Source organism: Cydia splendana, chromosome 3 (genome assembly GCF_910591565.1).
Source record: "Cydia splendana chromosome 3, ilCydSple1.2, whole genome shotgun sequence".
Classification (NCBI taxonomy): domain Eukaryota; kingdom Metazoa; phylum Arthropoda; class Insecta; order Lepidoptera; family Tortricidae; genus Cydia; species Cydia splendana.
Window position 1 is genome coordinate 3,539,524 of NC_085962.1, and position 72,089 is coordinate 3,611,612.

Here is a 72,089-nt window from a genome sequence, read left to right on the forward strand (position 1 = left end):
GAATCCCTTATATTTTTATTTACAACCGGCCAGTGCGCGCGGTGGCTGTACTTGCAGGTTTTTCCATGTTACATCGTTTCGAATTTCCTCTTTTCCGCACTTGTATCGTAAATAACTATTACAGTACATCTATTCTGGTGCTCCATTACGACACACTTGTGCTATAATAAGTACATTACGTAACTACGTCGAAAATTTAAAGGGCCATGTGTACCTACTGTAAATGTACAACACTTTAAGTGAGCGTTTCTTTTATTTTTTGCCATTTTTAAATAATGTTAATTTTTTTGCCACTTTTGTGTTATTTCTATTCAGAATCACGAGCTCTTTCGATCTTAATGGGATTTAAAAAAATGTCCCAGAGTTTTTTTCTTATTCTGTTACCATTTCCCCATATACTTTGTATGGCGGTAACAAAAAGGAAAGTATGAAAAATGTATGGAATTTTAGGACACGTTTTTTTCTCCTATAAGGATGAAAAGGGCTCGCGATCCTGACTAGAAATAACACAAAAGGTCACAATATAAAATGGCAATTAAAAATTAAAAAACCGCTCAAGTAAGAAACTGGCCTGCCTCAGATTAAAGTAACATTTTAAGACAGTAATCCCCCATCCTAGTACTAAAATGGCCCCACCTGATGGCAAAATAATGAACTATTTTCATTCACCTAGATTACGTAATTTTCCTTTCCTGATTTCCTTCAGTAAAAAACAAAAAACTCATTGTTCTAGAAAAAAACTCGGCTCATGCAAATATCCGGGCACAAAGGTTGTTTGTCCAATGCTACTGGGGTGGTTTACAATTCAAATTGCACGTTGACTAAACGGGGTAGCGGGGTTTAATAAGTCTTTGGGGTTCCGTAGGAAAATCGAGAAATGAATACAAATGCTAAATGCTAGCGAACAATATCTTAGTACCTACATGCTTTGCAGATGACAAAATCTCTTTAAAAATCGCTGCTTTGTCGAGGAAATTACCAATTGTGTACGGAATTTTCCATATGACGGAATGACCTTATGTGTAGACTGTAGATCCTAATAGTCATTTATAACTTTTATAAGTATACCTATTGATTGTAAGTAAGTATATTGGTTTTACCAGGGGTGCAAAACTCCTCCATTCAGGCAAACTCGGCTCAGTTCGGCTCAGGATTAAATGGTTCCGAGCAATTATTAGGGTTGATACAACTTGACGTCCCTTTGCGTGCACGATCGCAGATAAGTGGCTTGAATTTTGACAACCCGAAATAGCAGGAAGGGATAGTGCCGTATATTAGAAAGGAACAGCATGATTCGTCCCTGAACCGCTGTCAAACTTCGGTTTTGTAGGAAGTTTCCTTTCTGTACGGTAGTACTATTATTTATTCTGTGGTTTTACTGAACCCTTAATGCACTGGTCCGGCTCGAACGTGACCGTATTTAAAACGTGCCACTGGAGTCAAATTGGACGGCGCGTTGTCACAGGAGCCGACGAATACGGGGGAAAGGTAATTTGCGTAATTCAAAGGTCTCGTGTCCAATGGACTATGTTTTTACAATGCATTTCGTTGGACTGTTTTCCTGTGAAATTGCACCTACATAATACAGTATGTAACTGAACGAAATGCAATTACTCAAACCCCCTATGTTTAGGTCATACTGAGCAACTTTTACTACGGGACCAACCCCGAAAACGCGGAATAAAAATTGGAAGTTTCATACATTTTGCTGGTCTGATGTTGCGATGTTGAATTGCCTATGGGAGAGTCATTTTTTCGCGATTTCGGGGTTGGTCCTTGGTCCCATAGTAAAAGTTACTTAGTATGACCTAAACATTAACGGGTTTGAGCAATTGCTTTTCGTTCAGTTACATACTGTATGTTACCGTTATAACGCGCTGGTGGGCTAACGGCAAGAACGTGCGACTTTCAATCCGGAGGTCGCGGGTTCAAACCTCGGCTCGCACTAATGAGTTTTTCGGAACTTATGTACGAAATAAGTATGAGTAATTTGATATTTACCAGTTGCTTTTCAGTGAAAATACCGTGAAGAAACTGGACTGATTCCAATAAGGCCCAATTTCCCAACTCTTTTTAAGTGAAAACACGTTTTCCCTATTTAAATATAGTTTTCCGCAACGCTCAGTGCCCGCACCATGAGTCACTGTCGTCACTGACAGTGTCAAAACTGACGCTAACGTCTACATTATTTACTTTCTTTACATCTCACTCGTACTAGTATGCGAGTACGAGCGAGGTGCACAGAAAGTAAGTTACGTTCTTGATAGCGTTATCTTATCTTATCCTAGATGATTGAACCTTTATATTTAAGTACGCTACCGTTAACAATTTAATTCTCAACAAGCACAGTTCTAACTCCCTATAGGCCAGCCCACTCCAATGATAGGGTAATATACAGCCAATTACTTTGAGTGGTTGCGATCCTCGGGGCTGATGTATCAAGGCAATAAAAACAAGAAAGAATAACGGTTGAAAAAATTAACTAGATACGGGTTTTTCTTTAAATCCTCCTCGTTCACACGTATTCTAAAGTATTATTAAAGACCCTCTGGTATTGCAGGTCCGTGAACAACGGTAATTGCTTACCACAAGGTAATTCGTCTGCTAGTTTGCCTCCTATATTATAAAAAATGAATCGATTGACCGCTTATTCAGCAAAATCGATAGGTACAATAGTTATGGAACGGTGGAACATACGACACAAACATACCCACATACATACACGATTACACGCCTATACATAGACTGCTAACAGTCACATTAAAAAGATTGCGGGTACACTTTATCAGGGACACAGTCGCAATGGTTTACGTCCAGTCTATTGCGAAGGCCGAAGGTTGCGTCTCGTGTAGGGCCGGAGGCCCGACACAGTCGCAGTTGTTTACATTGCGAAGGCCGAAGGCCGAGCGCCTAGTAGGGCCGAAGGCCCTAAGCGTCCGGAAGAGGTGCGCCTACACGCGAGGCCGAAGGCTGACCTGCGGGGGGTTGATGTATGAACAAACACAGAAGTGATATTATAAGTGTAGTACATCCACACAAAACTGTAGTCGATTAAAATTTTCTCAAAGATTATACTTGTAAATGTACCGATTATTCTTGTTGACTGTACATAATGTAATATTGTGTTGTATGTACTATATACAGTAGCTGTAATGACATTTCAGTCAAGGCGAAAAGTCTTCATATACTTAGCACAACACAGCAACTAATAAAAATACGACAATTGTTTCCCATCGTATAAGGCTGGCTGGCTCTTGGTCCGATAAAAGCAGGGGCAAATTAACACCCCGGAGTCACTAATAAAATCCCTTTTACCGAGGTTGTAATCTATCACAGCAGTGATGACTAGTGATGTAGTGACTAGGAATAATATGTAGCGCGTTTGCCCAAAAACGGGTATTACTGTAATAGGTATTATTATTTTAGGTGTAGGTAAACCGACAGATTTAAATTTTTCGAAAACCATATTTAATATTAGGTATAATTAGATTTCTCCAAGACAACGCCGACAACGGGGACAACGCCGTTCTCGAATGAAAAGAAAGAAGTAAATTAAAAACTTAATTTTACGCGATTTAATACCGTTTTAGTAAATATAATGTAGATATGTATATTTTATAACAAAATCCGAACTGTAGGAAGCTTTGTAGGTACTTAACATTCGGAAATCTTAATAAATCAAACTAATATAGTTCGACAAGAAATTGTAGAAAATTATTGAGGGCGCCACTTTCTAAGCAACAATCACATTTTTGACGTAAAATGCTTAAACTTGGCAACAAATAAGTATGGAATTTTTTTAGTTCCATTTTATTTCATTTCTACTATTTTATGTCGCACTATATAGTCTGACCGCGTCGCATGCATCCTTAGCGTAGACGAATCGTATTCAATATTCTTTACTTAGAGAATATTCCCGGGATTATTCCCTATACCGGGAATTTCCCACGGCACGTCACTACTGCTGACTGTAATTACGTTAAGAAAGTCACACGTGGGCAGTGAGTGCCTTAATAATGTGCTTTATCACATTTAATGGACCCATGATAGCTTAATGTACGTGGAAAAGGTTTTTCGCAAACTTATGCGTAATCCTAATATCCCTATAGTCCCTATTAATGTATTGGGTGGAACAAAACGAGGGACTTTTATGCGAACGGGGAATTGTTTAAGCTACGTACTTTATTCTTCACTTATTAATCACGTTAATATTTCGAACCGTTTTTGAGACAGTTTGTTAAACATTACTGCAAAAATCTGTATATTTCAACCCTAGCAAGAAGATCTTATTAATGGCATGACATGTGTCAATTTAAAATGTAAATAACTTTAAATGCTAATAATGAATATGACGTTTATTTATTTAAATAACACATATTGACAATACATTAAAATTAAAATCGATAAAAAAGTAAATTAAAAAGTAAAATTAATAACATAAAACTTACAAATAACAATCTAAGGTATATATTATTACAACTAAAATTAAATACAAAAATACTTAATAATTAACTTAACTATAAACCCCCCCCCCCGCTAATAATTGTTTTATTGACGTTGTGCAATAAAAAAGATTTGTGTTGTATTGTATAGTAACTTTGTAGGGTTGTCACTGATATACAAATATTTCATTTTAATTATTTTGTTTTCTTTTTAATCCAGCTTCGTGATTATAATATATCTCGATTGTAGATCACTTAGATAACACTATCTTTTCAGCTCAGTCCCTAGAAATGTTCCACCCTGTAGACGAAGTTGTTGGTCTCACACTTTGTTATCCTACGGTCATAGAAGCCTTATCAGAAAAGAAAAGAAGAAAGTTGCTTAATTCAAGCTCAGAAATTTACCCTGTGATTCTTTGAGAAAGTTGCTTAATTCAAGCCCAGGAATTTACCCTTAAATTTAACGGACTTTAAAAAACACCGTGTAGTGTATTGTGTTGTAATTAATAGGATACATTTAGTGGTCATTTTTCCATACAAACCTTCTCAACATTTTCCTCTCTGGATTTTGGCCGCAGATGAGTACTTTTTTCATATGAGTTCAATTATTACCAGTATCTGTAAAAAAGTAAAACCTACAGAACGTTTTGCTTTTGACATTGGAAATGTCTTTTCGTTCGCTCCAGTATACGGTCCGATTTCACGAAAAAGTGCGATCCCCTTATATCTCGGAAAGTTGTGAAGATATGATATTAAAAAATAGGCTCAAAAGACGCATAATCACGAGAGCTGTAAGGTGCAAAAATAATTATTCGAGAAAGTCAAAAACAAAAAAAGTTATGGTCGAAATAGTGAAAATAAAATTCAATTTTTTCCGAATTTTTGATTTTGGTGCTCGATAATTTGGAAACGAAGAATGATATCAAAAATTTGAGAAAAACGGCTCTGGACAATTTAGTCAGCTACAATTTGAGCCTAAAACAAAGACGATCGGGTTAAGGGTTTGCCCTGTAGCCTAACCTTAAAATAGTCAAAAAGTCAGAACGACGATTTTTCACAGGACATTTATGACTTCATGTTTCGCAGTTATGACGGCAGAATAACACTTGCACTGCGTGGGCTTTCAAAATCGCTGCAGATTTTTCTTGGTCTAACTCTATCTATCCTGTTTGAGACGGGCGTAGATAACGCACTATTCGACAATCTATGCATTATTGTGGTGGTGGAAATAGAAATAGAGATAGAGGCAGAGGCAGAGGCAGAGGCAGAGGCAGAGGCAGAGGCAGAGGCAGAGGCAGAGGCAGAGGCAGAGGCAGAGGCAGAGGCAGAGGCAGAGGCAGAGGCAGAGGCAGAGGCAGAGGCAGAGGCAGAGGCAGAGGCAGAGGCAGAGGCAGAGGCAGAGGCAGAGGCAGAGGCAGAGGGAGAGGGAGAGGGAGAGGGAGAGGGAGAGGGAGAGGGAGAGGGAGAGGGAGAGGGAGAGGGAGAGGGAGAGGCAGAGGGAGAGGCAGAGGGAGAGGGAGAGGGAGAGGGAGAGGGAGAGGGAGAGGCAGAGGCAGAGGCAGAGGGAGAGGGAGAGGGAGAGGGAGAGGGAGAGGGAGAGGGAGAGGGAGAGGGAGAGGGAGAGGGAGAGGGAGAGGGAGAGGGAGAGGGAGAGGGAGAGGGAGAGGGAGAGGGAGAGGGAGAGGGAGAGGGAGAGGGAGAGGGAGAGGGAGAGGGAGAGGGAGAGGGAGAGGGAGAGGGAGAGGGAGAGGGAGAGGGAGAGGGAGAGGGAGAGGGAGAGGGAGAGGGAGAGGGAGAGGGAGAGGGAGAGGGAGAGGGAGAGGGAGAGGGAGAGGGAGAGGGAGAGGGAGAGGGAGAGGGAGAGGGAGAGGGAGAGGGAGAGGGAGAGGGAGAGGGAGAGGGAGAGGGAGAGGGAGAGGGAGAGGGAGAGGGAGAGGGAGAGGGAGAGGGAGAGGGAGAGGGAGAGGGAGAGGGAGAGGGAGAGGGAGAGGGAGAGGGAGAGGGAGAGGGAGAGGGAGAGGGAGAGGGAGAGGGAGAGGGAGAGGGAGAGGGAGAGGGAGAGGGAGAGGGAGAGGGAGAGGGAGAGGGAGAGGGAGAGGGAGAGGGAGAGGGAGAGGGAGAGGGAGAGGGAGAGGGAGAGGGAGAGGGAGAGGGAGAGGGAGAGGGAGAGGGAGAGGGAGAGGGAGAGGGAGAGGGAGAGGGAGAGGGAGAGGGAGAGGGAGAGGGAGAGGGAGAGGGAGAGGGAGAGGGAGAGGGAGAGGGAGAGGGAGAGGGAGAGGGAGAGGGAGAGGGAGAGGGAGAGGGAGAGGGAGAGGGAGAGGGAGAGGGAGAGGGAGAGGGAGAGGGAGAGGGAGAGGGAGAGGGAGAGGGAGAGGGAGAGGGAGAGGGAGAGGGAGAGGGAGAGGGAGAGGGAGAGGGAGAGGGAGAGGGAGAGGGAGAGGGAGAGGGAGAGGGAGAGGGAGAGGGAGAGTTTAATACAACCCAAGATAGCTGATGCTGAACCCTGGTAGTACCTATTGGAACTCAGGTTTGGTGCAACATAGACAAACGCTGTTATGGTCATCTCTCGTCGCGTCAAACTGCTGTCAAGAAAATTTCATATCTTGTAGCAAATGGGCCGCTGCCGATCACCACTTCTCGAGTTGACTACGGATTTGCCGTGTAATAATTTTCTTGTACTTTGAACATTAATATATCCTGCTTATTAATCGAAAAATGAAATATGTACCTATACTTATGCGCCACGGCGACAATTATTCAAACTTGGATACGCGTGTGGAAATTTTGCAATTTGTTTGTTCACATGCGTTATGTCCAGGATACTTGTGTTAGTCTAAGAATAATAGTACATTTCGATGCTAGTGCGGAAGGTATGTCATTACTTCACGAGTACCGAGATATCTTGCCACGAGCCGCAGGCGAGTGGGAAGACTCGGGACGAGTGAAGAATGACATTTCCGCACGTGTATCGAACGACGTTTTTTAATACAGTTGCGAAAAAATAAGTAAAACATTGTTAATCGTACACTAAACAAAAGTGGTAACAGTGACAGCTCGCTTAGACGTCGTCTTTAAGTATATTATATCTATGGGCGTTTGGCAGCTATTCCGTTCCATTCAGACACCTTATTAAGAACGGAATTTTCAATATTCAATATTAAAAAATAAACGTGTTATAATGATGAAGAGGTAAGTATTAAAATATGAAATATGTATATTTTTCATATTCTTACATTAACAGTAGGTTTTTATGCTGATTACGACGTTTAAAGGAAACTAATATTAACACTCATCAATAAGTAGTCGTGAATTGGAACAAGTATAAATTTAAAAAAATTGGAAAAGTAAAAAGCACTAGTTCGACATAACCAACTTTCCGCACGCTAAACAGCTACGTAAAGTAGCACTTTGTGAGCAACTGTATTAAAAAATAATTATCATTCAACGTTGTAGTTTTATTTTGTAACTTTTTCCTTATCCAGACTTTCTCGTCGCTCAGCTACAATATTTTTTCGAATTCCGTAGATTCATTTCCAATGTGCTCGATAGTCGTGTGAGGCACGAAATCTGTGAATTTTTTTTTTATATTCTTGTTTTACGCCTAGCATACAAAATTGGCAACAATAAACGAAAAATAGAAACGGTCAGACACAGATAGTTTCTTTCTCATTCCGTTCCCAAAATTTCGTAACGATTGATTCAGTTTTGGGGGAGGAAAATGTCGAGAACGAAACCTCGATTTTCGAGATTTTTACGCAGGATTTTTCGCCTAAGCTGTAGTTGTCCTTATCGCACTAATTTAAGGATCCGTCGCCGTCAGCGCGACGGAGATATTTACCTAGAATTCTCAAATCCGAGAAAGGGCTCAGCTAATAATTATATCCTCTTAAACCAGGTCGTTCACTTCCTGCGGTCGCCGAGTCATTGGCATTGCCAGGCAACCGACATTGTTTGATGTGGCGAACGATTGGAATAGACTTAGTGCTAAAAGCAATTAAGGTGACTCATGTTAGACCGGGCCGTGTCCGGGCCGGAGCTTTTGGCGCTTTTACTTTTCTATGACATGACAGGCGATCACGTGATGCTTTCCATAGAAAACGATGCGCCGGAAGCTCCGGTCCGGACACGGCCGTGTCTAACGTAAGTCATCCTTTATTCTATAGATGACAAGGTAATAATATCAAATCTGAACGGAATAATCTTTTAGCAGCGACGGAATATTATTCTACCGGTCGTAGTGAAATCTTTTTCTGGCTGCGGTCAGTATATTAAATTGAACTAAAAAATAGCCATCTATTCTCGACACAATTTCCAAGAAAATAGGCGTTTCTTTAAGAAAATAGCATCGTTAGAGCCATATATTGCCGTGAACAAGTGATTGGCAGTGAGAAATGAACTAGCGTCTTGTGGCTGGAGCTTGTAGCTTCGTATTTACCAGCGAATAGAACAAGATTAAAAAAACACCAGCTGTGGTCACGGAAAGACTGACGTCCCAACAAATGTCAACGGAGATATTAATAAAACACCACTAAACTACCCGAAATTAGTTTATAAAAATGTTCGGGGTAGACAAAGAAATTGCAGCTACCCGTTAAAGTTTAATGTTTATTGTCCACGGCACAACACGCAACACTCACAGTATCCGTACACTGGTCCGAAGATATATCCGCTGGTTTCAACATTTGAATCACTGGTCCCCAAGTAGACGATAATTTGTACCCGTCCTCACGATTGAAATTTTTAGGGTGTTTTTTAATTTCAATCGCCTCTCTCACGATCCGCGGATAATAGTGTCGCTCGTTGGAGAGGACTTTGGGTTTATGTAGCTCAATCCAGTGATTCGTTCCTGTTGTCAGCAAGTGCTCAGCTATTGCGGATTTGTTTACATGGCGATTTTTAACAGCTAAATTAAATGTTGAAACCAGCGGATATATCTTCGGACCAGTGTACGGATACTGTGAGTGTTGCGTGTTGTGCCGTGGACAATAAACATTAAACTTTAACGGGTAGCTGCAATTTCTTTGTCTACCCCGAACATTTTTATAAACTAATTTCGGGTAGTTTAGTGGTGTTTTATTTATATCTCCGTTGACATTTGTTGGGACGTCAGTCTTTCCGTGACCACAGCTGGTGCAACTCAGCTGAAACGTCGGAATTAAAGGTAAAAATAATGAAATTATATCGCGGTAGACCCGTTTGTGTAATTAAATATGTGTACAAAACGCGAGAGTTTAAAGTGTTATAAGATTAAAAAAAACTTTCTAACTGATGGTGATGACTTGAAAAACGTTGACATTGGTGCTTTACAGGTCTTAATTAGTTAATGTATGTTTTATCCCTTTCTTACAAACACGTAAGTCAAAATGACAGATTGAAACAAATGGATATCACTAAGTTTACTTGTACAATGCTAAAACGCGAATGGCACTACTGAGTTTTATACAGCACCATTTTATACTATAACCACAGAATAAATAATAGTACTAGGTACGGAAGACTCACTCTCTAACAAAACGCGTCTGTTACGATCAGCACAGATGTGGCCGCTAGGTGGCGACAGCGCCACGCGCGGCTTATGGCTTTCCCCAAAATTGGTGTGGAACAGATGTACTTTTAGCTAAGTACCTGTAGCAAAGCGACGAAATCGCGGAGTGAGCCACGCCTGCTATAACAGTCTATTTAACATTATTACTTATAGCCCACTGTCGACCCGCCCCGGCTTCGCACGGGTTACACAAAATCTTAACAAATTATACATTTAAACCTTCCTCAAGAATCACTCTATTGATAGGTGAAATACGCATGAAAACCCGTTCAGTATAGTTTTTGAGTTTATCGCGAACATACATACAATACAGACAAACGCGGCGGGGGACTTCGTTTTATAAGGTGTAGTATATTAGGTATATTATACTATAAGTATAAACAACAGTTCATTCCGAGTACGTTGGCTATAGCTGAAGAAGATACGTACTTATATAAAAACATTTTTAGATAAGGAAAAACTTCTGTTACGCGGAGTCAAAATTTTTATTCCGTTAACAAATTAAAATGTAAAGCAAGTCTTTGTTAGCCTTTTGTAAGTCAGGTTATCTTTCAAGTTGAATAGAAGTAAATGGGGCCGTTGGCGAGATTAAAATAATCTCAATGTCCTAAAAATCTCAGTAAAAAGAAATTTTACATTTTCAAAATTCCCTCTTTTCCACTATTATTTGATTTTTTAAATACTAAAACACACCCTCACAAGCACAACGCTTGACACCCACTCTCACACATATTAGGGTTCCGTACCTCAAAAGGAAAAAACGGAACCCTTATTTATAGGATCACTGGTGCGTCTGTCTGTCCGTCCGTCTGTCACAGCCTATTTGCTCCGAAACTACTGGACCAATTAAGTTGAAATTTGGTACACATATGTAAGTCTATGACCCAAAGACGGACATGTTACGTCAACAAATGAATTTTAAATATAGGGACTACTTTTGGGGGGTAAATAACAAAATTAAAAAACAAAGTTTTGCAAACTATATCGTGTTACATATCAAACGAAAGTGCTCATTGTGGGAATCTCAAATATATTTTTTTTATAATCATAATCATAATCATAATCATAATCTTTATTGATTTTTTTTGCTATATATTTAGAATAAAAATTTTAGAAGTTATTCAAGAAAATAGATAAAAAATGACCATTCCCCCCTCTATCTCCGAAACTACTGGGTCTAAAATTTAAAAAAAAAATACACAAAATAGTTCTTTACCTAAAGATGACAGGAAAACCTATTAGAAATCTAGAGTCAAGCGTGAGTCGGATTTAAGAACAAAAATGCGGTTAGTCTTTTTTAGGGACACAGCCGCAATGGTTTAAGTGAAACGTGGTGTAGACAGCTATTGCGAAGGTCCTAGGCCGATAGCCGAATAAGACCGAAGGCCCGAAGCGTCCCGATGAGGCGTGCCTTTATTAGGTTCAAGCGTGAGTCGGACTGAAAACAAAAAATGCGACTAGGCTGTATCTGGCACACAGCTGCAATGGTAATTTTAGAGTTGTTGCGGTTCTTGAGATATTTTGATTTTTTATTCCAGCTCCATAGATTTTTTTTTTTAAATAATCATAACTCTACTATTTTCAACTCAAATCGCCTGAAACTTATAACTTAGCATAAACACACTGGGCAAAACCCATTTCAATCAAAATAATCTTAAAATGTTGACTTTGGTTTTTGTGCTTTTTCCATAGAAACAATTAATGATTTCAAAAAAAACGTACCCGTGACGGATATATGTAGTATGCCAAAAAATTACAAATAATTCGTAGTATAAAATTACAAATAATTTTGCGGTAATAATGATTTCTTGTTCCTGCTCCATGCATTTTTTTTGCAAAAAGTCGTAACTCGACAATTTTCATTCCTAATCGTCTAAAATTCATAGGTTACCAATAACAATGCTAGCCAAAATCTATTTCAATAAAAAAAACATAAAAATAACAACTTCGGAATGTATGTCAATGAGAGCCGAATTCAGCCCACAGTGGGACGCTCCGAACTTTCAGCTCTACGCGGAGCTCGGCCTTCAGTCTTCGCATTTGGACACTTGTACTATTGTTCGGCATGTAATCTTCCTATCCAAGCTACTTTACATAGTTGCAGAGATATAAGCCACCGCGCCGTAATACTTCATGTTACATCTGGTTTTTGATCTGACCCATTCGGGTTTTTCAAGACGTTTCACTCACGTTACGTTTCACGTACAAAAAAAATTGTTAAAAATTGAGTGATGTACGGAACCCTTGAAACGCGAGTCGGACTCGCACTTGACCAGTTTTTTTTTAAGTTAGGTTTAGTTTATCCAATGCAACTGTTACATACATATTACTCTTATTGGTGAGTCCCAATCCCAAGATTCAGGCTGGCTTTGTTAGCCTAGTAGACACCTTTTGCGCATGCTACTGTACTAAGTATAGTTATTCTCAATAAATTTAGGTATTCTTATTCCAATCCGTATTTTTTATAATGACAAAACAAAAGAATTGCATTTTGAAAAGAAAACTGAAACCGCAGTGTTTCGTACCCGTAGTCATAGTCCGGTTTTTCGGGGGCAAAAACGTACCAGTTCTAGTGATTAATGAAATATCTACTCGAATGTTATCGACATCCAAAGCGAGAAATTTCTAAAATGAAGAAAAAATTGAGTGTTAACATTATAATTGACGACCGGTCTGGCCTAGTGGGTAGTGACCCTGCCTATGAAGCCGATGGTCCCGGGTTCGAATCCTGGTAAGGGCATTTATTTGTATGATGATACAGATATTAGTTCCTGAGTCATGGTTGTTTTCTATGTATTTAAGTATTTATATATTATATATATCGTTGTCTGAGTACACACAACACAAGCTTTCTTGAGCTTACCGTGGGACTTAGTCAATTTGAGTAAGAATGTCCCTATAATATTTATTTATTTATTTATTATATTTATAATTAAAAGTGATTGGTTCTTTTATTATAAAAAAACTTAATCATTATTAAATTTGTCTACAAGTCTTTAAATACAAAATGAAAGGGTCCCGTAATATAGTTGAGCGAATTGGCCTTGACGTTGATGGGTCCTCCCGTCCAGTCGATATCGAAATTCTCTATCACTTTAGATATGAATGTCTGCATTTCTAGTTCTGCGATGCGGCGACCTGAAAAAAATATGTTGTTACGAAATAAGTAGTATATAGTGGTATACTATATATATATGGTATACTACGAGTGTACCACGTTGCCATGGTTACGAAAAAATATTTTCAACTGACTGCCATAAGGAACTTACACACCCATTGTTGTGTATAAAGACAGGGTTTGATTTGATTTCACTTTTTTTTGGTGATTGGAATACAAAGAAATATACACGTCTTAATACAAAACATAATAATAGTTAGGTATGTTATATATGTTTGTTCGTCTGATAGAACAGTCTACTTAATAATAAGATTATCGGACACTGCTGCATGATATCTTATCTGCCACTTTTGTAAATATATATCTGATATCTGTATTATCAGTATAATGCAATTTTATATTTGATAACTTCATGATACGGTTAGGTAAGGTTTGAGTTTTCATGATGTGGGCAACCGCCAAGTCCGCCAACTGATCATTTCATGAAATGAATGCCACATCATGAAGTGATTAATTCTAAAATTGGCCACAACATATATACCTAATGTAATTCTAGGCCAAGCAATAAGAAGATATAGAGGGAAATGCTAGGAACACAATTTTTGACTCCGTAACTTTGGACTAGTTAGGAGGTGAACATATCAAAAGTCCCCGACCGTAGCCTTTAAGCCGAGGGGGAGGAGAGAGAGGGTTAAGAAGGTCCCAAGAGAGGATATCCCAAAAAACATTCAAAATATCGAAGAACTTGTCTAAATTACCTATACTTCTAGCAAATTTAATCAGTTTACAGTTTGTCTAAGTAGGTAGTCATGTCGCTAAGACGCAAAGTTTCTAAGATATAAGTGAAAAACGCAAAAATGGGACCTTCAAATCCCCTCTCCCCCGGCTTCAAAGCTACGTCCGGGGAGTTTTGATATGTTTACCTCCTAACTATGTAGTCCAAACAAAGTTACCGAGTCAAAAATTGTGTTCCTTAGCATTTCCCTCTACAACTTTATTGTACAAAAAACAATATAATTCTATCAATCTTACCTATGCACATCCTAACACCATAGCCGAACGGACTGGTAACGAAGGGGTGAGTGTTGCCATGATAAATAGGATCCTCCTTGTCAGTCAGCCATCTTTCTGGTATGAACTCGTCAGGATTTGGATAATGCTCCTGCATATTAGACATGTACTGGTGGGGAAATATCACCATAACCTGAAAATATTTAAGTTTTTAAGTTCGACACTGATCATATCCATGGATATCTTATGCATAAGTTATTGAACTTAAAAACTATGAGTGATGTTACTTGAGTCAGACCAAGACAAGTGTGCAACATTTTGACAGCACACGCAGTTTACGCAGTGAAAGTGTTATTTTAAACGTCAAACTTCTATGAAATTATGATGTATAAATAACCGGATCCCTTTGTTTGATATTATTATTGAGAGTCATAATGTTAATCAGTGGTGGATTTGCAGTCTTTGCCGCCCTAGGCCCCAGGCACTGTAGCCGCCCCTTTCTCAGCATTCATCATATTGACTACATTTTGAGTTATTTTTTTGTTATGAACAGCGAATTTTTTGTCACAATTTGCCGCCCAGATTCTTATTAGTCATAATTCTGAAACCGTTAACTTTTCAGGATTTTCGTAGGGTTAGATAGGTTAGGTATAATACATGTAATATAAACAAAAAATTATAGACTAAAGGTTAGGTTTGTTTTATGGCAATCCTGAAAAATACGCGTTTCTGAGAAAAACCAAATTATGACTGATGAAAATGCGGACAAACAATTCATTATGACTTAAAACTTTATAAGAAACAATAGAGACCCATAAATAACACTTGCACTGCGTGTGCTATCAAAATCGATGCAGACTTGTCTTGGTCTGACTAGTAACTTCTGGATTATTCTGGATCCTCCTGGACTACAACTGTTAATGTAATTTCTACTCAGGGTTACATTTGGATGGTGAATACTGCAGCGTTACTGTTGTAACCAGCGATATCACTGCCGATTTCTTTAATAAATAAATTGCGTTGTTTGCGTGGCCACATTACTGCCGTTATTATCGATCAATCTGTCACTCATTTTATCAAACACATTGATAGTGACCGCTGCTCTAACACGGCAATCAACAGTGCTGTTGCAGTCGAAATAGAAATGTTATCGTTATTATCACGTGATACGAGTATCTTCTTCTTCTTACCATCCTGTTACCCCCTGCTAGCTCGAGGTAGGGCTCGAATTTGACAAAATATGTGCACATATCAGCAGGTGTATTATGGATCGTTTTATCCACTTCATAAAATAACTGTCACTTTTTAACTCCGCGGGATAGAAAGTGACGGACACCGTTTTATTACGCTGACACGTAGACAAAAACAACCATCATAATAATCCGTACAGGTTACTCGAAGCACGTTTTCACGTACTCGCCTGTTTTACAGTTAGTAAAAGAATTTGCGGGACTTGATCAGATAATTTCAGACCGTCTCATATCTACATAAAATATTTAATTATTCGACGTAAAACAACACACGTAAAAACAAAAACTATCAAATCATTATATTATAAAATCCAAATAGGATGCCGCTTAGGATAAGTCGGGTCATAGCAGTGTGAATCCGATAATATGGTAGATTTCAAACCAATACTAACGTCTTTTGGAATCCTGTATCCCAGCAAGTTGTATTCTTTAGTAGCCAATCTAATATTCCCATTAACTACAGGTAGCATCCTCATAGACTCCTTAATGCAGGCCCTCAAGTATTGTTTCTGAGTTTCCTTGGCTAAAACTTCTTTTCTAAGCTTCTTTTGTTTACCAGGATTTGTTGCAAGAAGGTAAAATGTAGCAAGTGCTGTGTTCGCAGCCTGAAAAGAAAGTCATATTTAAATATCTAGAGCGCCATACAGGAGCTGATTTTCTGGCTAATAAATGTCACTTTTGACACTGATCCATAACAGTTTAATAACAATAAACTATCATCAGTACGGGCTCCTGATCTACACGTTGAACTATTTAATCTTGAAAAGCAGCTTCAGCTGGGTCCCTTTAAAACATCGTATATCTCATTACATTGACATGGATTCATCTCCGTCGTATAAATTCACATTTTCCAGATATTTTGGTCCAATGTATCGCAAAACACGCATGGTACCTATGCAACTTGTACTTACAATACAAGTAATGAAACTTAAGTTCTGCTGTGAAACACCAGTTTTTTTTTGATGCAACACCAAACAAAGTTTTTAATTGGCCCGAATTTGTACTGAGTTGTCAATATTCTGTATCAGCTCTTGAGATTCGTCCTATAAGGTTGTACATTTGCCAATATTGTTTTACCTACCGTGTCAACACCAGCCATAAGCATGTCTGATGCCATAATGTGTGCTACTCGAACGTCAATCTCGAGTAGCTTTTCCAAAATAGGCTTCTCTGAATTGGAAGTGTCAGTTGAGTTCGTTTTGGACTCTTCCATATTTTTTATTGCTTGGTCGATAAAGAATTTTGTTAAACTAAAAATAGAAGGAACAAATATTAGTAGACGTTTCGCGTAAATTTTTATACAGTGTATGGAGTTAGTTAGATTTTATACAGAAATTTAAGTTACAAATTTTCCTGAAGGGATTTTGTATAAGTTACCTTTCTTGTTCTTCAAAAACTTTCATAGCTTTTTTAAACATCGGTGTTGACAAAAATCTCCAAGGGCTTGGTCCAAAGTCAACCTTTTCCACAATTTCAAAGGTATCATGTACATTTTGTATCAGTTTCCTTGCAGGGGAATCTGCTGGTAGATTGGGGTCAAAGCAATTTAATCGGGTCCCCAGGGCTACCACTCCAATAGACTCCAAAGCCCATAGGTTCATCTCAATGTCTATTTTCTTTGTTATCATATTGTTTTCATCTCTGTCAGATCTCAATCTAAAATAATTAAAAGAAGAACGAATTAATTGTGAAATCAAGAAAAAATTACTCACATACATTATTTACATTCATCTATACACTTCTTGTTTTCAGGGGACTATTACGGTAAAATTAATTGATTATTCATTTTTTTTTGTTCAAGTAATAATTTCATCGGAAAATCAGCGCAGGCCAATGCAAATACGATAAGGCAAAATGGTAAGTACCATTTTTTGATAACTTTCTTCAATTTGGATTTATCAGTTTCTTGTATCGAGACAAACCTACATTTTATTTTACTTCTTTTGCCTTTGTAGGTAACAATTGTAAATATATGGTGACGTAATTTTTCTTCACACATAGTTCAATAAAAACTTAGCAGTATCAATGTCTTACTTCGCAACCATATCATTGGCAACATCTTCTAGAACATCCTTGTACAATTTAATTGTCTTCGGTTGTAGCATGATGTGGTTTACCTTTGATCGAAAATCTTTCCAGTTTTCACCCTGACTGAAACAATGTCATTAAGTCTTTTAAAATACAGACTAGAGTTCGTTTAAGCTAACTTTGCTCCGACTTTACAACAACAAAGCGTGGAATTGCCACTATCAAGGTGCCACTATGAAGGTGCCATTCGTATGGCAGCCGTGGAAAATGGAAGAAATCAGTGTTAATATTTTTGATAAATTTCGTTGCTGTCGTTGCTTATATTATACATTGGTAGTTTTCTATATATCTTTGGGACTCTTTACAACAGTTTTCGTTTTAAAGCAAAGCATGAATTGATTTGTAATTGATGTGTTTTCTTGAAATTTTTCGGTTTCATGCTCTTCTATTTATTACTCTATGACTTTAAGATTAGGTACCGATGTTTCATTTTGTCTAGCATTCGTTTTGAGGTGGAATCTTGGTATCAGATACCCAGTAAGTGTTAATAATTTAGGAGTATCACCCCATAATAAGGAAGCAATAAATTTAAAATAGTTAGACGGACAAAAACGACAGGCTAAAATAAACGACGATAAGTTAAAGCGAAACCATAAGTAAAAAGGGTATAATTTATGAGTTGTCCGATGTATAGTTTCGAGGAAATTACAAAAACTACGCAAACAACGTCGATTCTGGCTTTCGCTGGGAGAAATAAAGGGCCGTCACTGTACACAACGGTAAACTAATCTAGAACCTCAACACATGACCCTAAGGTCTACAATACGATACGTAGCGGTATCTACTTTGGTCAATTCGAATGTTTCAGTAACATGTGCGAACTCTGCGCGCGCGTCGCTGGTGACGGGCATTTTGGCATCCCTGTGCGAGCGAGCGAGACAGAGCAACACCAGCCGATGGCGCCATGTGTGGGAAGAAGACAACAAAACGCATCTTCGGAAGGGACGTCACGACAAACGGGATGTGCAGACACTTGTAGCGAGAATGTATTTTATTCACTGTTAATAAAGTCGACCCTAATTTAAGTAGAGATAAGCTATTATTGTAAAGGTTTTTCGCTAAGAACGGGCGAGGAGAAGGACACTCAGATTCCAGACACCAAAGAGGGCGGCGCGACCATTAGATTTGCTCTTGCTACGAAATATCGCCAAGTGTTATCTAACTTTGTAAATTATATTTAATTTCTGTATAAAATCAGATCTAGAATCAGTGGTTCCGGTTGGGCGACATAACCAGTTAAGTACTTACCTAGCATTAGGCCAAGAGTAATAATGTTACCTATAGCCTGCCAAGCTATATTATGAGTATTTAAAGGTGACATCCTATAATTATATTATATCTAATGAGTTCGACTCTCATTATTGTTGCCTAATAAATATGGTTAAATACAGCTATAGAATCAGGGATTCAAGCTCCCGCAGATAATTTGATGTAAATGAATTGTATATGGAAATATGTACTGGTATTGTATTTTGTAGTTGAATATTACCGACTAATCATGTTAAACCGTCATTCACAATTATACTGTGTATACTGTCTTGGAAATTACGAGTAGATTGTTAATTGTTTATTGTTAGATAGCTGAAACGTGTAAGCACCAATGTATCTAGACATTACAATGTTGATTATTAAGGGTCGAGCCAAGGTTTTCCTGGGTTTTTCCTTGGTTCGACGAGTACATACATATTGTTCCCAGGGGGGTATGTGCGTTGGTAATTGTTATTGTATTTAATAAAGACTTCATCAAATTCTGGTAATGGTTCGAGGAATAAAAGGCATAGGTTGCACTTCATATTTGTATTACCACAGTGCAGAGATTACTTATTGAGTTTATATCCAAGCACGGATAATTGACTTCCAGAAAACTAATGCCTTGTGGAATTTTTCATAGGAACGCACAATACCCCATGGTAGAAGAGCCGGCCGCAAAATTTCTAACCGACTTGATACCACGATGAAATGCACAATGGTTTCCCAGAAAAGTTATGCTAAGTCCGAATTCGATAGTCTGCCACGGCGGAACTTGCCGAAAGTACGAAAAAGAAGGCCACTTCCGGTGCGAAAAAAGGGGCTGATTTAACCCATCTGATACCGAGATAGTAGTTATGGCAGCAGTTAGAAATTTACATGTAGACACAGAAAAGCGAAGTCTGCCACTATTTTTTTTGCCGGAAGTGCTTGGCAGACGCTCTCAAAGGTGACCATCGGGACCCCTAAATTAACCCATCTGATACCACCATGAAACCAATGCCAGTCGGTAGGTATGAACTCTCATGTCAGGAATATATAAGTCTGCCAAGGCTTTTCCTGCCGAAACACCATGGCAGACGAGATTATGTAAGCAAGGTCGCCATCGGTTACCCTACACTAACCCATCTGATACCACCATGAAACCAATTCCATTCGGTAGGTATGAACCCCCATTTTAGGAATATATAAGTCTGCCAAGGTTTTTCCTGCCGAAACACCTTGGCAGACGAGATTATAAGCAAGATGACCATCGGTTACCGTACACTAACCCATCTGATACCGCCATGAAACCAATTCCAGTCGGTAGGTATGAACCCTCATTTCATGAATATATAAGTCTGCCAAGGCTTTTCCTGCCGAAACACCTTGGCAGACGAGATTATGTTAGCAAGGTGTACATCAGTTACCCTACATTAACCCATCTGATACCTCCATGAAACCAATTCCAGTCGGTAGGTATGAACCCTCATTTCGGAAATTTTTAAGTCTGCCAAGGCCTTTCCTGCCGAAACTCCTTGACAGACGAGATTATGTAAGCAACATCCGCATCCGTGGGACCGGTATACGTGTTTACTGTAGGCTTATTTATTACTTTATGCTTTTACATATTTGTATATTATTATGTTATTAATGAAATATATTTATAATTTATTAAACCTATACCTAATACATTGGGAATTCATTACCTGCTTACGGCAGTAGTAGGGAGTAGTGGGTGAGTTCTGGCTCACTTAGCCAGGCCAACAGTCCCTCCCCCTTTTTTTCCCTTGTTGAGGCCCTGCAACCTTACCTTGAACCCAACCTAATGTCATTGTAGCTCGAATCTAACCTAATCTATTTTTATTGCTTTTAGAAAATATTCTAATAACAATTATCTACTTTTGCAAAGTTAAATGTTGAATTCTTTATTTCGCAAAATGGAATTTTAATGTGACTATAATGTATGTGCAATCTACTTAGAAACTGGGTTTAGAAATATAAAAACACACATTTTATATAAAATAATAAGTTTATTCAAGTAATATTCTGAACATATGAGATATAGTAACATCATTACTTATTCAGTGTACAGTGGAGAAAACATGCAAGTTGACATTTTTCGTTTTAAAATAAAGATAAACTAAACAGCGGTTTTTACATCGGTTTGTGGCAAATACCACAAACCGATGTAAAAAAAACTTTGCAGTTGTTGATTACAATACCATATCTTAAGGCCCCAGTACACAATGGGCCATCGCCGGCCATTCCAAGGGACGCATTTATGCGTTAGAGGGAGCAAATGATATTGCTATCTCATTCTACCGCATGGCTGCGTCCCTTGGAGTGGCCGGCAATGGCCCATTGTGTACTGGGGCCTTTACAATTTCTCTCCATGAACATTTTATGATACCCAACCAACCTTCCGGTTTTCGCCCGAATGAATTAAAATATTCACCAACACCATTGACATCAATATAAATGGCTATCCGATGTCAGCCAGGTTTAAAATCCGGATCTAAATTGATAATAAGCAATTTAAACAGGTGAACAGGTAGCTGAACAAACATTGGCATTTTGTTGGCTGCAAATACATTCGATTCCACGCCTATATACATTTTACACATATAGTGTTACACAGAACTCATTTGCTGTCAAGAATTACCGACAATTGTCGTGTTTCTTGTGACAATTGTCATTAGCTTCGCAAAATAAGTACTTAGTATTTGGCGATATAATGGAGTTTTTATTTTATTAACATGTTGGTGGCAAACAAGCACACCGCCCGTCTGATGGTAAGCGGTTACCGTAGCCTATGGAGGCCTGTAACGTCAGTACCAACTGTGATGTCGACAAGTGTCGCACCTGCCACCGTAGTGAAATAGAGGCCAGGCCCCAATTTCACATCGGTGACAGGTGCGACGAATTGTAAAATCACTATCGCTGACGTCACAGGCATCCATGGGCTACGATTACCACTTACCATCGGGCGGGCCGTATTCCTGTTTGCCACCATCATTGTATTATTAAAAAAAAAACTTTATTATATCGGAAAAAACAGATATTTCTCCTGTGAAGTTTCTGACAATTGTCAAAGATCTAGAAGAATTGTAGGTAATTCTTGACAGGTAATGAGTTATATGTCGGAATTTCGTGACAATTGCAGTGTTTCTGTGACAATTGTCATAAACTTAGCAAGAGAAATATCTGTTTTTTTTCCGATATCATAAAGTTTTTTTTTAATAATACAATGATGGTGGCAAACAGGAATACGGCCCGCCCGATGGTAAGCGGTAACCGTAGTTCATGGATGCCTGTGACGTCAGCAACAGTGATTTTACAATTCGTCGCACCTGTCACGTTGGTGAAACAGGGGCCAGGAGTTAAGTCAAAAGCTAGTAAACAGTAATCTCCTCCATAGTCCTCTCTAACTTTCAGGCAGTTTTATTAACTTCTTATGGTATCAATGTGGAGTATAAATAGTCTACTATACATATATCCCAAAAACTTTAACGTTTACGTTTTTAAATACAGGGTGACCTTAGCCATTGGACAAACCCTGAAATCCCACATAGGGTTACTTCTCAGAAATGCTCTAACGGTAATTTCGTTTTAATTAGAACAAAAGATAAAACATTAAATTATCAAACAAAAGTTAATTCCAATAATCGACAACAAAAAGAAACATACTGTATTAATCATTGGCAGTGCTTTTGACAATTTGTTTGAAAATGTGCGGCAATGATGACATTTGTCAAAAGTCAGAATCTTATTAATGTCATAAATAAAAAAGATAATCAAAACGGTCGAAGAAAGTTTTAATTAATTTAATTTAATTTAATAATTTAATAATTTAATAATTAATAATTAATCTTATTTAAAGCTGCAACACGACTGATTAATTGACATGATTGTTCTCCCAGAAGGAGGTTCGTGGGGTGTTAGACTTTGGTACGGTCGTATAGAGGGCGGTCTCGTGACTTCAGAAAATTCCGACTTTTGGCCTACCGCTTCCGGTCAGAAAAATGTTCGACGGCCCGGCCAAACGGTGGGAGGTAGGTGGGGGGTGCTCGACCAAATGTCATAGAGGGACCCTGGCAGTTTTTGACGCCGCCATTTTTTTTCAAAATGGGTGACTTTTTTTTTAATTTTTTCAAGTTTGTCCTAGCGCGCTGAAATTTTGGTCACGGAATCTCGGGGTCCTCTAGATTCGTATGGGAAAAAAAATTTCGAAAAAATCCAAGATGGCGGAAAAAATGGCCCCTTTTATTTTGTATGGCAACTTTTAAACGGTGCGAGATAGGTGGGGGGTGCTCGACCAAATGTCATAGAGGGCCCCGAGACAAAATAAACTGCATTTAAAAATTTTCAAACGGGCCGACTTTTTTTTTTTTTTTTTTCAAGTTGGTCCGAGCGCGCTGAGATTTGGTATGGCGAGAGATAGAAGCCTCTAGATTCCTATGAAAAAAAAAATTTTTGGAAAAAATCTAAGATGGCGGAAATAATGGTTATTTTAATTTTGTATGGCAACTTTTAAACGGTGCGAGGTAGGTGGGGGGTGCTCGACCAAATGTCATAGAGGGCCCCAAAACAAATCAAACTGCATTAAAAAAATTTCAAAATGGCCGACTTTTTTTTTTAATTTTTCAAGTTGGTCTGAGTGCGCTGAGATTTGGCATGCGGCGAGCTAGGGGGCCCAGCATTACCATGTAAAAAAAATTTTTGGAAAAATCCAAAATGGCGGGCGACAAGGGCAAAATTCAAATTTCCAAGTAGGTTAAGCGAGCCCGAAGGGCGAGCTTCAGGCCGGGAGGCCGAAGGCCGACCCCGCGTAGGGCCGTCAGGCCCGGAGCTTCACCCCGAATATCCAAGCATGCCCCGCCCCCAGTAATTTTGGGCGAGGCCGAAGGCCGAGCTGCGGGAATGACGAACAAAGCAAAATCCTATACAAAAAGTGTGTTAAGCGAGCCCGAAGGACGAGCTTCAGGCCGGGAGGCCGAAGGCCGACCCCGGCGGAGGGCCGAAGGCCCGGAGCCTCCACCCCGACTCCCAAAACGCGAGGCCGAAGGCCGAGCTGCGTGAATGCAGTTCCCCCAAGGGTTCTACAAAGTCAACTGTCTTGATAAGCGAAGCCGGCGGGCCGAAGGCCCGACGGCGAAGCGTCGAGGCTCGCGAAGGCCGAAGGCCGAGCTCCGCGTAGGGCCGAAGGCCCGAAGCGTCACACGAGAGGGGGAAGTTGGCCTACGGCCTTCGGCCTTCGGCCCGCCGTTTCGCTTGTCTAAGACACTTTTCCTATTGGGTCGTGTTTAAGCTCCAACTTCCCGCTTAAGCCCCGAAGCAAAACCAACCCTCCCAACTGTTTTAATAAGCGAAGCGGCGGGCCGAAGGCCCGACGCTGAGCTTCGAAACCCAGCGAAGGACGAAGGCCGAGCTCCGCGTAGGGCCGAAGGCCCGGAGCGTCCCTTACGAGTTCCCAAGCACGCGAGGCCAGGCCGAGCTGCGGGAATGTAGTGCTTTCACGCGGATCTTTTCGTCCTAGCAAAAGTACAACTTTATTTCTTTTTCCCTTTGGAAAACAAACTACTACTACTACTACTACAACAAAAACAACAGCACCAACAACAAACTACAAGAAGACCGCGGGGCCCTCGGGCCCCGCGCACAGGGCAAAATCTAGTCATACTATTTATTACCTCAGGAGCTACTAACACATACAGGTTGCTCCAAAGTAAAAAAATCGTAATTTGTTATGATACTTTGTATACTGGTTCTAAATACCATTGACGTGTAAAATTGTATTGATTTTATGAATAAATTATTGAATATTGAATATAAATACCCTAATGCATGGACACCCTGTATATCAACTTGAAAGAAAATGTTCAATATTTCTTTATAGTGCGACTCCTTAGCTCGATTTAGTATGGAGGTAGAGTCTGGCTAATAAAAGATGAACCTGCAAAAATGCGGTCCTGGTCTGACCCATCCTAAATCCTGTCCCATCCGGCAGAAAGCACGAAACTTGGCATGCAAACTTCAAACTTCAACATTTATTCAGCAAATAGGCCGCAAGGGCACTATTACACGCCGCTAAAGAAATTTTCACTTCAAAAAGTTTTGAGATGTAATGTGAAACCAAGTCGGTTATTTTAATCAGTGCCAGGGGGTGTTAAAACAGTATCAATAAGATATCTTTAATTTGTAATTTTTAGCGAGTTTTAGCGGTGGGCAAAGTAATCCGGTGATTTGGCATCCATACCAACATTGCCCACCACCAAAAACGGATTAGGGTTGTCACTTTCATCTAATTTACCCAACTTCGCATGTAAAATAAGGTTATGTTTGTACACTAAAGTAAGTTTATAAATATATACTGTATTTAATTTGTCTTATTATCCTTTACTTAGATGTTTTATCCCGTTAACTAATGAAAAACACAGCAAAAATCATATTTTTGGCCATTAAACTATTGTAACAGATTTTCTCAAAAGTGACAACCCTAGCCTTTGTAAAATGCTTAGGCGAGCCTTATATGGAAATGAGCAAAAACGGGTAGGCAACATTGCCCAGCAAATTTATTTAAAAGTTTTTACACTTATCGCTAAGTTATTAACAGGGAATGGTAGGATTGCCCAAAACCAGTGATCCTTAGACATCATCATCATACGAGCTGTATTTGAATACCAAATTGACGTGGGCAATGTTGGCGAAAACTCCGGATATCTTTGCCCACCCTCTAAAACGCAAAAAAATGGGTAAAAACACGATAAAAATATTTTTTCTTCAAATAAACTGATGCGTTTGATCACAATGGACGTGCTGAGCAAAAAAAGTAATTACGATTTGTTTTTTTTTTTGAGAAATTCGTGTTTTTTTTTAAATGCGGGCAAAGTTGGTGATAATGACCGGTACCTACTCTTCGAAGGCCGCAAAAATATATGACATGCTCTTATGGTTCTACAAATAAGATCGTGTCAGATATTTTTGCGGCCTTCGTTGTGTGTTGTGTAACATAAATTGCAGGTGACTGTATATTAGGAATAATTATTTTATTTAGTTTCAACGAAAGTTTCAAGTTTAGTACGAAAATACTTCAGATATACAATATGCACAAAATGTAGACCTAATCGAAATAAAACATTGCTTTTTATAGTAATTTTTTTTTAAAAACATTCGATACATAGGTATACATAACAATAACCAGGCCACAGCGGTATTAGCCTGTAAGCTTTATCTCGGTCTCCAAAGCCGCAAAAACTCGCTAGTACTTCGTGCTGGTCTAGCCGTTATTTTTTCTTGAAGATTTTCAGAGAACAGCACGTACACGCATTATACATATAGACGGAACGAACGGCATAATCATAATCATTTATTCGTCGCAATCCATGGTATTACAGATCTAGGTACAAGACTTTCAGGTATAGTGTTGAGTCGCTCACTCGTGAGGCACCTCATTTGTACCACTCATTTTGTTAATTTGTCGCAGTACTTCATACCGCAAAAATGTCTTACATCACTCCTCTATTCATTTTACTCATTTACTCGCGCGCATCACAAACACCTCTTGCCACACAAATCATTCACACACTTCAAATTTAAAAAAACTCTTATCCTTTCAATTTCACTCGCGACCTTCAAAACTCATACGCTCCTCATAACCTCGCAAGAGAGTCCCTGGATCGCGCGAGGCGCTCGAGGTGCTCGCCCGCTCGCCGACACTCAAAACTCAAATGAAGAAACGAGTAATGGACGTAATGGTCCACACTGTCAACTGCCGAACTACAAACCTTATTGCAACGACAAAAAGTCCACCGAGAAAAGCATTGAGTTTGTACCGCTCACCGCCTCTCTGTGACATGAACACCTCAAAAATCCTTTCAAAATGAAACAATGAATTAGAAATACCCAAAGAGGGAGTGAGACAGACACGCGCCGTACTTCAATATCGCCTCGCGTCACCACCGAAAATACGTTAAAAATTAAACACGAAAGACAACAAGCGTAAGCGCTGCAAGCTTTCATACATCTTACGCCTTTTTGATCCTAACTTACGTGTCAAAATGGCGCGAGAAATCAGTCTCAAAACGAATTTCGACGTGTTGCTTCTCTGTCGCACTTGTAAATTCGTACGTAAGTGTGACAGGGAGGCAACATGACGAACTTGGTTCGCGTTACGCCCTCTGTATACCAGGCGGGCATTTACGAAGCTTGCTTAGAAACAGAAATCCCTTAAGTAACTAAAATATTATTGAAATATAATACGGTAGCGTACACAATTTATGATAATTTCAATAAGTTTAAAGTTTATTAAATAAAAAGTAAGTATAATTTTCATAGGTAAAATAAAAATGTAGATGTAAATTATACCGATTTGAATTTGCAATACTTTTTATTAACATTCTTTGTAAACGACTTGGAACTGTCAAGTTATGATTATGACATATTTATATTTATTTTGTTCGTACTTCGTTCACTACCTAGCTAATTTTAGTTCTCTAATACCTAATACCTAGTGATAATTCTTATAATCATAACAAAATATGGACATAGTTTTTGCCAGTAAATATACCCGCGGATCTTCCTTGGTGCCCTTTGCATGAAAAAATGAAGTGTAAATGTAGCCGGTGCGGCAGGCGCGAATGGTGCTTTGTTTATTATCATATTGATGATATTACTGTTAAATTATCTGAGGTGGTAAGTTAGTCACTTCTATATAATAATGACTAGTGAAAATATTGAATTTGTTCTCCTTAGTTTGTTAAAAATGTGGTAGTTTTATGGTTAATAGGTACTTATGAAATATATCACTACATATTATAAAACAAAGTCCCCCGCCGCGTCTGTCTGTTTGTGGGTTTGTTTGTATGTTCGCGATAAACTTAAAAACTACTGGACGGATTTTCATGTGGTTTTCACCTATCAAAAGAGTGATTCTTGAGGAAGGTTTAGGTGTATAATTTGCTAACCCGTGCGAAGCCGGGGCGGGTCGCTAGTGATTATTATACTTAAAATTATATCAAGTAGCAAGGAGGAAGTCTAAACAATCTAACAATAAAAAAGAGCTACATTAGAACAAGTTTCATAAAAGCAGCAAATTAAGTTAGGTACTTTATGTTCTTAGTTTGATTCTAAAATTATCTTTCTCCTAAAAGTTCTATTCTTAACCTCCAGAATTGCACTCCAATTAAATATTACTACTTATTTATTTATAAAGGAAGTGATGAATACATAAATATGTATATACATTAAATATTTTTGTCGCCGTTGGAGTTAATGGAATAGTCGACGCTGAATATATGCTAGTACCTCACCTCATTTGAAGTAAGACATTGTAACACCTCATTTTAGAAAATGAGGTACTCATACAAACTCATTTTAAATTGATGTCCTACCCATCACTATTCAGGTATTACTTATACGAATTACATAACGCTTCCTGTTAATAGGCAATATTTTAAGATAAAAGTTCTATAATATGTTACAAGATTACAATTGTCATCAAAATTAATTGACGTACAGAAGTCAAATACGTTTTTAAAATGACGCAAAATGAAAATTAATCCCAATCAGTAAAGGATGAGTCTTTAAACTTTTTTCATTTTAAGCGAGTTTTGATTTGAAGGAACATAATACTTAAATTCGACTGTAATCGTATTGTTTTAAGATAGTTTACTGAGGTTTTCAACCATTATGACCCGTAAATAACAGCAAATCAAATTTAAAGGAGACGCGAGCTGATATTTATGTACCCTATTTTTTGAAATACAATTTATCTACTGGTATACGATTTAATGTCAAATCAAGCTGTCATTTTTATTTGAAGAATTATACGTGTGCTCCGGTGCAGCCCCAGCGGGCATCTGACTTGAAGAAGAATTTTGAGTGATGTCGTCAATGTATGGAAATTGTTCGAAGGTTTACATTTGAGATTGAATTTCTGTGTTGTCTTTGTGAGTAAAAATATAAATCTTGAATTGTCTAGCTTTCAAAATCACACAATAATTCAATTACTGTCAAAGACAAAATTGTTTTGCTTCTTTCTCAAACGGAACTCCATATTTTGATATTTTGATACTTTTAGTGTCGATTTGTAGAGAATAACAGCAAATTAAAAATATAATGGCATGAAGAGTCGGTACACGGTTTCTTCGTGAACAAATTTACGTGTAATAATAATAATTATAATATAATATATATTATAGTGGTTTTCCGGGTCAAGGTCCGGGTCCGAGTCCGGGTCCGAGTCTGAGTCCGAGTCCGGGTCCGAATCCGTGTCCGAGTCCGTGTCCGGGTCCGAGTCCGAGTCCGGTTCCGAGTCCGGTTCCGAGTCCGGGTCCGAGTCCGAGTCCGGGTCCTAGTCCGAGTCCGTGTCCGAGTCCGAGTCCGGGTCCGAGTTCGATTCCAAGTCCGGGTCCGAGTCCGGGTCCGAACCGGATCCGGGTATGAGTCCGGTTCTGGGTCCGAGTCCGGGTCGCAGTCCAAGTCAAAATCGAAATTAGAAATCACCAAACGTGTACTATGCGTCGTTGAAGAGTTTTGTTCTGGTCATCATCAGCAGTTCCACTTCATCAAATGCGACAGTTTTTAATGTAAATGCTTGATTTTATGATGAAAATACAAAAAAAATCTATACTTATGCCTTTAATATTTGAGGAGTTCCCTCGATTCCTTATGGATCCCATCATTAGAACTCGAGCTTGACAAAAATGTGGCTTTAAAACTTGACTTGCTTAACAAACATAACGAAGAGGAAAAATCGCCAAACGTGAACTATGCGTGGTTGAAGAGTTCTGTTCTGGTCATCATCAGCAGTTCCACTTCATCAAATGCGCCAGTTTTTAATGAAAATCCTTGATTTTCTGATGAAAATACAAAAATGTCTATACGCATGCCTTTAAGATTTGAGGAGTTCCCTCGATTCCTCATGGATCCCATCATCAGAACTCGAGCTTGACAAAAATGTGGCTTAAAAACTTGACTTGCTTAACAAACATAACGAAGACGACAAATCGCCAAACGTGAACTATGCGTCGTTGAAGAGTTCCGTTCTGATCATCATCAGCAGTTGCACTTCATCACATGTCACTTTTTTGAATGTGTATGCTTAATTTGATGATAAAAACCCAAAAATCACTATATGTATGCGTTTAAAATTTGAGGAGTTCCCTCGATTCCTCATGGATCCCATCATCAGAACTGGGTTTTGACAAAAACGGAACCAATCTGTATGCATATACATACAATCAAAAAACTAATTTTCAAAATCGGTCCAGGAATGACGGAGATATAGAGTAACAAACATAAAAAAAATAAAAAATAAAAAAAACATACAACCGAATTGATAACCTCCTTCTTTGAGATTTGGAAGTCGGTTAACAAACTAATATTAGCCCAAAATCTAAAATAAATGAAGTACCGATCACATAAAAAGTAAAAAATTAAATTAAGTAAATAAAAACAGGAAGGTATCATAAAATGTTAATGAAGAGAAATTGTAAGAGATGGTATTATGCCAACCAACAACTGCAAAGTTTTTTAACATCGGTTTGTGGCAAATACTGTTTAGTTTATCTTTATTTTAAAACGAAAAATGTCAACTTGCATGTTTTCTCCACTGTACACAGAATAAGTAATGATGTTACTATATCTCATATGTTCAGAATATTACTTGAATAAACTTATTATCCTATATAAAATGTGTGTTTTTATATTTCTAAACCCAGTTTCTAAGTAGATTGCACATACATTATAGTCACATTAAAATTCCATTTTGCGAAATAAAGAATTCAACATTTAACTTTGCAAAAGTAGATAATTGTTATTAGAATATTTTCTAAAAGCAATAAAAATAGATTAGGTTAGATTCGAGCTACAATGACATTAGGTTGGGTTCAAGGTAAGGTTGCAGGGCCTCAACAAGGGAAAAAAAGGGGGAGGGACTGTTGGCCTGGCTAAGTGAGCCAGAACTCACCCACTACTCCCTACTACTGCCGTAAGCAGGTAATGAATTCCCAATGTATTAGGTATAGGTTTAATAAATTATAAACATATTTCATTAATAACATAATAATATACAAATATGTAAAAGCATAAAGTAATAAATAAGCCTACAGTAATCACGTATACCGGTCCCACGGATGCGGATGTTGCTTACATAATCTCGTCTGTCAAGGAGTTTCGGCAGGAAAGGCCTTGGCAGACTTAAAAATTTCCGAAATGAGGGTTCATACCTACCGATTGGAATTGGTTTCATGGCGGTATCAGATGGGTTAGTGTACGGTAACCGATGGTCATCTTGCTTATAATCTCGTCTGCCAAGGTGTTTCGGCAGGAAAAACCTTGGCAGACTTATATATTCCTAAAATGGGGGTTCATACCTACCGAATGGAATTGGTTTCATGGTGGTATCAGATGGGTTAGTGTAGGGTAACCGATGGCGACCTTGCTTACATAATCTCGTCTGCCATGGTGTTTCGGCAGGAAAAGCCTTGGCAGACTTATATATTCCTGACATGAGAGTTCATACCTACCGACTGGCATTGGTTTCATGGTGGTATCAGATGGGTTAATTTAGGGGTCCCGATGGTCACCTTTGAGAGCGTCTGCCAAGCACTTCCGGCAAAAAAAATAGTGGCAGACTTCGCTTTTCTGTGTCTACATGTAAATTTCTAACTGCTGCCATAACTACTATCTCGGTATCAGATGGGTTAAATCAGCCCCTTTTTTCGCACCGGAAGTGGCCTTCTTTTTCGTACTTTCGGCAAGTTCCGCCGTGGCAGACTATCGAATTCGGACTTAGCATAACTTTTCTGGGAAACCATTGTGCATTTCATCGTGGTATCAAGTCGGTTAAAAATTTTGCGGCCGGCTCTTCTACTACCACGAATTTGCGATAATAAATTCAAGTATATAAATCGCCATGCGCATTTTCTATACAGACACCCCAAAGAAGCTCAGACCCCTGTTATAAGACAGTAATTACATCTAGTTTCTCTCTTTATGACTCAACGACTTAGACTGGTATATTTTATCAACCCCAAATGCCATCTCAGTTTCCCCAGGAAAAGTCACACACGAGATGGTGACACTTTCACACTTTGTTGTTTTCCGACTCGATGCAGAGTTAGCTTATAGTGATTCTACTATATATATACTTGTAGTAACATTAATATTAGATTGTGTATTTACTCGGATATCAGCCCGGTCTGTCGTTTGGGATCATAAGTCTTGTTGTGTTGTTTGCGATAGTACTCCATGGAAGGGAAGCCGGGTCGTATTGGCATTGTATTCTCAGATCGGAGGACCTAGAATTGTATTTAAGATTATTTAAACAGGTTACAAAATAACTTACATGCAAAAATGATGGATATTTCAAACATTTTGTAGTAAAAACTAACTGAAGCACCTAATTGAGAAATTACTAAGAAATAAGATTTTTGTTGCACACAATCTTTATCAAATCGTAGACTTCATTTAAGGACAAGCGGCACCATCATTCGACTTTTTCAGAGCATCTAGCTAGTCGTTTTAAAATGAGAGCGTAACTACGTTTATATGGAGAACCGAGCTTGCTGCGGACTCCTAATCTCAACGTTTGAATATAGAATATTTATATATATATATATAAGAGTCATCTTTTGTCAATATTCTTTCTGGGTTCAAAACAAAAAATATCCCTAGAATAAATGCAAAGATATCAAAAAAGTAATAGCAGTGCAATACTTACATGTTCAACAGCATCTGCATCAAATAGCATCACCATTGGGAGCGCTCCCATAAGTCCTTCAATTCTCACTATAGGTCCATATAGTTGATACAACTTTTCACTGAACTTAACGCCCTTGTATCCTGATAGCTTCCCTGATAAATTGATAAACAAGTCAAAACAATAACTACAGATGTAGTTCATAATTGCTTTTCATCGTATTTTCTCGGAAACTATCGTATTTGTCATGCCACTTCAGTCAACCTCAGTACTTTTTGTACCGAGACTGACTGAAATAGCAAGACACGATCGTAAGTTTCCGTGAAAATACGAAGGGAAAAAATTATGCACTTCATGTAAAAGTAGGTAAAACAAATGACGCGGTAAAAAAATGTTGTAGTGTACCTACTGGAACATATAAAACTACATACTTATATGGCTTTTATAACGGAAACCTACTCGAAGTAGGTATTCTTTATAGAAAAAAGTTATGATGAAAAATTTTACTGATCCCGATCAAACAAAAAAGTAGCAGAAATATAAATTAAAAGTCACAAGTCACAATATTTATTCATACTTAAGTTTTGATAAGAATATCCAGCAATTTGTTGACGATGTAATGGTTAGGGTTGCGAAACCACCCAAAAAGAAAAAGACAGCACGAAATGGAGAGCAAAAATAGATATGACTTGTGATACTTTTATAACTAACACGGGACTTAATCGCGTAACGACGCGACGCGACGAACGCGACGCGACGAACGCGACGCGACGAACGCGACGCGAAGAACGCGACGCGACTAAGTCCCGTGTTAGTTATAAAAGTATGAGTGAGTGTGTCGTGTTAGTTTAAATCAATATATAACTTGTGATATTATATATAGTATGATGAGTAAACTGACGAATCAGATATTGAAATAGATGAAGAGCCGGATAGTTTACCTCCAGGTAAAAAACTTAGTATAGATCCTATAATAGGCAGAACCGGTGGCCCGGGGATCTCTTTCCATGGTTTTAGATTCTGGATTGCTTCTGCATTTTCTTTGGTTATAGAAGTGGTGCTTCTGAAAAAAAACGTACTCTAAAAGTAATAAGAAGAGTCACATTTCTTATTATGATTTAGAAATTGCTTGTCATCGATATCGATATCTTCTGAGTCGATATTTAATTAATGACTAGCACGGGCACGTTTTTGCCTTCGAAAAGCCAAGGTATGCTAGCAAAATTTAAAAAAAAAGAGTTATTGATTGTAGAAAATGTGTCCTTAATTTGACTAGATGGCGCTGCTTGTGGCAACTAAACTGTCAAACGTCAACTTTTGACAACCAAAACTATTTACCGCAAAGTGTATCCAGGGCCACAAAGCGACATCTATTTTGGTTAATTTTTATTTGATTTTATACCACTTATACCTGCACTATCAATTAAGATAATTAATAGAGATTACATTTATTTATAGAGATCGCCTTTTTGACCTCTAATTTTGCTGCCGTGTTCTGTCCGTGTATTGTTTTCTTTAATTGATGTGTGTAAAGAATATTTGTATTATTTTTATTGTATTGTATTGTAGGTACTCTTTGATTTGAATAATATGTTAGGCTCTTGAAGGTTTTGACATATATGCCATACAAAAAACTATAATTTGCTTTGTTTAAAAATATGTAAGCTCCATGTTTATTATCATTGTTCTAACATTTATTGTAACAATTAAAGTGGAGATCGTATGAACGTATAAGAAGATTGTCAACGTCAAACAACAACTATTCAGCAACAAACAGGTGAAGCAAAGTAAACAACTCAATTTAGTTCTAAAACCGGTTGACATATTAAAGTAATCGATTTAGGTAATACCTTAAAAAAGTTTTGTTCACCGCTGCCAAATTTACTACACGCACTTTAGACAACTGCATCTTATGATAAAAATAAAAACTTCCACTAACAAAACACTTCCAATTGTAAACAAATGTAAAAAAATATATACGTTATCTTTCCTAAAGGCCCATCGCGATACTAATCGTCATATCAACACGCATTCACGCAATCCAAGAGCGTTTTTAGAATAGCGACCTTGACTGCGAGTTGAACGTATTTGTGCGGCATTGAAACTTAAAGGGAACGGAATAGAGTTGAATGTTGTATGACAGTATAAAAAGTTTTGTTATGGAATGAAACGCTGCTTGATGAATTTTCCTGGTATGTTGTACAGCATAAAGGCGCCGTGAGTTCAGGTCACAGCTCGCTGAGCATTGACCGGACAGCCGTAGCGTGCGACATAAGACATAAAATAGTAGAAAATAAATGAGGGCGCCACTTTCTACGTACCTAACTGTCACATTTTTGACGTAAAATGCTTATACATGGCAACAATTTCGTATTGAATTTTTTTAGTACTATTTTATTAAATTTCTACTATTATATTCGCACTATAGACATAAATGTAGGCTTCGTCTATTATATTCTGTTGCTGACCGTAACTGTCAAAATTGCTTTGCCAGACTATTCTAGTCTGTTCACATTTGATATCCCGGCTCAAATAATACAGTAACGGCCTGATTTGATCTTTAAGATACGTCAAAAAATTGCTAATGATATGATATGGATCGGATATGTCAGTGTCAAAAGTGACGTTTTTTTGAAGTGAAAACTTCTTTAGCGGCGCTGAGCACTTTTTGAGGTGGGGAAAAAATGATAAACTCGGGACAGCGTAACGCGTAACGCGAAGGCGTCTCTCCTCTCTTTCTATCGCACGGCGAAAATGTATGCCTGAGCCGGCTGTTTCATGTAGGCGGCGCAGGGCGCTTGCGTGACTTATGTCATGTGTGACGGACAATGTTATTCACCAAAGAACTTTAGTCATAACGTACCTATCATAATCAGGTCAATTATTTAAAACTGGACTTTTATATTAAGCAATAAAGCTCAATGTTCTAATCTTGTACGGGCTGAAATACGAGGATCTCACAGTTACATTCTAACTTTATATCACTCCAATATAATTCAATAAAGTCTCATCTTGATGAAATCGCTAATAAAAGTGAACTCTAGTACTGGTGAATAAAACTCAAAATATCATGACCAAATATATTTAGATGCGAGGTCTGCAAGGTAACTTTACAATTTCTATTCGAATTTTAAACAATTAACGCTACAAATTTAAGTTCACTGGCCAGCAATTTCGGAACTAAAGTTTTTCAATAGAAAGGAGGATGGGTCAATTATACATAGTGCTGCAAACATTTTGGACTAGTTATTGAGTTTTCACTTCTGTCGGCACTCCCGGAGTGCAACCCGTTGTTTTTTTTTAAGAAACGTCACTTTTGACATTGACATATCCGATCCATGTCGTATCAGTAGCAAATTTTTGACGTATCTTAAGGACAAATCAGGCCGTAAGTCATCATTACCGTACATAGAGCATTTAGTAACTGGAGACGTCATGGCTGTCATTTTCTGTACAAAACAGTCTGCCGATTTTTGCGAGGGAGGGGACGTCAAATGTATTGCTATTTCTACATGATTTGTACGTAACGTACAAATAGCCATGTCAGTCCATACAAAAGTTTGCACAATTGTGCAAGTTTTTCGGCAGAGGGGTAAGCTCATAAAGGCGACTCCAGTTATTAAATGCTCTAAGTTACCGTAATATTTTCCTAGGATAAGACTAACCTTCGTGTGATTGTCGATAGATCTCCATTATTCCGCTCTGACTGATTTATGCTGGCCAGTTAAAGGAGGTAAAACCTTCATAAATCTCTAGAGAAAAGGACTTACACCTTCCACATATACTACCTACTCGTAGTAGGTACCACAGAATAAGTTACTATTGGATTACCGTACAGAAAAGAAACTTCCTACAAAACCGAAGTTTGACAGCGATTCAGGGACGAATCGTGCTGTCCCTTTCTAATGTATCGCACTATCCCTTTCGGCTATTAGGGTTGTCAAAATTCAAGTCATTATTTTATCTGTGGTTGTGCACGCAAAGGAACGTCGAGTTGTGATGCAGCCGAAAATGCCCGAAAGCAGAGAACGTAATTTACTTTCTATACGTCCCGTTTGCACTAATATGCGAGTGCGAGCGAGATGTATAGAAAGTAAATTACGTTCTCGACGGCGTTTATGTCAGTGACAAACTGATGGTAACCGTACTGTTGGCATATACACAGCGTATGTTTACATTCCGTTCACTGATATTTACCTTCCCTTATAAATTTCAATACATTTCAAATTTTCCGAGACAATACGTTTAGCAGGTGATAGGCATGACAATGGTTTGGTGAGACGACAAAATGGCGCAGATTTCCTGATCATGTTTTCTGAAAATAACGCTCAAGCCTTTGTTATGAAGACAATGCATTTTATTATAGAGATTTGTAAATCTTTGAATTTCTCATTTTTAGGAGTTGACTCAGCTGTTTAGGTTCTGCTAAATAAGAAAACAAAAAATTTGAATACGTACCGAAAGTCTTTGGTAGTAACTTAAGAGCGCTATTACATTTCGGCGTTGAGCGAGTTTAGGTATTTTACGCGCTGCGGCAGGCCGTGCGAGCTCAGTATGCCGATCCCTTCTACCACACTCGCACTACAATGATGGATTAAACATTCTTGATCCTTCGCGAAGCATATTGAAATCAACCATAACAACACTAACTGTACTTAACTTTTAAAGTTCTAAAACTGTTATTTGGTAAGTACGAAAATACTAAATGCAGTGCAAATGTACATAGGGGCTGTTCATAAATTACGTCATCTATTTTTGACGATTTTTGACCCCCCCCACCCCTCAAATCATCCAAAAATCAAGCTTCGGATGAATCTGTTTCCTCCTACGTCATGTTACCATCATCCGATGTCCAGACCCCCCCTCCCCACTCCTCCCATTTGAAACGACGTAATTTATGAATAGCCCCATACTCGTACTTATGAAGGTATATTACTCGAAAGAAATTATAGGTACCTACTCGCTTATTTACATGTTTCGTCATTGCATTTGGTACCTATAGGTTGTAAAGTTTGTATCAACGAGGGTTTAAAAACGAACTGGTACTGAGGATCTGATGATGATTAAGGTGGTCACGGATACCAATCAACCATGTAGTAACATGATTAGGCTCGTTTGATTCGTCTCAACAAGATATTTGACACTGAAGATACACAGGGTCTGATGATGGAGCTGGAAGGTGGCCACGGGTACCAGTCTATCATGTAACTAAACAACTTCGTGTTTGGGCTCGTTTGATTCGTCTCAACAAGATCTTTGGCACAAGATAATACTCAGGGTCTGATGATGGAGCCGGAAGGTGGTCACCGGTACCAATCAACCATGCAACTAAACCACTTCGTGTTTAGGCTCGTTTGATTCGTCTCAACAAGATCTTTGACACAAGATAGTACTCAGGGTTTGATGATGGAGCCGGCAGGTGGTCACCGGTACCAATCAACCATGCCACTAAACCACTTCGTGTTTAGGCTCGTTTTATTCGTTTCTATAAGATCTTTGACACAAGATAGTACTCAGGATCTGATGTTGGAGCCGGAAGGTGGTCACCGGTACCAATCAACCATGCAACTAAACCACTTCGTGTTTAGGCACGTTTTATTCATCTCAACAAGATCTTTGACACAAGGTAGTACTCAGGGTCTGATGATGGAGCGCGAAGGTGGCGACGGGTACCTGTCTATCATCATCAGCTCCATCATCAGACCCTGAGTAGTATCTTGTGTCAAACATCTTATTGCGACGAATCAAACGAGCCCAAACACGAAGTGGTTCAGTTACATGGTAGACTGGTACCCGTGGCCACAGTCCAGCTCCATCATCAGACCCTGAGTACTAACTTGTGTCAAAGATCTTGTTGCGACGAATCGAACGAAGCCAAACACGAAGTGGTGTAGTTGCATGGTTGATTGGTACCGGTGACCACCTGCCGGCTCCATCATTAGACCCTGAGTACTATCTTGTGTCAAAGATCTTGTTGAGACGAATCAAACGAGCCTAAACACGAAGTGGTTTAGTTGCATGGTTGATTGGTACCGGTGACCAGTCGCGTGCACAGAGATTTGGGACTGGGTAGGCAAAATTATATCAGAAAACCGGGCAAGTGCGAGTCGGACTCGCGCACGAAGGGTTCCGTACCATAATGCAAAAAAAGGCAAAAAAAAAAACGGTCACCCATCCAAGTACTGACCCCGCCCTACGTTGCTTAACTTCGGTCAAAAATCACGTTTGTTGTATGGGAGCCCCACTTAAATCTTTATTTTATTCTGTTTTTAGTGTTTGTTGTTATAGCGGCAACAGAAATACATCTGTGAAAATTTCAACTGTCTAGCTATCACGGTTCGTGAGATACAGCCTGATGACAGACGGACGGACGGAAGGACAGCAGAGTCTTAGTAATAGATCCCGTTTTACCCTTTGGATACGGATCCTTAAAAAATGAGAGCTACTAACTCACCAAAAAAATTGCGTGATGGTTTTCATTTTGTTGTCAAGTCTTTTCAATTACTTACTTCTTTTTTTGGCTAAACGAAAGCTTCGTAAACGCATCATTTTTAATAGTTTGCACACACACACACCCACCACAACTTTCACAGTTAAATTATCCATTTTTTCACTAATCGCACTTTATAATTTCCGGCAACTGTTAACTGTTATCTCATAAACTCACCAAAACAAACAAACAATGGCGACCGAATAAAAAATGAAAATAAACTTAACCAAATACTGTAAACGAATAAAAAAATAGTCTCGTATTTGCACTAAATTACCATAGCAAATGCTACTTTTTAAAATAGTCACATAAACATCGGAACTATTCGGAAACTTTCGGGCTTCATTCGTTTAGGTTTGGTACGAAAGACACTGCCTATTGCGTCTAAATGTGTGCGTTACTTGTATAATTGTGTGCTCGTACTTATAGGAAGGCCCACTACACTGTAACCGCGTAACGACGAAGGCACACATAGAAAGATTTAGACGGAAATGTTTTCTGTCTTTGCCGTGCAAGGCACGTAGCGGCGCTAGTGCCGCGTGGTGTAAACTTCGTCGCGTAGAATTATTATAGATGATGACTTGATGACAAAGCTTAACCGGTAGATGGAGCGCTTATTAATTTTTAGAATGTTTTAAGTTATATCGATTACTGATAGTACGATCAAGTATAAATTAAATTAAGTAGTTTAAGAGGATAGACATCGGAATTATAGTAGGGTAGGCAGTGCCTTTTTGCCTTTATGAAGTGCACGCCACTGCCGGTGACCACCTTCCGGCTCCATCATCAGACCCAGAGTATTATCTTGTGCCAAAGATCTTGTTGAGACGAATCAAACGAGCCCAAACACGAAGTGGTTTAGTTGCATGGTTGATTGGTACCGGTGACCACCTTCCGGCTCCATCATCAGACCCTGAGTACTATCTTAAGTCAAAGATCTTGTTGAGACGAATAAAACGAGCCTAAACACGAAGTGGTTTAGTTGCATTGTTGATTGGTACTGGTGACCACCTTCCGGCTCCATCATCAGACCCTGAGTACTATCTTAAGTCAAAGATCTTGTTGAGCCGAATCAAACGAGCCCAAACACGAAGTGGTTTAGTTGCATGGTTGATTGGTACCGGTGACCACCTTCCGGCTCCATCATCAGACCCTGAGTACTATCTTGTGTCAAAGATCTTGTTGAGATGAATAAAACGAGCCTAAACACGAAGTGGTTTAGTTGCATGGTTGATTGGTACCGGTGACCACCTTCCGGCTCCATCATCAGACCCTGAGTACTATCTTGAGTCAAATAAATACATATAGAATGTCAGGTCGTTTCAAATATTTTTAATCCTGTCCGGTAGTTTATTAAACTGTACCATTATAAATTATAATACTATAAAAACAGTGCTAGGATCAAAGTCTCTCGTTGCGGTTTACACGCACACAGTATAGCGTTTTACACGGCGCCCGCCGCACACAATGATAAAAAACCTCGTCGTCGCCGTTGAAAATGTGCGGAGCCGACCGACACACGTCCTACCTCTACAAACTCTGCCGCGGCACTGAGCTGGCGCAGCGCGCGTCATCGGTAATATAGAGTAGTTTTCAAAAAATTGCCAAAAAATTATAGTAGAATTTCATAAACACTAATGTATACCAACAGCATAAGCAAACGTTGCAGATTGCTTGAGTATGAAAATGACTTCGATATTAAGTAGATTTTCGTAGGAATTGACACTTGTTTCGGAGAGAAAATCGAGTTCGTTTTACTTTGATTTTCTCTTTCTCAAAGGTATGTAGGAAAAATATAGTTTGATATGCCTAAAGTACAGGGTATTAGTAACACAAAATAGCCAGGTTTAGCAGAGTAAAATTCTCAACATTTCCAAATAAGAGCTCGCCATTCAGTGCTTCACGGGGTTTTTCGGAAACGACCATCAGAAAAAAAATCATTACTAATTTAATAAGTCCTTTTTCTAATATTTACAACGATATTTATAAAGATAAGAAGACGCTTTTACTGGAACAAGTACTCATTGTTTCTAATAATGAGCGCAAAGTCCTGAATTTCGTCGACTAGTATCATCAATTTTGCATTATTTCGACTTTTCTTGTAAGAGCGCTCTTAAGTTCTATTAATTTTGCAGGGCTATCAGTTAGCCGCGACCACGACCAGTGAAACCTGTGTAAAAACGTCGGTAAATAAAGGTAATAAAATAAATTCGCGATGTAAATGTGATTTTAATATGTTATTTATTTTTCGGTTAAGGAAAACAACGAAACCCAGTGTAATATTCACCTGAGTTTTCCGCTTGGAGATGAGAGTCGCTTTCGTAAAATTATCTATGCTAAATCTTGAGTAAGGTCGCTTGTCGAAATGACATTGTCAGCCATGTGCTTGTAAACATTTTTCCGTGCAGGGAATTAGTTTTTCTTTTTTTTTTTGCCAAAATAACTGTTTATATTTTGTCACGGACTGCTCTGAAATATATGTATGAATCCGTTTTCCGGGAAAACATAGATTGTGTCACAAGGGAGCAAAATTACAAATGTTTACGGCAAAGGCGTACTCCTCCTAGGGCGAGGGCCTAATCCTGAACGAAGCGAAGGATTCTATAATAGAATCCCGAGAGTAACGCCTGGAAATAATGTTGCTACCATGTGACATGAGGGAATTATTATGTTACAAAAAATTATTTAAGCTAAAAAAATATTATGCATAAAAAGATAAAAATGTGTCCTAAAATAGAAAAGTGCCACTTTGATCCCTTCTATCAGGGAAGCCGTTAATAGATCTAATTCCAATATGATACTGATCGGATACTGATCTGTCAGCAGTACCGTCTTTACCATAAGGGCACACGGGGCCCGTGCCCAAGGCCCCCATCCTCAGGGGGCCCCGAAGGACAGACAGTAACAGTATAATTATTTGATTACACATAATAAATAGAACATCATAGTAGAAAAATATTAAAATATTAGTTTAATTAGCTTTCTTTACTTTCCAAAAGGGCCCCAAATTCTTATGTGCCCAGGGGCTCCAGCATAGTTTAAGACGGTCCTGTCTGTCAGTGTCAAAAGTGATATTTTTGGTTGAAAGTTGCAATAATACGCAATTCAGCACGGGTCCTGTAAAGGAAATTGGAACCATCTCATATTGGAATGATGTCAGATCCATGTTAGAACAGTATCACATTAAGTATATGGTTGGGTTTGGCCTGTAATCTGTTTCCTCCCGCGGACGCTCTGGCTGTGGAATGAGCTCCCTTCCGAGGTTTTCCCGAGGGTCTACAGTATGGTGTTCTTCAAAAAAGGAGTGTTTAAATCAGTATTAGGAGTGTACAGGTTTTTAAAAGGTCGGCAACGCGCATGTAACACCTCTGGAGTTGCAGGCGTCCATAGGCTACGGTGACTGCTTACCATCCGGCGGGCCGTATGCTTGTTTCCCACCGATGTGGTATTAAAAAAACGGGTTGCACTCCGGGAGTGCCGACAGAAGTGAAAACTCAATGACTAGTCCAAAATGTCTGCAGCACTATGTATAATTGACCCATCCTCCTTTCTATTGAAAAACTTTAGTTCCGAAATTGCTGGTCAGTGAGCTTGTTTAAAATTCGAAATTCAAATTTGTAGCAATAATTGTTGAAAATTCGAATAGAAATTGTAAAGTTACCTTGCAGACCTCGCATCTAAATATATGCTGGTCATGATATTTTGAGTTTTATTCACCAATACTAGAGTTCACTTTTATTAGCGATTTCATCATGATGTAGCTTTATTGAATTATATTTGAGTGATATAAAGTTAGAATGTAACTGTGAGATCCTCGTATTTCAACCCGTACAAGATTAGAACCTTTTTCATGTAATGTCATTGAGTTTTTCTTTATTGATTTAAATGCCATCTAAATGAGTGGCCATCCAAACGTTACGGTTACGTGATCACCTTACGCTGTTTTGAGTTTATCATTTTTTCCTGACCTCAAAAAGTGCCCAGCGCCGCTAAAGAAGTTTTCACTTCAAAAAGTTTGTATTGGCTTCTCGGCCGACCATCTTGGGCATAGCTCCGCGTCCGTGTGTGGCATTTCCAATATTATCCCAACGAGCGTGCCTGGACGCGTCACGAGGGAATTACGGTTACGCTGTTATCACATTTACTGTTGCAACATTATATACAGCTGCTTTGACAATAGGGAAGATTACGCGAAACTCTGCGTAGGGGGCGCCACTACAACAATCCATCACAATCTGAGGGTCTACAGCGAAACAAGAAAATCACAATTTCGTTATCTAACCTCTCTACCACTCTTGCATAATCGACCGATAAAGACGCAGATAGAGTCAGACCGTGAAAAGTCTGCAGCGATTTTGATAGCCCACGCAGTGCAAGTGTCATTTTAAACGTCATACTTCTATGAAATTATGACGTATACATAACACTTACACTGCGTGGGCTATCAAATCCGCTGCAGAATTTTCTTGGTGCGACTCTAACTAAATTTCGAATTTCGCGTTTCCCGGTTTCCATTTGTGAACAAACCGCCTTATTGATGCATCAATGTCATATTTTATTATCTTCGATAACTTGTCATAAAACAGTTTAAGGCACAGTATGTATAAGTTACTCTATGGTTTAAGATAGGCGTTAGTGCTGCATTCTGGCGGCATAACATTGCAGTAAGACGGTATTTGCTTGATAAAAATAAGTGACGTTCGCCGCCGCGTTACTGCCATATCCGCATATGACGTTCAATCCGTCACTTTATGAAGGAAATTGACAGTGAGTGGTGTCTTCATCAAATACCTATTCATAAAAGTTTAGATCAGTGGGTTACTTATTAATAGAAATTAAACTGAACACAATTGTTCCGAAAACGAAAGCACCGTTTATTAAATTAATAGCGTGACAGCTGCTAAAGAGCCGTATACTTAACGTTATATTAGCTGTTTTTGGCTGGAAACGACGAAACAAGTAATTAATAGCTCCCACCTGGTGTACTGCGTAATTAACTCATTTTACAACCTCATGCTAGTACGAAAACAGAGAAGTAGGACATTATTATTTTGTAAAAGTTACTATATAACACTGTCGCAGGCAAATTGTTTCCGCTGATTACAAATGGCGTCATAATTTTACAAAAGTTTTCACGTTTGTTAAATGACGACGCCGTTTGTAAAATTGCCGAAGGCAAATTGTAAAAAGTCATTTTGTAAAATACCTGCAATTTGCCGCGGCATTTTGGTCGAATTAGTTCTTTAATTTACCACCCGTGGCGCTGCTCATCAACACTATGAAAAATGCTGGTGTGTCCATCAAATCTGCAGGTCGTCAGACCTATTACGGGAGTGTGGGACGGGGGAGGCTTTTGGATCTGGATGGCTCCGGCGCTGCGGAAGAGCAGCCCTTCCGCCCTCGCGTGACGAAGCATCTCCCCCTTTGCCGACGCCTAAAAAGACGACGCTGTTTGTAAAATGCCGAATCTTACATTTTTTCTGCAACAACACCACAACTTGCAAACAGATGGCGTTAGTAGTGCTATCTTCCATTATTGTGGCTGCGATAGTTACGCCGCTCACCGAGATATATCTCTGCCTGTATTTTATGGTGCTATCGTTAACTTAAGGACCATCGCGGCATAGTTGAGGTTACTTTATTGGTTTGAAGTCTTATGAGCGCTTACTGCGAAGTGCTGTGTACGTTCTCAAATGCCACCTAAGATCGTTAGGAGTGGCGGGGCAGTGCTCGATCACAGACTCATAGTGGATATTATTCTTTTAGTTTATTCACACACCTTAGAGCGGCGTGTAGCGACATCTATGCGTACCGTTAAAGTAGTAATTATACGAGCTTTTTGAGATAAATCATAAATATAAGAAAACAATCAGAGAAAGTCATAAAGTACATTATTTAACCATACTTCTCTTTTTCATTTTTCCAGCATAACTTGTGTACTGTAACTTACTATTTTAGTTTCACTGTGATGTGACCTGTCTGCAGCATGTGCCGACTTTACCACAATAACTTCAATATCGTCGCTAATTCAATTAGGAGTTGGTGTTTATTTGCATATGTTACATAAGGAAATAAAAACAAATTGTCTGACGACTATCCTTCATTTGTTACTAAAATACCCACGACAGAATTAAGCACAGTTAAACTGCTTTACTTTTACGAGGAATATCTTTTTTCATATCTGCGATAACGTATGAAGCTGCCGTCCAAAACGCGGCACAGTCAATGACATCTATCTTATTCAAGACATTCAATGTATCCCCTTCACTATGGTGGAACCAGAAATATCTCTCATTGTCATTCATTAATGATGCCCCAGGCACCCCTTTATTGATAATCAAATTTATATCCGAACCCGGGTAGTCGTTTTCCTTTAAATTGTCTGTTGGAGAAAAGAGTTTAAGTACTTCTGCTAAAAGACACTGAGCTTCTTTTGAACCAGCTACCGTTAGACCACGAGGCTTAAAAGTACCTTCATCTGATTCCATGATAAAATCAATATTATTAAGCTCATTTATGTGTTTTTTTAAATATGCTTGAGCACCAACTAAACCAGGTTCTTCAGCTGTCCATAAAATAGCACGCAAAGTTCTTCTTGGTCTTAAATTTAAGTGGTGCAAAGCTATTGGAGCTAGCCAGCTGATGATCATTCCACCTCCGTCATCCATAGCTCCTTGCCCTACGTCCCAGCTATCAATATGTCCAGAGACAATCACTACTTTATCAGAATCTTTACCTTTTACGTCTATGATGGTATTCCGTGACTTTTTCATATCAAAGGTGCTGAACATTTCAATTTTGAGAATAATCTTTTCACCTTGATTCTGAAGTCTGTATAACAAATCCGCATCTTCATGAGTAATTGCTGCTGCTGGAATTTTTGGTACTTTATCGTCATAATACTGAGCGCCTGTATGAGGGGAGTATATAGAAAAGGGAGTAATTGATCTAACCAGAGACGCAACTGCACCTTTTTTAGCTGCTTTAGAAGCACCTTGTGATCTATATTGCACAGTGTCTCCGTAACTAATGTAAGGTACATCGTAAACTACTATTTTCCCCTTAATATCATCATTAGCTTTCTGATCGAGTTCTTGAAAGCTCTGAACGACGATCGCTTCTGCCGTTATCCCTTCCTTTGGAGTACTCACGCTGCTTCCGAGACCAATTACTGCGATATTCTTTTCACGGGGTGAGATCATTGACACTGATTCATGTCCACGAACCCAGTGTGGTGCCTGCAATATATGATAAATATGTATGTATGTATTACATGATTATTCTTAGAAATTAACATGTTGGTTCTACGGGTGTAATATTTGGGACAGTAGAATTTTGTTAATATATGAATCAACTTTTTCTTGTCACTCGTTACCATGGTTACATTCTCCTTAGTCACTCTTAAACTCTATTTTTATCGTATTTAATTTACATTCTAGCTCAGTCATTGCTCCAAAATCTTTCCCCCATTTCTTGTTTAAAAACAAGCGTCACTACGCTTAGTGGCTAAATTCCACTACAATTAATGGGATTACTTTATTTGGCGCTTTTATACTAATGTGGTCGACATCGTCTACAATTTGGATTGCGACCAATATATGATTATGACTATGACCGTTACCTAAGATAAAATATAAAAGCTCCCATTAAATCTCTTAGTCCCCCGCAACCCTGACAAAGGACCAGAAATCCTGACATGTCAAGCGAAATCCTGACGCATGTCGACCCCATATAAGATACCTACGTCTACTTCTTCAGTGGTAACATCTGTTACTCCATGTGCTCTCGTTAGATTAATCATGTGATCAATAGCTTTCTCCAATGTCTGTGTCCCGGACGGACGAGCACCAAATTTATCCAAAAACGCTGCAAATCTGGAACAACCATACAATGGTAACAAAAAAAAAACAATACGAAAATTTTTGTGTAAAACAATACAAAAAGTTATGCCCCAGAATACAATTACTGGGGATCGAACCAGGGACATTCCAACTTCAAAGCGAATGTTTATAGGTTTTGGTTTGGGTTAAAAACGTTTGGGAAAGTTGCCGTTGGCTCCTCTGTGGACATTACAATAGTTAACGATTAAGGTAGCTACATATAGTTTTCTAAGACTTTACTTTACGACGTCTGGCTTCAAAAATTGCGGTTAGACACATTAGATCAAAATTACAATCCCTTTTTGAACCAATACAGTTAGGTTTCGGCACGAAAGGTGGGTGCGAGGCAGCCGTCCATGCCCTAAGGACCTACATTTCACTCGATGATTGCGAAATTGTTGTCAAAATTGACGTTAAAAATGCTTTTAATCCGGTTAGTAGAGACACCTTGCTGACAGAAGTTAAGGACAAAATTCCGGAACTATACAATTACCTTTTCTTTTGCTATTCAGACTCATCTAAATTAATGTACAAGTCACATGAATTATCTTCCGAGGTTGGCTGTCAGCAGGGTGACCCTCTCGGACCAGCAATTTTTAGTTTGGCTATAAATCCAATTATCAAAAATTTAAAATCAAAATTCAATGTGTGGTACTTAGATGACGGAACCCTAGGAGGTGACGTGAATACTGTACTCTCTGATTTGTCTTTTATTAAGAGTAGTTTCGAAAATATTGGTTTAGAACTGAATTTCAGTAAATGCGAACTCTTTATTCTTCTTGTACTTTGACCAACTTACAACCCAAATTTGACGATCTGACTCCCAATATCAAATCAGTAGACAAGTATCTCTTTGCCTCCTGGGTTCTCCTATATTCGAAGAATCTTTTCCCGATTATATTTCTAACTCCATAACTAAATTCAAAAGTCACACGGATCGCTTACTCGAAATTAGCCCTCATTATGCTCTTGTGATTCTTAAATTCTGCCTTTTTGTCCCTAAATTTTCGTATGTGCTCCGTTGTTGTCCTTTCTGGAAACATCAAAATTTATTGTCGCCCATAGATGATTTGATCAAAATTAGTTTAGAGACGATTCTAAACATTCAGCTAAGTGAGCCTTCCTGGTCTCAAGCGTCCCTCCCCATTCGGTTTGGAGGTTTAGGAATTCGCAAAATTTCCAGTGTGGCTTCCCCAGCCTTTTTGGCGTCCACTCATAGCACGTCTGGTCTCATAGGAAATATCTTAAGGGCTCTGCCCACAAACTGTGAGATCGCGGGCTTTGAGGACGCCAAAAATGCTTTTAAAATTGCTTGCCCAGGCAAACAATTTCCAGACAACCCAAATTCACAAAGGAGTTGGGATAATGTTTACTGTGATTTAACTTACAATACTCTCCTAAACAACTGTACAGGTCCAGACCGCGCGAGGCTTTTGGCGGTCGGAGCCCGGGAAGCCGGTTACTGGCTACATGCCCATCCTTCGCCCAATACTGGTAGGTACTTTCTTGGATCCGGCCTCCCTTAGACTGGCGACTGGTTTGCGACTCGGGGTTTCGGTGTGTACGCCACACATATGCTCTTGTGGCACGGACGTGGACCGACTGGGACACCACGGATTATCTTGTCAAAAAAGTGCAGGCCGTTTTTCGAGACATGCGTCGCTTAATGACATAGTCCGTCGGTCTCTTGCCATCATCAATGTGCCTGCTCTTCTTGAGCCGACTGGCATTATCAGAGATGATGGCAAGAGGCCCGATGGAGTGTCCTTAGTCCCTTGGAGCTTGGGACGGATGTTGGTGTGGGATGCTACCTGCGTAGACACACTGGCACCGTCCCACCTCCAACGAACTACTGTAAAAGCGGGCGGAGCGGCGGAAAGCGCCGAAATTCTAAAACGTAACAAATATAAGAGCCTCGGTAGAGAGTACCATTTTGTACCATTTGGTGTTGAAACTCTAGGTCCATGGGGTCCCAGCGCGCATAAGTTGTTCGCAGAAATCGCGAAGCGTCTGGTTGACGTAACTGGTGACCGAAGAGCTGGCGGCTACCTCGCACAACGTATCAGCATTGCGATACAGCGAGGAAATGCCGCCAGCATCCTTGGTACAATGCCTCAAGGGCCTATTTTAGATTTAAGCTAGTTATTAATTTCGTTTAGTAGTACCACTGTATATATATTGTATGTAAATAAATGATTTAAAAAAAGACTTTGATCATACCAATTTTGAGAAGAAGAAGTAGAAACATGTGTTTAACGATAAGTACGAAAATTAGGCTCTATGATGTCTACAGGAAAGTTCCGTAAAATAAAAGGTCCGCGTAACTTTAATTCATACCATCTCATACAAAAAAAGTTTTTGACCCGTCTACTTTAACTAAGTCAGTTGGTAAGAAGTTATTACGGTCAGCTAATTGATTAACTCAATTAGGTAAGGTAAGGTGGGGTAAGATTATCACCGGGGTAATACTATCACTATCAATCCTCATACTGTTTGTCTTGCCACGAGCAAAATAAACTATGTTGAAAACCAAAGAGTTTTAACTTTAAATATTACATAGATACGTAACGGTGTTTTTTAAAAGTCCGTTAATATCAAGGGCGCATTCCTGAGCTTAAATTAAATAACTTTCTCAACGAAACCGGTATTCTAATTAACTAAATTTTAGAGATAATCGATGATATTTTTATGCCCCTAACTATGTCAGTCTTATCACTCTTATCCCACCACCTTATCTATTGTTTTCCCATATACTAGTGATCCCTCTAGTTATCCTTTTTGAAACATAAAATCACGAAACGTATTAAAATTATTATAATCCCATCAAATTTAAATCGAGTGCTATTTGATATAACGGCCCATTAGAGGAACGATTGGGTTTCATAGCGTCCTAAATTCCCGTTCTCGGACGTTAAATATTTTACGGTATCAATAAAGTATACCTTGAATATAAAATGTTAATTAAAGAGCTTTGCCTCAAAAGATTTTTCATTTATTTAAAGTGTAAGTTAGTTAAAAAACAGCGCAGAATGATACTTAAAATAAGTTTTTGGCAAAAAAATATATTTTTCGTACAAGCTTTTAACGCTGACTGAACTTTTCTTACGACAGACAACGAATATACATCGAGACAATTCTAAAAAACCCTAACACAATTAGGTTGCGTTGTTTCATCACAGAGTTCCTATAGTATGGCCACCTCCTGTCTCCATCATCAGATCAGTTCGACAGTACCAAATTATTGTATTGTCATCAGAACTACATACAGCTGCCAATTTTCATGACGCTACGATCCTTGGAAGATGGTTAAATTAGTTACCTTAGATTCCATTACATAGTTAGTTACATACAGGTCGACCTAATAAAAGCTTGTTAAAAACACATACCTATTTTCAAGAACAAGATTTAGTAAATTTGAAGCAGTTTGAATATTTTTCAATTCATAAAAAACTTAAATCTGTTTTGGTTGCAAAGCGTGCTAAAATCACATGTAAACATTGCATATATTTAAACTTGTAAAATCAATATCCTCTCTTTACCAGTCAGATAAAATAAAGGTAAACAAAAGACAATTAATGAACGAGCGAATTAACGAAACTGCACTAACAAACTTACTAACAAAAATAAAAGCGGAAAAAATCACTGTGTTGGAATTTCAACCCACCACCACCGGATCGCTAGCCCGGTGCTCTGCCATCTGAGCTACCAAGAGCTTACCCAATACAGCGAATATTTCCACCATACAATAGCAAGTTCGCAGCCGTTTCTGCTTGACAAAATTAACAAACTTACTGTTCAAACATTCTCTCTCCCAATCCTTTATTCTTGATCTCGTCCATAATTGCCTGCGTCACATTTTTATAAGATGCTATATCGTGTACAATTTGAGGGTCCAAGTTACATTCACTTTCATCATATCTGGTTATGATTGCACCGTCTATATTAATTAAGGTTAAAACGAAGAAAAACACTGATATATACATTTCGGTCAACATTTGGCCAGAGTTAGCCGTGTACTAGATAAAATGTTAATCGTTTGCTCGTAGTGATGTGCCACGGATTATTTTGTTATTTCCTGTATCAGAGAATATTATACCTACCTCTTATCCCTCTTTTTTAATAGACCAAATAGTACAAATAGACCAAACATGGGGCCAAGTTCGACATGTACGGATCTATATCTGAATCCCTAAAGTCTTTTCTCCTATCTTTGCATTCCCTAATATTGTTTGTCATAATGATCAGTTGTCCTAACACTAAAAACCCTAATTTTGTTTTCCCTAACCTAACTTAACCTATCCTAATGTTATTAAGCATATTTTATTTTTTGCGAGGGTCGCAGTTCTAACCCTAACCTAACCTACTTTTGTGGCAGCAAGTTCTAAAACCTAACCATTTTTCAGAACCTTACATTATGGAAAATAATCGATATGACAATTAATCGTTAGGGCATGTGCCCATTAGGACAAACCAGTTAGGACAAGTGACTTTAGGACAAACGTTGTTAGGGATTCAGAATGACACCCGACATGGATCTATATCTGAATCCCTAAAGTCTTTTCTCCTATCTTTGCATTCCCTAATATTGTTTGTCATAATGATCAGTTGTCCTAACACTAAAAACCCTAATTTTGTTTTCCCTAACCTAACTTAACCTATCCTAATGTTATTAAGCATATTTTATTGACATGTACAACTGTCAGATTTCGCATCCATGTCAAATCAACAGTTGATTTTATTGCATGTTGATTCTATCAAGTGTTGATTCGATCCCCTGTGGATAATACCATTGGCTACGACCAAAACTCAACTCTGAACTCGGGGTGGTGGTTTGGTTATTGTCACCTAACTGTGGATTGCTAACGTCAAATTTTGACATTGTACGTATTCCAGAACTTATGATTTTTCCCACATCAACGGGAGATCAACACGATACGTCAGACGTCGCTTGTCGAATAGGGGTCCTGATTTCGGTTTTTGCGGTAGGCTCTCTGATACAAGAAACATAATTTAAGAATATTGTTAAATACGTGTCTAAGTCAAAGTTAAAGAATTTATTTGCCATACTTATACAAGTATACCTATATCTATATCTACATTCATATTTGTCAAAGAAAGCAACTCCAGAATTTCTCAGACACATTTCCGGTAATATTTTCTGATAAGCCACATCACTAGTTGTTATCACATTTGAGAACACTGTTATCGACGTTCGTTGATGGTTGAACTTATCCCGGGGTCAGCCTAATGGAGATTAGTTGACTACGTATTTAACTAATGAGTTTGTTTAACTATTGGGAACTAACAATAATAAAAGTTCCCATATAACCATTCCAGTCGCAGAATCACAAAGTGGTAACTAAATGTCAGATGTGTCGTAACAGAGTCCACACAATGTGTCTAGAATTGTTTCGAAACAAAGTGTCGTCGCCGTGTCTACACTTTTCCGTAACAAGGTGTCGACACATTTGTGTGCACTTTGCGTGCGGTTTGCGACTAAATCTGACAGCAAATTTGTGACAGCAAATGTCAATATAAAATACCTCTTGAAAACCAAGGTTTGTCAAACTACTATTAGTGTCTCGTGTGCTCGTAATTCTAGTAAGTCATCATGGGCAATGCAAATGATAATAATCGACCGAAACCATATAAACACCCAACACCCGTCAACCTTTTACAGAAAAGTTTTTAAAGAAATTCAATAAGCTACTTAGGTCAGGCAACGAATGCTCCAAAAGTTGTAGAGGGAAATGCTCGGAACACAATTTTTGACTCCGTAACTCGGTTTGACAAGTTAGGAGGTGAACATATCAAAAGTCCCCGGCCGTAGCCCTTGAGCGGGGGGGAGAGAGGGGGCTTTGAAGGTCCCATTTTCCCGTTTTTCGATTATATCTCGGAAACTATGCATCTCAGCGACATGGCCACTTATACAAAATGAAAGTTAATTTAATTTGTTACAAGTTTATTCCGTCAATTTTTTCGATATGTTGAATAGTTTTTGAGATATCCGCTCTTGAAAGTTTATTTAGGGCTCTCAATTTTATCTTGATATATCTACTTATATCAGTGAAGGTGCTAGGCCGTGTTTGGTATCGTTTTCGTATAAATCTGGGGTGCTGAATCCATTTAAGATATCACATTGACACCATTCCACAAAATAAAAATAAATCTTTTTAGGGTTCCGTACCTCAAAAGGAAAAAACGGAACCCTTATAGGATCACTCGTGCGTCTGTATGTATGTCCGTCTGAATACACAAAATAGTTCTTTACCTATAGATGACAGGAAAACCTATTAGAAATGTGCAGTCAAGCGCGAGTCGGACTTAATGTACGGAACCCTTAATACGCGAGTCCGACTCGCACTTGGCCGGTTTTTTTGAAACTCTTCTTGACGCTTAACCGCTGAACCGATTTCGTTGAAATTTGGTATAGAAATAGTTTGCGTCCCGGAACAGGACATAGGATAGATCTTATAACCAAAATCATCTTTTGAAGGTGTGAAAAGTGGCGTGGAAATTTGTACGGGAAATCAATAACCGCTGAACCGATTTATATGAAATTTGGGATGGTCTACATCTTTGATTTAGTTAAAAATGATGAAAAAACATGACTTCAAACCTAAACTTAAACAGTATTAACTTCAAGAAGTCAATTCTGAATTCCCCCCTACACCTCATTTCACACCTTTAAAGGGTGATTTTTGAGATAACTTATTATATCCTGTCTCGGGACTCAAAATATATGTGTACCAAATTTAAATTAAAACTGTTCAGCAGTTTAAGCGTGAAGAGGAGTTTAAAAGAAAGTATTTTAATAAGTTTATATGTTTTTACTTCGGAATGGTGTCAATGTGATACCTTAACTAAATTTGGTACTGCGAATTTATACGAAAACGATACCAAAACATGGCCTCGTAGCTTTACTGTTGTAGAAGTCAAAATAAAATTGAGTGCCCTAAATTCTTATTACTTGGCCAAACTTGTGTAGAAGGAAAAGGTAAAATAAAAGTCTTCGGCAGGAATATAAGACACAAATATATTTTTTTTTTGCGTTACTATTTCATTCATCAAATATAAACATACCTTGATTATACTATTCTAGTGAGATCCTCATAGATAAACAAAAACATTTACTTAAAAAATTACAAGGTCGAAATGTCACGGAACTTTTTTTTTTTCCTTTATTAAGGGGCTTTTTCGATTGAACGAATATGTCACCCCATAAAAAACAGACTTAATTAACAAAGTTAAAAGAAAGTAAATAGCTACATCTAGTTTAATTACATCACACATTTCTGTCCCTCAGACCGCACTTAACAATATTTAGTACCTTTTCAACAACCTCAGACATGGGGTTCGAAAGCGAGGTATTACATAACCCAATCGAACTGTCATTGTCATGAAATATCTGTCTTCTAAGTCGCTCATTTCGGACACACTCCATTAAAATATGATACACATCCTCGACGCGATTACATAAGGTGCATAATTCCGAATTCACTTTACGCATGAGGTAGGCGAACTTATTCAATGGAATGTGTCCAGAGCGCAATCTCAATAATAAAACTAGATCCTGCCTACACAACACACTATTATCAATCCAAGGAGAATTAAAGGGTTGTGGCTGTATTGTCTTATACCAAATACCTTTGTCCCTAGATCTCTCGTCGAAATATTCCTTCCACAATTCGCGACACTTTAATTTGACTAAATGTAAACAGTCATTATTGCCCCCATATAATGTTTCAAGTGAAATTCAATGCCATCGCTGCATGCCTGTTTTGCTAATGCATCAGCTGTCTCATTGCCACTTATACCTACATGCGATGGAATCCATTGCAATATTATAACTTTTGCCATAGATTTAGTAATATGTGAAAAATATAAACTTTTATGACAAAAAAAATCTGGACACAATTTAAGAATCACCCAATTGCGTCGAGGAATCATCTGTATTTTTGCTTGTTTCATTACCTCCTCGCTTCTTTTTCGTCCTTTGTATTCTGTAGCAATTTGTTTGATCTGAAAATAAAGATAACTTGCGTCGTCACGGATGTCGATTTATAGGTTTTAGGGAGTGCAGAATTCGAAAACGATGATCATTTTATAATCCAAGATGGCGGCTACGTATTTTGTCATAAAAGTGGAATCCAAAATAGTCATCATTTTCGAAATCTGCGCCCCCTAAAACCTATAAAACGACATCCATGACGACTTTTATGACATAGTGCATGGCCGCCATCTTGGAATCCAAAATAGTCATCATTTTCGAAATCTGCGCCCCCTAAAACCTATAAAACGATATCCATGACGACTTTTATGACATAGTGCATTGCCGCCATTTTTAAATTGAAAATGTTATCATTTTCGAAATCTGCGCCCCCCAAAACCTATAAAACGACACCCATGACGACTTTTATGACATAGTGCATGGCCGCCATTTTGGATTCCAAAATGGTCATCATTTTCGAAAGCGGGGCCCCCTAAAACCTATAAAACGACATACATGACGACTTTTATGACATAGTGCATGGCCGCCATCTTGGAATCCAAAATGGTCATCATTTTCCAAATCTGCGCCCCCTAAAACCTATAAAACGACACCCATGACGACTTTTATGACATAGTGCATGGCCGCCATTTTGGAATCCAAAATGGTTATCATTTTCTAAATCTGCGCCCCCCAAAACCTATAAAACGACACCCATGACGACTTTTATGACATAGTGCATGGCCGCCATTTTGGATTTCAAAATGGTCATCATTTTCTAAATCGGGGCCCCCTAAAACCTATAAAACGACACCCATGACGACTTTTATGACATAGTGCATGGCCGCCATCTTGGAATCCAAAATGGTTATCATTTTCGAAATCTGCGCCCCCTAAAACCTATAAAACGACACCCATGACGACTTTTATGGCATAGTGCATGGCCGCCATTTTGGATTCCAAAATGGTCATCATTTTCAAAATTGGGGCCCCCTAAAACGTATAAAACGACATCCATGACGACTTTTATGACACAGTGCATGGCCGCCATTTCGGATTCCAAAATGGTCATTATTTTCGAAATCGGCACTCCCTAAAACCTATATATCGACACCCATCTCGACTTTTATGACAAAGTGTTTTGCTACCATCTGCATGCAAGACATTTCTATTATTTTTACGTACAAAAATGGCCCCCTGTCAACTTTCAATCGAGATTTAATCGATAATTTATTCGATTAATATTCAGATTAATTCAATTTCAATCTATGTTAGGTCGACTAAACTAATCGCGATTAAAATTAGAAAATTAACTTTTTTTATTCCATTAATTAGTCGAATAAACAGTTAATCGATTAATGCCCATCTCTGACCACGGCATTTTTACACTTTGAGAATATCTGAAAACAAATCAACACAAGGAGCCATTTTGCAAATCCAGTAACATACCAGTAACTTTGTTATTACTTTTGACAGCGCGTGTCATGTGTCAACACAGAGTCGACACAAAGTCGAAACATTGCAACTACTTTGTGACTGCAATATTTCTCAGCCTTGAACCATATTTATACATCATAATTAACAAGTTTCGTAGTATGTAAAGCGTTATTTCTGTTATTTAAGTATAGTATACGCATCGAAGTACTAAAAATGCTTCAAATAATATAGTTATGAACACAGGCACTGAGAAGTAAACAATTTCATTTGCGGCTAAACTAAAACAATGTGGTGGCGCGTTGATTATATTACACTTAGTTTATCAAATCACTCGAGCAGTTTAATTCCCCATAATAATTTAAGTCATATTGTAATATAAATGCAAACAATATATAATTACGTCTTGTAATCCGTTTTAGAGATGGCGTATTAATGTCACTTATTTTTATTTAAGTATTTTTCCATCTGACAGTTTCCATTTGACAGGAACAAAATGAACGAATGAACGAATGATTTTGGCATAAAGTAGTCGCAAACCCGAAACAATGTGTGCACACGGCGACCACACTTTATGTCACTTTGTGTCATGTGTCGACCCTTCCCCATTTCTGGTAACTGTGTCGACACGGCGACGACTCTGCGACTGGAATTGTGACCGAAACAGACGGTGTCGACACAAGATGTGTCAACACCGCGTCGTAACGGCGACTGGAAATGGTTGTATGGGTTTTGATTGGCTAAAATGAAATTGTTTATGTCAAACCTCTTACGCCGCCCATACAACCATTTCCAGTCGCCGTTACGACGCGGTGTTGACACATCTTGTGTCGACACCGTCTGTTTCGGTCACAATTCCAGTCGCAGAGTCGTCGCCGTGTCGACACAGTTACCAGAAATGGGGAAGGGTCGACACATGACACAAAGTGACATAAAGTGTGGTCGCCGTGTGCACACATTGTTTCGGGTTTGCGACTACTTTATGCCAAAATCATTCGTTCATTCGTTCATTTTGTTCCTGTCAAATGGAAACTGTCAGATGGAAAAATACTTAAATAAAAATAAGTGACATTAATACGCCATCTCTTAAACGGATTACAAGACGTAATTATATATTGTTTGCATTTATATTACAATATGACTTAAATTATTATGGGGAATTAAACTGCTCGAGTGATTTGATAAACTAAGTGTAATATAATCAACGCGCCACCACATTGTTGTAGTTTAGCCGGAAATGAAATTGTTTACTTCTCAGTGCCTGTGTTCATAACTATATTATTTGAAGCATTTTTAGTACTTCGATGCGTATACTATACTTAAATAACAGAAATAACGCTTTACATACTACCAAACTTGTTAATTATGATGTATAAATATGGTTTAAGGCTGAGAAATATTGCAGTCACAAAGTAGTTGCAATGTTTCGACTTTGTGTCGACTCTGTGTTGACACATGACACGCGCTGTCAAAAGTAATAACAAAGTTACTGGATTTGCAAAATGGCTCCTTGTGTTGATTTGTTTTCAGATATTCTCAAAGTGTAAAAATGCCGTGGTCAGAGATGGGCATTAATCGATTAACTGTTTATTCGACTAATTAATGGAATAAAAAAAGTTAATTCTCAAATTTTAATCGCGATTAGTTTAGTCGACCTAACATAGATTGAAATTGAATTAATCTGAATATTAATCGAATAAATTATCGATTAAATCTCGATTGAAAGTTGACAGGGGGCCATTTTTGTACGTAAAAATAATAGAAATGTCTTGCATGCAGATGGTAGCAAAACACTTTGTCATAAAAGTCGAGATGGGTGTCGATATATAGGTTTTAGGGAGTGCCGATTTCGAAAATAATGATCATTTTGGAATCCGAAATGGCGGCCATGCACTGTGTCATAAAAGTCGTCATGGATGTCGTTTTATACGTTTTAGGGGGCCCCAATTTTGAAAATGATGACCATTTTGGAATCCAAAATGGCGGCCATGCACTATGTCATAAAAGTCGTCATGGGTGTCGTTTTATAGGTTTTGGGGGGCGCAGATTTAGAAAATGATAACCATTTTGGATTCCAAAATGGCGGCCATGCACTATGTCATAAAAGTCGTCATGGGTGTCGTTTTATAGGTTTTAGAGGGCGCAGATTTCGAAAATGATGACCATTTTGGATTCCAAGATGGCGGCCATGCACTATGTCATAAAAGTCGTCATGTATGTCGTTTTATAGGTTTTAGGGGGCCCCGCTTTCGAAAATGATGACCATTTTGGAATCCAAAATGGCGGCCATGCACTATGTCATAAAAGTCGTCATGGGTGTCGTTTTATCGGTTTTGGGGGGCGCAGATTTAGAAAATGATAACCATTTTGGATTCCAAAATGGCGGCCATGCACTATGTCATAAAAGTCGTCATGGGTGTCGTTTTATAGGTTTTGGGGGGCCCAGATTTAGAAAATGATAACCATTTTGGATTCCAAAATGGCGGCCATGCACTATGTCATAAAAGTCGTCATGGGTGTCGTTTTATAGGTTTTAGAGGGCGCAGATTTCGAAAATGATGACCATTTTGGATTCCAAGATGGCGGCCATGCACTATGTCATAAAAGTCGTCATGTATGTCGTTTTATAGGTTTTAGGGGGCCCCGCTTTCGAAAATGATGACCATTATGGAATCCAAAATGGCGGCCATGCACTATGTCATAAAAGTCGTCATGGGTGTCGTTTTATAGGTTTTGGGGGGCGCAGATTTAGAAAATGATAACCATTTTGGATTCCAAAATGGCGGCCATGCACTATGTCATAAAAGTCGTCATGGGTGTCGTTTTATAGGTTTTGGGGGGCGCAGATTTAGAAAATGATAACCATTTTGGATTCCAAAATGGCGGCCATGCACTATGTCATAAAAGTCGTCATGGGTGTCGTTTTATAGGTTTTAGAGGGCGCAGATTTCGAAAATGATGACCATTTTGGATTCCAAGATGGCGGCCATGCACTATGTCATAAAAGTCGTCATGTATGTCGTTTTATAGGTTTTAGGGGGCCCCGCTTTCGAAAATGATGACCATTTTGGAATCCAAAATGGCGGCCATGCACTATGTCATAAAAGTCGTCATGGGTGTCGTTTTATAGGTTTTGGGGGGCGCAGATTTCGAAAATGATAACATTTTCAATTTAAAAATGGCGGCAATGCACTATGTCATAAAAGTCGTCATGGATATCATTTTATAGGTTTTAGGGGGCGCAGATTTCGAAAATTATGACTATTTTGGATTCCAAGATGGCGGCCATACACTATGTCATAAAAGTCGTCATGGATGTCGTTTTATAGGTTTCTGGGGGCGCAGATTTCGAAAATGATGACTATTTTGGATTCCACTTTTATGACAAAATACGTAGCCGCCATCTTGGATTATAAAATGATCATCGTTTTCGAATTCTGCACTCCCTAAAACCTATAAATCGACATCCGTGACGACGCAAGTTATCTTTATTTTCAGATCTAACAAATTGCTACAGAATACAAAGGACAAAAAAGAAGCGAGGAGGTAATGAAACAAGCAAAAATACAGATGATTCCTCGACGCAATTGGGTGATTCTTAAATTGTGTCCAGATTTTTTTTGTCATAAAAGTTTATATTTTTCACATATTACTCTCACAAGTTCCGTGACATTTCGACCTTGTAATTTTTTAAGTAAATGTTTTTGTTTATCTATGAGGATCTCACTAGAATAGTATAATCAAGGTATGTTTATATTTGATGAATGAAATAGTAAAGCAAAAAAAATATATTTGTGTCTTATATTCCTGCCGAAGACTTTTATTTTACCTTTAATTTCCTTCTACACAAGTTTGGCCAAGTAATAAGAATTTAGGGCTCTCAATTTTATTTTGACTTCTACAACAGTAAAGCTACGAGGCCATGTTTGGTATCGTTTTCGTATAAATTCGCAGTACCAAATTTAGTTAAGGTATCACATTGACACCATTCCGAAGTAAAAACATATAAACTTATTAAAATACTTTCTTTTAAACTCCTCTTCACGCTTAAACTGCTGAACAGTTTTAATTTAAATTTGGTACACATATATTTTGAGTCCCGAGACAGGATATAATAAGTTATCTCAAAAATCATCCTTTAAAGGTGTGAAATGAGGTGTAGGGGGGAATTCAGAATTGACTTCTTGAAGAATACTGTTTAAGTTTAGGTTTGAAGTCATGTTTTTTCATCATTTTTAACTAAATCAAAGATGTAGACCATCCCAAATTTCATATAAATCGGTTCAGCGGTTATTGATTTCCCGTACAAATTTCCACGCCACTTTTCACACCTTCAAAAGATGATTTTGGTTATAAGATCTATCCTATGTCCTGTTCCGGGACGCAAACTATTTCTATACCAAATTTCAACGAAATCGGTTCAGTGGTTAAGCGTCAAGAAGAGTTTCAAAAAAACCGGCCAAGTGCGAGTCGGACTCGCGTATTAAGGGTTCCGTACATTAAGTCCGACTCGCGCTTGACTGCACATTTCTAATAGGTTTTCCTGTCATCTATATGTAAAGAACTATTTTGTGTATTCAGACGGACATACATACAGACGCACGAGTGATCCTATAAGGGTTCCGTTTTTTCCTTTTGAGGTACGGAACCCTAAAAAGATTTATTTTTATTTTATGGAATGGTGTCAATGTGATATCTTAAATGGATTCAGCACCCCAGATTTATACGAAAACGATACCAAACACGGCCTAGCACCTTCACTGATATAGATATATCAAGATAAAATTGAGAGCCCTAAATAAACTTTCAAGAGCGGATATCTCAAAAACTATTCAACATATCGAAAAAATTGACTGAATAAACTTGTAACAAATTAAATAAACTTTCATTTTGTATAAGTGGCCATGTCGTTGAGTCGCATAGTTTCCGAGATATAATCGAAAAACGGGAAAATGGGACCTTCAAAGCCCCCTCTCTCCCCCCCCTTTTGATATGTTCACCTCCTAACTTGTCAAACCGAGTTACGGAGTCAAAAATTGTGTTCCGAGCATTTCCCTCTACAACTTTTGGAGCATTCGTTGCCTGACCTAAGTAGCTTATTGAATTTCTTTAAAAACTTTTCTGTAAAAGGTTGACGGGTGTTGGGTGTTTATATGGTTTCGGTCGATTATTATCATTTGCATTGCCCATGATGACTTACTAGAATTACGAGCACACGAGACACTAATAGTAGTTTGACAAACCTTGGTTTTCAAGAGGTATTTTATATTGACATTTGCTGTCACAAATTTGCTGTCAGATTTAGTCGCAAACCGCACGCAAAGTGCACACAAATGTGTCGACACCTTGTTACGGAAAAGTGTAGACACGGCGACGACACTTTGTTTCGAAACAATTCTAGACACATTGTGTGGACTCTGTTACGACACATCTGACATTTAGTTACCACTTTGTGATTCTGCGACTGGAATGGTTATATGGGCGCGTTACAATAATATACTTGGTCAAGCAAATCTTGTCAGTTGAAAAAGGCGGCAAATATGAAAAATCGCGGGTTAACAACACTACGTTTGAATTGTTCGAAAATCGCGTGTCATTTATATCTTATCTGTGGAACTGTTTTGTTTACATTACTGCTCTTTATTCCTTTCCTAAGGGATACTTTTAGTTTTCTTTACATTGCTACTGACATATCCGGCTTGACAGACTATATATTAGACGAGTAATTGACGTTGTCAACATGAGTGCAGTATAGTTGAGCTGCTCGCGGCACAATTTAGTGAGGTCATTTTTAATCTCCCGAAAATATATATATATACCATTACCGCTTATACCATTGCAAATGAATACATTACTCTATGATAATGGATAGTAAGTTATTCAAAGGTTACTATCAAAACGTAAGGGGTCTTCGAACTAAATCACAGAGTTTTTTCTCGCAAGTGGCCCTTGCAGATTACGATTTCATATGTATAACCGAAAGTTGGTTGACTTCTAATTTTTACGACAGGGAATATTTTGATGATCGATACATAGTGTATAGGTGTGACCGGTCAGAGGAGGACAGTGGCGCGGCGCGCGGCGGTGGAGTGGCCATGGCGGTGAAGCGAGATTTAATGCCGCTGCAGCGGAACTGGCCCTGCCCCTCCCCCGCGCACTCCGAGTGCCTATGGGTTTCACTTCCTATTCTTTGTGATAACATGTACTCACGGAGCAAATATTTAAATATAGGTTGCGTGTATATTCCGCCCGGTGCAAATCACAAAGACACTGTTTTATCATTTTTTGACCTAACTTCTCAAGTCATACTTGATCATCCCAACGATTTATTTTTTATCACTGGAGATTTTAATATTTCTCAGGCTGAATGGACTAATCTAGACTTATGTCATTTATCATTGAATCCTTCTAGCAATGTCTTAGTACAATCATTATGCGATTTTATGGCGCTTAATACCCTTAATCAATTTAACAATATTGCTAACACAAATAACCGAATACTTGACCTGGTATTTAGCAGCACCACCTGTGAAGTGAGTAGATGTGAGTTTCCCTTAACCCCGGAGGATAAACATCACGGAGCATTGTACTTAAATTTAAAGCTAAATTACACACCACCAATGAAGCCTGCCGAATCCCTTGTTTACAAGTTTCACTTAGCAAATTTTGATGATATGAATAATGATTTGTCAAATACAGATTGGGATACATTCTTTAAGGGTTTAAATGTGGACGCCTGTGTAACAAACTTTTACAGCCTATTATATAATTTAATGGATAAACATGTACCTCGTTTTCCTTCAAAGACTTCACGCACAACTCCGGTATGGCATAGTAGACCCTTGAAAAAAATATTAAAAGAAAAAAGAAAATTCCATAAACTATGGAAATGTTTTAGAAATCCTTTAGATTACGAAACGTTTAAAATATTAAGAAAAAGAGCTGAGGCAGTTGAAAAAGATTGTTATAAAAAATACATAGAATTTAGCGAAAATAAAATCGAATATTCTTCCAAGTTTTTCTGGAATTTTGTGAAGTCTACAATTTCAAATAAAGGTATACCACAGACTATGTCTTACAAAGGTGTCTCAGTTTCGGACGGGGAAAGTATTTGTAACATGTTCAGCGAGCATTTTCAATCTGTCTTTGAATTTTCTTCCTTACCGTCTGTGGATATCGATTGTCTAGAACCTCCATTAAAACCGGTTTTTAACATTAATACAATTAATTTAACAAATGACTTAGTTCTCAAATATTTAAAGTTAGTCAATGTAAACAAGGGCGCTGGTCCTGATAGAATTCACCCACTATTAATAAGCAAATGCGCGGACACATTAGTATTTCCTATCACTTGGATTTTCAAACAATCTATTAGTGAAGGACATTTTCCACAAATCTGGAAAACAGCTTGGATAACACCGATACCCAAAGGTAATATCAGTCAGAATATCGAAAATTATAGACCTATTTCAAAATTGTGCCAATTTGGCAAAATATTAGAAAAAATTGTAACCGATCAGCTTTCCTACGCCGTTCGTCGTCATATTAATCCAAACCAGCATGGGTTCTACAAAGGTCGAAGCGTCGAAAGTAATCTTTTGTCTTTTAGCGAGATTATACGTCATGCCATGGACAATAAATATCAGGTCGATGCAGTGTATACAGATTTCGCAAAGGCGTTTGATAAAATTTCTTATAATACGCTCTTATTAAAACTATGGAACCTTGGTATGCATGGTGACCTTTTCCGGTGGGTTAAATCATACGTAGAAAACAGATCACAAGCGGTAGTACTGGGAGGTTTTTCATCTGTCTTCAAACAGACCACGTCAGGCGTCCCACAGGGATCACATTTGGGCCCATTGTTATTTATTCTGTACATAAATGATATTACAGAGTGTTTGTCCAACTCGAGAGCCTTGCTTTATGCAGATGATACCAAAATTTACAGAGTTATTAAAACGCACACTGACTGTTCTGATTTGCAAGACGATCTGAAAAGATTTGAGGATTACTGTGCTCAAAATAACCTCTTTTTAAATAATGACAAATGTTCCGTAATCACATTTACACGAAAAAAACAGCCCATATTACACAATTATACTTTATGTGGAGGTACTTTAACTCGGCGGGATAGCATACGTGATCTGGGGGTAATAATGGACACAAAATTAACCTTTAATCTTCATATTGATAATATCCTAAATAAAGCGTATAAACAGTTAGGCTTTATTCTTCGCGTCGCAAAACCCTTTCGAAGACCCCTGACGTATAAGTTACTTTATAATAGCTATGTTAGAAGTCGCTTAGAATTTGCTTCTGTAGTATGGAACCCCTGTCATGATGTACACAGAAACAGAATAGAAAGATTACAAAAAATATTCATAAAGGCTCTTGAATTCCGAACAGGTAGAAATTACGAAAGTTACGCCTCCTCCTTAGCCAGTTACAATCTTCAATCTCTTTCCATAAGACGCTCCTGTACTGATTTAATTTTCTTATTCAAAATATTCAATAATTTAGTAGATGCCCCTGAACTTTTAGAAAATATAGATTTACGCGTACCCCGCAGAACAGAACGTAGTTGTCGAAATAAAATGTTATTTAGTATCAAAAGCAGCAGAACTAAACATGCGCAGCACTCATACATTAAACGCACATGTAGGTTGTACAATGTAAAGTGCCAAAACGTAGACATATTTAGCAGCTCACTAAGATTCTATAAAAAATTAGTTTTTTCTTCTTTAAAATAAAAAACAGCTGTATGACCACCTAAATTAAGATTTCCTCGCATATCTCGTCACACATACTAGTACATATGCATGTCATTTATACGTAGTAATAAGTTTTTATTATAATATCTGTTTACATATAGGAAACTATAAGTCTATTACTAGAAGAATGTTACTCTATATACTTATCTGTTTTATAAGACTGTTTGTTTCTTAATAAATTAAAAAAAAAAAAAAAAAAAAAAAAAACATAGGTAACGCATTATTACACGCAATTTTTATGCTAATAATACCTTTTGTGCAAAATAGTTAGAATTTATGTATGCTGTTCGTGATTTTTTTAATTCGGAAAGATCGAGCAAAAGTGGTTTAATCATATTTCGAATTGATGAAATTTCTAGAAAGGCCTCAAGATTGCTATTCATAATTTTTGGCATCCGTATTATAATGTAAAAAACAGTTATGATAAGAATACTTAATGAAAAGGATAAGTAGGCAATGAAAGAGCTAACGCGCTTACCTAATGAAAATGAGTCATACCCTACTTGTTATTAATATTTTTTTACAATATAATTTATTTCACTCAATCTAAAGTAAAGTAAAATATACATACAAAGAAATATATACAAGGGAATGAGACCTACTAGTATGTATAGTGTACCTGTATCAGTATAATGATTTAGACATTTTAGTAATTTCTTCTTATCGATATCGATAAAAATTCAGTCGCTGTTTAATCAACCACTGGCGCATTTTTGGTAGTCAAGTATGATCATAATATTCCAGGAAACATAGTTTTACTACCAACATAACGAGAAATGTGCTTTAACGAGCTTAATTAAAATGAAATGTGATATTTTAGCAACTTTGTGACACGGAAGCTTTGCTAATTATGAAAGTTAGCCGGCAGTTTACATTATGAGCACTTAGATACTACGTAATAAACTGAATTCTCGCTTTTCGCAGCCAAAGAGAAATGCTGTATATACCTCTAGTGTAAATTTCATTCGATGAAGTGACGTGATGTACGCGTTTGCGTTAAGTATCATTTTTGTATGGGATTTTGCGTGCCAAGCGTTTTGGAAACTCAAAATCCAATACAAAATGACACTCAACGTAAACGTCATGTCACGTCACGCTCTCGAATGAAATTTACACTAGGGTTACACAGTTATACAGGGTGTCCCTAGCCATTGGACAAAGCCGAAATGTACATATGCATTAGGGTATTTAGAACCAGTATACAAAGTATCATAACAATCGGTGTAGCGGTTACGAAGAAATTAACAAATTACGATTTTTTTTACTTTGGAGCAACCTGTATGTGTTAGTAGCTCCTGGGGTAATAAATAGTATGAAACCTTCTTCGACCGTTTTGATTATCTTTTTTATTTATGACATTAGGTACTAAGATTCTGACTTGTGACAAATGTCATCATTGCCGCACATTTTCAAACAAATTGTCAAAAGCACTGCCAATGATTAATACAGTGTGTTTCTTTTTGTTGTCCATTATTGGAAATAACTTTTGTTTGATAATTTATTTTTTTATCTTCTGTTCTAATAAAAAAAATATTACCGTTAGAGCATTTCTGAGAAGTAACCCTACGTGGGATTTCAGGGTTTGTCCAATGGCTAAGGTCATGTTGTATATTTTATATAAACATTACAATATATTTATGGTTACCTATAGTGGCAGTTGATGAAGAAACATATACGCACAGATCTACAATGTACAGAAGTAGTACACAATTATTTTCACGTATTTTCACGGAAACTTATGAACGTGTCTTGCTATTCCAGTCAGTCTCGGTACAAAAAGTACTGAGGTTGACTGAAGTAGCATGACAAATAAAAACGATACCGAGAAAATACGTTGGAAAACAATTATGCACTACATCTGTAAAATACTGCCTGTCTAATGTCAAAAGTGCTACCAATACCGGAATTATGTGAATTAAAAAAATATATTTCAACTTTCCGAACTGCGCAATTTTCCGACTTCCCCTGGGTATTTGAAGTTTTTGTAACACGGCCACGCTCAAAGGATTATCGAGGAAAATCAAAGTCCCTGAAAAGAAGGCACGTGTATGTATACAGTTCACACATTATACGACAGATCAGCGCTTATCACTAGATGGAGCGATAAATCAATTAACCCCTTGGAACTTGGAACCATACGTAGCCATAATGTCCGTACACGGCGGGAAGAAGTTGATAATTCGAGATATTCTATTGAAGAAATTTGAACTTAAAATAAAAATACTTAATGTTCCAATTTCTTCAATGTTTTCCCCCCAGTTATCATCTTCTTCCCGCCGTGTAAGGAATAGTCTGGCAAACACAACTTGTCAGTAAATAAGAACAAAGAAAACTTCTTCTTTTTCACCCATAAGAAAAGGAAGAAGTTAGCTAGTAATAATTGTATGACAAATACAGTATGATTATCTCTGTATATGTTTGAAATGAGACAGTCCTGGGCCAAACTTTGAGTAAAACATTTGAAAAACTTTGATTATGGAATATCTTTTTAAAAGGCAGCTAAGAAATTTGCCTGTCAACCTGTCCATAAAAACTCTATTGAAAATGCATTCATCAAAACCGGCCCTGCAATGTTCAAAGGACGACGTTCAACACACGTACTATACCTTGTATCTAGTATGTAAGTGCTTTGGTTTAGAACTGTAAACTTGCATATTTGGAAAATAAATAATAATAATATACATATTTTACATACATAGTATATCTACATATATATAGGATCTACAACTATATGACTCTAGGCTTTGCGTAGTCGGGTATAAAGGACTCTGGAGCCGTGTTCTGATTGTAATAGAGTTAGACTAAGATAAGTCTGCAATGATTTTGATAGCACACGCAGTGCAAGTGTTATTATAAACGTCAAATTTCTAAGAAATTATGACTATTATTATGTGCTATCCTATCAACATAGTTGCAGACTTATCTTGGTTTAACTCTAACTATCAACATAGTTGCAGATTTATCTTGGTTTACCTCTAACCGGTAGTAACGGCTTTTTGGCAACAGGTTCATGTGACTCTAGTGATAGTCATGACCTTCGTCTAAAGCTTTGTACATTGCGATATCTAATGAGTGATATCTATGATTATTACACACCGGAATCACTTGAATGCCGGTCACGTTGTGTCAAATTTTCGTCACACCGTTCAGTACGGGGACGTGACGGAATTACAGAAATCAGACCAAATTGAATATTTACTTATGTTATGATCTTTTGACTAGTTTATTGACATCTAGTTACAATTTAGTTTCTTGTTAGTGTTAGAAAAATGTAAGAAAATAATTTTAAAATAAAATAAAAATGATAATTCAGCCTATATACGTCCCACTGCTGGGCACAGGCCTCTCATGCGCGAGAGGGTTTGGGCTATAGTCCCCACGCTAGCCCAAAGCGGAAGCTCCTTCCTTTCCTTCGCCGAAAAGCTGGTGGTAAATGAGCAATTCTCAAAAAGTTTGTACATTTCGATCACATCTTAGATTTCTTTAAAAATTGGTATGCTGGTAAAGTACATGAAGCTGAACAACTTCCACCACATTTCCCAAAATGTCCCAGAAAGTTTCTAAGAAACATTCCTTTTTTGTTACCAAATGTGTAAGGAATACTGGTAACAAAAAAAGGAATATTTCTTAGAAACTTTCTGGGACATTTTGGGAAATATGATGGAAGTTGTTCAGCTTCATGTAACACTTTACCAGCATACCAATTTTTATAGAAATCTAAGATGTGATCGAAATGTACAAACTTTTTGAGAATTGCTCAAATATCAAATGATATTCAGTGGGCAGCAATGTCGCAATACTACATTAATATGCTGGTGTAGTCTGAATCCGAACGGTACCTTAACAATCACCTAGGTATATTTAATTACACAAACGGGTCTACCGCGATATAATTTTTATAATTTATCGCGGTAGACCCGTTTGTGTAACTAAATATGTGTACAAAACGCGAGAGTTTAAAGTGTTATATCACCTAGGTAGTTTAAGCGGCAACATAAATACATCATCTGTGAAAATTTCAACTGTCTAGCTATCACGGTTCATGAGATACAGCCTGGTGACAGACAGACGGGCAGTGGAGTCTTAGTAATAGGGTCCCGTGTAATAAATACCCTTTGGGCACGGAACACTAAAAATTTATTGTCCTACTTTATCTACATTATTTTTACAGTGGAATCAAGTCAAGTTCAAAGCATACTTACTAGCCTTGGTCCAAAGGCCAAGTCTGCATGGCATTTGTAATGACTATGTCATTATTAATGTCAATTTTTGTTCTGTTCAAGTCGGTGAAAACTTCGGTGAAAACGAAATTGTACCTACTAAACGTTCAATTTTACAGTCCGTTAACTCTCAGTACCTATGACCTTCGTTTTTCGGGTAAACTCGGATGTAATCGCGAAATAGAAAATGACAGTATCCTTAACTTTTTGCGGTAAGTTTAAAACTTTTTGTGAGTTAATAAGAAAGCAAAACAGCAGTATCACCTTCGCATGTTACCGCCGATACCCGATGTATCTTTCTAAAATCCGAAGGTCATTCTGAGAGTTAACGGACTGTTAGTCGTATTTAAAGCTCTTAATACCTTGACCCTGGCGAAATGGTCCCACTGGACTAAAGCCATAATTAAAAAAAATGAATGAAAGTCGGTGTAAACTTAGCTTAGCCGGACTAATAATTAATCAAATTACAAGTTTGATTAATTGTAGCTGTTTAATGTCCCGTTTGCTATAAATCTCCAAGATGCGCGGTGGAAGAAAATTGAAAAAGTTTTTTGCTAACACAAAGTAACTGGATGTGGCAAAGTTAGGAATATCGATTATTCACCAGCCACCACCTTATTTATTATTCGAGGTCAAATCGAATTGAAAAAAAATATTTATTTACATACAAGATATATACAGTGGTACTAATAAACGAAATTAATGACTATAAATGCAAAATAGGCCCTTGAGGCATTGTGCCAATGCAGAGCGGCTACCGCGAAAACCGAAATTCGCAAATTGCGGGGATCTTTCTCTTTTACTCCAATGAAGGCGAAATTAGAGTGACAGAGAAAAATCCCCGCAATTATAGCCCTGATACGTTGTGTGAGGGAGCCGCCAGCTCTTCGGTCACTAGTTACGTCAACCAGACGCTTCGCGACTTCTGCGAACAACTGGTGCGCGCTGGGACCCCATAGACCTAGAGTTTCAACTCCAAGTAGACTTTAAATTCCGGTATCAAAATTATGTCATTTTGTTATAATTTGCGCGTGCATTTCGCTCGAACTTGTTCGTTTATGTATTGGCACGAGCGAGACGCACGGACAAATGAAAACAAAACGACATCAGTTTGATATCGGAATGTAGGTAGGTACATACCTAAGTTCGAATTGGTCATACGAAGGTTTCTTTCAATTTCAAGTAGATTAGGTATAATACCTAGTGTATAAATAAATAAAAAATACTTTGGGATAATCTTACACTGTACCCCTAGTGTTTATTAAATTCTTTTTTTATGTATTTACCTATTTTTTCGTTTGCGTTAAGCATCATTTTGTATGGGATTTTGAGTTTCCAAAATGTCCAGCTTGGCGCGCTGTTCAAAATCCCATACAAAATGAGAAACGCAAACGCGCAAAATTTACACTAAGGGTTCTTGTCAACTTAGCCCCAAACTTGCCCAAACCGTGGGACCCCACATCTTTGAATTGCCGATCCAACGCATTACCAATTTTGCAAGCTAACCATCCGTCATTCACCGCGAATTTTAACCATCACAACTGTGTCAATGACAAGGACGACTAGCAACATCTGTACTTTAATGTTTTATAAAATCTTAAACTCTAACCCCTTATTCATAAACTCGCTACAAACCTCGATTAGCTATCGTTTGTCTTTATCAGTCATTTTAACTTGTATATTAGTAAGAAAGGCATAAAACATAATTTAACTAAATCAGGCCCGTAAAGTTTTATGAATAAGTGGGTTAATTGTTATAGCAGCATTGCGATACAGCGAGGAAATGCCGCCAGCATCATTGGTTGCTCAAGGGCCTATTTTAGATTTAAGCTAGTTATCAATTTCGTTAAGTAGTACCACTGTACAATATATGATTTTTAATATAAAAAAAAATGGTTAAAATCTTTTTTCCATACAAGGAAAAGAGACTAGAATTTTTGATTCGCAGCCACTTACCTACTTAATAATGGTAAATTACAGTATTTAGCATCATCTAATGGTCCCTTAAATTTGACCCTGGGGTAAATTATTGCCACTCGCTAATTAACTTTACATTAATTGCTGCCGTAACAAACACCCTTGTTTCAACAAATGGATGTTTTTGGTCCGTTATTTTGAACTTTGTTAGTAGCTTAATTTTCTAATTAGATAATACAGATTCTCATGGATAAATAATATTTCCTTCCATAGGGGGTCACAATCCCTTTTACCGTTGAAAAGTTATGATTTTTTTTGTTTTAGCTCGAAGTTTTTTCGCTCTGGTGTAAAATTTGGATTTTGCGGGTTACAGCATTATTGATTTCTTGCGATGATATCTTAAAACCAGCATACATACGAGTATTATAAAATTTTATAAGAGAAGGGTTCTTATTGCACTTGTAGTATAGGTAAAGAACCTTCTGTGTGGAAAGCCACATATCTAAAAACTTCAAATAATATAACAGTTTTGAATGATTCACGGTTAGTTTCACTAGACTTATATCGACCCGACCATGGTCTATTAAAACATGGTCTTCTATTCCCAGAGTGACACAGGCCTACGTCACAATAACATGGCCGCTATATATAGCGCTATCGCATATTATCATATAGCGCTGTCGCATGATGACGTAGGCTTGTGTCAGTTAGGTGACCTAGAAAAGACGCGAATAGAGTACCAGGCGGAGTATATTATTATACCATGGACCCGACCTCTAAAACACCTCAACCTTAATATCGGGAGCTCGAAAACAATCTAAAAGGTTATCACGGTTCATATCCCGGTCGATATAAGTTCATATAATATAGTTATACAGCGTGACCTTAGCTATTGGACAAACCCTGAAATCCCACGTAGGGTTACTTCTAAGAAATGCTATAACGGTGATATTTTTTTTAATTAGAACAGAAGATAAAAAAAAATTTTCAAACAAAAG

General features: G+C 38.1%; 2 protein-coding genes across 2 annotated transcripts; both read right to left on the bottom strand.

Moving 5' to 3' along the window:
- Positions 1-12,955: 12,955 nt before the first annotated feature.
- On the bottom strand, positions 12,956-34,374 carry LOC134806355 (cytochrome P450 CYP12A2-like). Its single transcript, XM_063779568.1, has 10 exons — positions 34,237-34,374; positions 33,328-33,449; positions 32,408-32,541; positions 31,870-31,985; positions 17,401-17,517; positions 16,744-17,022; positions 16,448-16,616; positions 15,759-15,971; positions 14,138-14,309; positions 12,956-13,125 (listed from the first exon to the last, which is right to left on the bottom strand). The coding sequence occupies exons 1-10, from the start codon at positions 34,293-34,295 to the stop codon at positions 12,974-12,976; spliced, it is 1,533 nt and encodes a 510-aa protein (XP_063635638.1). The 5' UTR covers positions 34,296-34,374; the 3' UTR covers positions 12,956-12,973.
- A 10,584-nt stretch (positions 34,375-44,958) lies between these two features.
- LOC134806245 (carboxypeptidase Q-like) lies at positions 44,959-50,808 on the bottom strand. Its single transcript, XM_063779474.1, has 3 exons — positions 50,549-50,808; positions 46,621-46,750; positions 44,959-46,114 (listed from the first exon to the last, which is right to left on the bottom strand). Exons 1-3 carry the CDS (start codon positions 50,749-50,751, stop codon positions 45,017-45,019), a joined length of 1,431 nt encoding a protein of 476 aa, XP_063635544.1. The 5' UTR covers positions 50,752-50,808; the 3' UTR covers positions 44,959-45,016.
- Between the last annotated feature and the right edge of the window lie 21,281 nt (positions 50,809-72,089).

What these genes read in the sequence shown, in the direction of transcription:
- LOC134806355 (XM_063779568.1), bottom strand. Translation starts at nt 34,295, where the DNA reads ATGCAGTTGTCTAAAGTGCGTGTAGTAAATTTGGCAGCGGTGAACAAA. An exon ending in ACTAAGTTTTTTACCTGGAG is followed by an intron (nt 32,542 to 33,327) that starts GTAAACTATCCG and finishes TCAATTTATCAG; the next exon opens with GGAAGCTATCAGGATACAAG. An exon ending in TGGTGTTAGGATGTGCATAG is followed by an intron (nt 13,126 to 14,137) that starts GTAAGATTGATA and finishes TATTTTTTTCAG; the next exon opens with GTCGCCGCATCGCAGAACTA.
- LOC134806245 (XM_063779474.1), bottom strand. Translation starts at nt 50,751, where the DNA reads ATGTTGACCGAAATGTATATATCAGTGTTTTTCTTCGTTTTAACCTTA. An exon ending in GGAGAGAGAATGTTTGAACA is followed by an intron (nt 46,751 to 50,548) that starts GTAAGTTTGTTA and finishes TGGTTGTTCCAG; the next exon opens with ATTTGCAGCGTTTTTGGATA. An exon ending in TTACCACTGAAGAAGTAGAC is followed by an intron (nt 46,115 to 46,620) that starts GTAGGTATCTTA and finishes CATATATTGCAG; the next exon opens with GCACCACACTGGGTTCGTGG.